At 38.8% G+C, this 72,089-nt stretch overlaps 2 protein-coding genes across 2 annotated transcripts in view; both read left to right on the forward strand.

Moving 5' to 3' along the window:
* The window catches only part of TYRP1 (tyrosinase related protein 1), a gene marked incomplete at both ends in the record, with an annotated part of 9,783 nt that extends 8,006 nt beyond the window's left edge, over positions 1-1,777 (forward strand). Inside the window, 2 exons of the mRNA XM_082300967.1 lie at positions 878-1,024; positions 1,572-1,777. Of these exons, the coding sequence (XP_082157093.1) occupies positions 878-1,024; positions 1,572-1,777 (353 nt within the window). The remainder of the gene's footprint in view (positions 1-877; positions 1,025-1,571) is intronic.
* Positions 1,778-32,147: 30,370 nt separating this feature from the next.
* LURAP1L (leucine rich adaptor protein 1 like) lies at positions 32,148-52,106 on the forward strand (the record flags this gene model as incomplete). The annotated part of the gene is made up of 2 exons (XM_082301218.1): positions 32,148-32,339; positions 51,732-52,106. 2 exons carry the CDS (start codon positions 32,148-32,150, stop codon positions 52,104-52,106), a joined length of 567 nt encoding a protein of 188 aa, XP_082157344.1.
* Between the last annotated feature and the right edge of the window lie 19,983 nt (positions 52,107-72,089).

The following is a 72,089-nucleotide window of genomic DNA, read 5'->3' on the forward strand; positions in this document are numbered from 1 at the left end:
GTGAAAAACAGGGAGAAAGGAAGAATAGAAGGAAGGATCTGAAAGGAATGAAGGAAAAAAAAAAAATAAAGAGGGAAGGAGACTGACATCAGTGAACTAGGGGGAGAATTCAGTCTAACCCTTATGTCTATGTATCATGCAGCAAATATAATCATCTGCACAATGCAACAACTGGATTCCTCTTAGGATAATCCATATGCCTCTTCCTTCTTCTACAGAAGAACAACTGTTGCTGCACAAATGAGACTTCTTTGTGCAGCTTCCACAACCTGCCTCACTTAATTTTCCCACATCAGCTTTCAGAGAGCAATTTTATCTCCTTGTGGTTCTTACATGATCTATCACACGGTTTGGCATCATCTAACCAAGAAGGACTTTCTTTTTCTCATGTTCTGAGCTTTGTTGTTGCTGTTGTTGATGGTTTGATTTTGTTTGGTTTGTGGTTTTTCTGTTTTAATTCAGCTGACTTCCTTCTGATTTAACACAGTGTTGCCAAAACTTCCACTGGAATTTACATCAACTGTCCTCCTGATGGGAGAGCTGCTCATCACTGTTACAATCAGGCAAAGCTAGAATGTAGAAAAAAGTCTTTTCCATATTTCTCCTTTTCCAAGTCAGAAGAAATGAAAAGTCCAACACAGGCAGAATTTTTAAAAATTTATTGGTGGTTTCTATTCAAAAACAAAGACAATACTAGTGGTCTTGGTTTTCGACAGTGCAGAGTATCTGTTTTGTATCTGTCACACTAGAAAACCAATCCATCTGGAACAACTGAAAAAGAATACTGGGGTACTCAAAATCCTGAGTTTGAAAAAAAAAAGTAGTCCAAGTTATTTTGAACTTATTTACAAAAATGTGATTTGACTTTCAAATTTAGATATCTCAACATACCCACTGGAGAATGCCCCTATTGGACATAACCGACAGTACAACATGGTGCCTTTCTGGCCTCCAGTAACCAATAATGAAATGTTTGTTACTGCACCAGAAAACCTGGGATACACCTATGAAGTCGAGTGGCCAGGTAAACTGTGCAACCTAGATACTTCCTCTCCTTTTTTGTTTTTTTTTAATAGTATCTTTGTCATTTGACATTTATTCAAATTTCACCAACAATATCTGCTGTCTTTGTAAAGGCCTTTTTCTCCTTTCCTGCCTTATTTTCTGGTATTTGTTTGGGATGTGGTATAGCTACTGGTCAGAGATTGTTCCAGCACGAGGTTCTCAATTTTAGGAGAAGTTCATATTTGGATCTTAACCTTGCAGAATGTCCTTATTCCTATGTCAAATAGCTTCATTAACTCATAGAGAGAATGCAAGTCCTCACAAACCAGGTGGCAGGAGAAAGGTCCAGGAGAGACCTTGCTCTTAGAGAGGAGCAAGATAGACTAAGACTTCTCACTAAATCTTCTAATTTCTCAACAAAAATTATCAAACAAGATTTGAATTAGTTCTACTCCCCAGCTCAGTGAATAATGACAAATGCTGAGTTTCAGTCTGAACCTCTGATATTTATCCATACACTTGACATTTGCTTTTAATATCTTTGTCTTTTGTTTTCCTTCTTGTAGGTCGGGCTCTCCATGTCACAGAGATGATAACTATTGCAATAGTGACTGCACTGGTTCTTGTTGCAATTATCTTTGCTGCTGCCGCATGTATTGTACGTGTCAAGAAAAATAAGGATGAGTTGCATCAGCCTCTTCTTACTGACCAGTATCAGCACTACTCAGATGATTATGATGGCATACCAACACCAAGCCAGTCTGTTGTTTGAAGAGATGGCACTTTTTTGCATCTGACTGAAACTGGGGATCTTTTTGCTTTATTTCATAAATGGTGGTCATCCACCTGCTTTAAAATAAAGAGCATAAACTGTCAGGCGTCTCAATATGTTTGCTTCAGATTTCACTTCCACTTTCATCACACCTAGGTATCAGTAAGTCATATTTGAAATGCTAATTCTATGTTGATTATAACAGAATCTCTCAAGAGTCACCTGCAAGCCTTTTCCATGCATATTTCTGAAAAATCTGGCAAACAGTAGTTAACTTGCCAATAGCCAATGTCATCTGACTTCATCCAATCTTTATACCCAGAATTCTTTTATGAAGTACCTTTGTGAAAAGGTCAAATCTAGAACAGGACAGAAGGAGAATATGAAATACAAGTAAACACCTTGGCTAGATGAGTAGAATGTCTTTCAAAACAGCCAGCATGCCAGACAGGGAGTGACAACAGAATTCTGAGGAGAAGAGTGTATTTGAAATCCAACTTTATTCACAAAATATAGTTATGAACTTATTGCTGCATTTAAGTGGTTCTATGAAAGAGATTCATTGTCAAAGCCACTCCAGTATTTGGACACTTAAAACTGGTGTTCAAACACAGCTGCCTGAAAGGGCATCCAGTTCAAAGGACAGCTGGCAGCAGCCTTTGCTTAATTTTTATTTCTATTTTTGACTCTCTCTCTCCCTTCCTCTCTCACACTATCCCCAAGGCAGGGCATTTCCCCCAGCAATGAGAGACTTTGCTTCATTTGTCTCATGCTGAAATTTAAACCCACTCTTGTACTTCGAGAGAAGGCCCTAGGCATTAAGCTGTAGAACAGACTCAGAAAAATAGCCTTAAGCAGCGGCACTTGAATAAATTCAACAAAGCCAACAGGAGAGCAACAAACTAACACCTGCCTTTACAGCCTGAGGTAGGCTTGAGGAATCTGGCTTGAAGCCTCACCTCCTCTCTCATCCTGAGTACCAATAAATCATCAGACTGTCCTCCTATAATGTGTTATTGAATTTAATTTAGCAGTCATTATCTGACAACAGAGATGTTCCTGGTTTCAGGCCATCAAATCCCACACCATGCACTGAGCTTTAACTGACTGTAACATCAAAATGTCCTTTGTCTCTCTTTCTGTCTGAGCCCAACTTCACAGAAACGGCAAATGACTTCGACTGAGCTCCTTCAGACTGAGGCAGCCCTCCTAGAGACCAAGTTACTAGGCGGAAGTAAAGGTCACATGCCTTGCTAACTTCAGGGGTTGCAGTGAGGACCAGGTGTGCTCAGGGCACACGCACTCAGTTGCAAGAAGATACATCGAGAATGATTCAAACAGGAAGCCAAGTACTCTTGGCTAGGCAAGTGGAAGATGAGTTATCATCTCAACCCATTTTACAAAGCATGAGTTCTGGAGGGCAACAAAAATGTACACACATAACTGATACTGAGAAAGAAAAAATTCACCTATAGCACCCACAGCACAATTACCTAGAAATCGTTGTTGTGCTCTTGTTTTAACTTACAGGCTAGCTAACAAGTATTTCACATATACAAGCACCAGCTTGTGCTCCAACTTAAATGCCTTTTCCTGTCATTCTTGTGTGTACCAACTAGCAACTTAACAAGTCATCCATTTTACTGATTTCAATGCATTAAAGTAGGGTGATCCAACATATGTTGGATTGGAGTCAAGAGACCTGTATTTTATTCTTAGCTGTTACTGACCTGGTGAATGTTCTTAGCTAGCACATTTTTACCTCTGTGACTCATTTGGCTTATTTATAAACTGAAAAACATTTCTAAAGTGTATTTACTTCAATGGATAAAAAAAAACATACAGAAGCTTGACAGGAAAAGGAAAATGTCAAGGCAAAATCAGATTTTGAGAAGAGGATGTTAATCATTAAAGCTGTTCAATCCTTAAAGTAAACGCATACACTCGTGTTCTGAGGAGGGCACAAGTCTTGAGGGTCGGAGATTGAAGACAAATGCCTGCTAGTTACAGCTGCCACACATAATGAAGGAAACAAAGCAGGTTTTCACAACGGAGGTAAAATAAAAGCGACAGCAAACACAGGAATTAGAGACAGAAGGAAAGTGGAGAACGGTGTGCTTGACCCATTCTTGATAATAGTCTCACAAGTCCTTCTTCCTTTGGTCACTATTTGCAGTAGTTGAACTATGTCTGGGTGTGGAGAAGTTCCTGCCATTCATTGAAGCTGCCTGGTGCTTGTTCCTGAGCTAATACGATGGGGGAGTAACTAACTTGGATTTGAAATCTGAGATGACCAGCATATGAAAAAAATTGAAAAAAAAAAAAAAACCTAAACCAGAAAATTGGTTGCATCATAATTAAAGTCATTAACTTTTTACATGGAGGCAAAAACAGGTAGGAAAGGTCCCAAGAAGAGAGGAAGGGAAACTGTGGGAGAAAAAGGATTGACTGAGAAGTCCTAGGTGCAGCAATTATGAAGCACAAGGTGTCATTTCCCCCATGTCTTTTCCTCCCTGTTCTTCTCCTGAAGATTTATTCATACAGGAGTTTTACATGAATAAAAGCAACTGTAAAGTATACCTGGAAATTGTATACCTGGAAATGACGGTAAAATAGAGCTAAGTTCATGGTGAACTGGTGACCATGCCAAAAAGAACTGTGACATAAATAGCCAAAAGTTGGCACCATTAAGGAAAAACTGAAAGGAATCTCAGATTCGGATACATGTAGAGTTCCTCAAAGATCTGTCAGGCAGGAACTCTCACACAAATTAGAATTGTGAAATTTATGTAACATTTGGAGGTTACTATATAGTATTGATAATGATGCTAAGGGGAACAAAACCCAGGAATTTAACTGCTGATAGATCATCTTTCCACAAATAATTATAGGCCTAATTATATACCATATTATTATTCTTTTGACTTATATTGCAGTAACTGTATCACAAAACAAAACCACAAAAAACAACCAAACACACAAACAATTTAGGCCTCTTAGGCCTAAATTAGGCACCCTATAAAACTGGGGATATTAATGAGTTGCCTTCTTAGCTCCCTAAGTTTGGCTTTTGAAATTTATTTCTCTTATAGAAAACCAAATTAGCAGACAGAAACTAGTGAACTCAATAGTGAAACAGTAATTCAGGTTCTCTCCAGACAGCATTAAGTTAATAGAGGTTTTGAGAATATTCAAGAGAGAAGAGGAACTAAAGTAATGAACTTTAGAAACAAACAGAAGGCTGACAAAACAGCATTTGACTTTGGAAAGGAAATATTGAAAAAGTTCTTTAACCATGTAAATGAAAACGCAATAAAGGCAGAGTCAAGATTAGCATGATACAGATAAATTTTCCTATGTCAATGATACTCGACCTCTGTTTTCATTAAGATGAACTACGTTTCTTGCACAGAAAGAGGTAAAAGCTAATGGAATGATAGACAGTAACCACCTAACAGGAACTAAACAATACATCTGCACCAAGACATCGGGTAATTTTCATCAGAGAGCCTAAAAATTACTTAAGAAACTGTAAGTCTGTCTATAAGGTGACTGAATAATTTCACCAGGTCACCTGGGATATTGTGCAATTGGGAGCAGAAATATTTTGTGAGGGAGGGAAAGTAAAAATGTTCTCTGCAACTACAAACTTATTAATTTAGACTCAATAGCATGACAGTCTTCAAAACAAACCATGGAAATACAATTTGGATTAAATATGAAAGATTTATCAAAGTTAGACCATGCTAGTTAGCTTAATATCTTTCTTTGATAAGATAAACCAAAGATTTTATTTAGGAATTATGTTGATTCTTAGGGCTTTGTAAAATGTCATGTGCTTAAGCCTGAAAGTTAAGAATTGAAAGAGGAAGTGTGTGGACTGGGAAGAGCATTAGCGAGAGGTAGCGATGCATTACTGAAAGATGTAGCAGGGGTACAGGGCTGGTTCCTGTAGCAGAATAATGAAGATTGAATCAGCCTTATTTAGTTCTTTCAAGAGAGATTTGATGCACAAAAATGCACTAAGTGGATAATTGCTGACTTCGGCAGGGGGAAGACATGCAGACAATCAATGTGATTGATAAAGCAAGTTTAATTTATTGGCAATACAGAGGCACTTATATAGTGTGAGAGTATATGCTTATCAGTCCTTTTAATTGGTTTAAACTTACAAAAGTGCATCCTTACTTCTACATAATTGGGTTAGATAAAAGACTACATTTGGCAAGCTTCTGTTATTTATGTTTAGACTTGAGAAATCAAAGTTCTCCTCCCTTCTCATGGTCAGTACATCTTACCAGCACAGCACTGTACCTCCTTAAAACTCCCTTTTGGTTCTCAGGCCTGTTTCTCACACAGGCATTTTCTCATGCAGGCCTTTGCTTGTACAGCTCTTTTATTGATCTGTCTTTATCAATGATCCATGTCCCTGATCCCCTAACCATTCTCCAACAGTGGATGGTCACCCCCTTAGGATAGTAATGGAACAGAACATACAGAGGCACAATGATAACCTGCAAAATACCTTGTGAACCTGAAATTTGAAGAAAGGTTGAGAGGGAGCAAAACAGCACAGCAATGATATCTCCTCTCTTTCCCTAGATTCCAGTAAGAGGAATTTCTATTCCCACATCCAAACTTTTCCAGTAAGGAAAAAAAGTATTGCAAATAAGTTTGCAACAGCAAACCTTATGCCACCAAAGTGATACTCAAGTGAAAACAGCAAAGGTAGTTGGCTCTAAGATACAGCATAGTTCATTCAATAAATATACTGTATACCCTGGAAGTTTTAAAGATTCTGTGAGTTGGCTGCCCACAATAAAGGCAGCATCTGGGGAAAACATTTCCTTACACATTGATATTTCTACATTAAAGAAAAGATTTTCAAAGGCACATTAAAGAATTTAGTGGAAGCTGCTAGGTGATTAGGCTGTCCAGTTAACTTCCTCTTAATGATGGGTAGTAAAACCACAACTCTTGTATGCATTTGCTTTGGGCACAAAGCTGAACAATTTTCTAACTCCAGAAGTCTCACTTCATCTATGTATCGGAGGGTCTAACAACCCTTATTACTAAAAGCTTTATGTTGACAGTGAATTAGAATGGCTCCCAAAACAAGATTTATTGCCAAAGCATATTCTGAATGCCACCTTAAATTTTCAGTGTTCAAAACATGCGTACCAGCTAACTATTTGACTATCAAAAAAATAATTCAGCAAGGAAGCATGAATAAAACTGAGATGTCTAGATTCAAAATGTTAATTTGAAGCAAAATGTATTGATCTCCTCTAAAAAACTAAATTTTAACTTGATATCTCATTTAACCTCCAGTTCAGAATTAAATTGCTGGCTTTAGCAGATGCAATGGTACCTTCCCAAGCTAGCATGTTGTCCTGGTACCACGCAAACTGCTGCCTGCCCCAAGCAAGGACAGATGGAGTCTGATCGTGGTGCACAGGGGAACAGGCGAATCTCCGGCTTGGGTTTGCCCCACTCCCAATGGCTGGCATGCAAAGGAGGTAGGATAAAGCAGAGGGCCTCTCGGGGGGCAGAAGAGCTTACTCCAGGCTGAAGAACCCATGAGGAGAGACCAAACCATGTGCCTGGCAGGTTGCTTTTGTACCCTGACAAGGAGTCGTGGAAAACTCACAGTAACCAATGATACATCAGCCAGGGGGTGTTACTGGGGTGGGGAGAAGGGGTGACAGCCAATGGAGGAAGGGGTAGGCAGGGAGGAGTAACACAGGCCAATTATCTGCCGAATAACCTACAGCTGGCTCTGGGTCACTCTGGGAAAGCAGCTGGATATGGGTGTCACGGGTTCGGTTTGTAACCGGGCGGAAACACCAATTTAGTGTAGTGGTTTGGTCCAAAATACTCATTACAGTTTATCTGCTGTGAGATAAGAATTAGGAGAAATGCAAAGCAGGCACCAAACTTGAAAGAATATAAAGAAGTTTATTAACAGACCTAAAAGAAGGGAGAAAAGAAAAAAAAATTATACCACCTTCAGAACTCTCCTCCTCCCCCCACCTTCCTCCCTTCTCCCACTGACAATGTAAAAAGACAACCCTTGAGATGTTCAGTCTGTTTACCACTTCCATAACAACCTTGTTCAGTCCATTTAGAAAGAGAAATCTCTTCTTGCTCATGCTATGAATGAAAACAGTATCACAACGAGACAGCCGCCCACTTCCAAATATTGTTCAGTCCATTTAGGAAGAGGAGTCTCTCTGCTCGCATGTGAGTCCTTTCCCCCCGACTTGCAGCTTTTCCCGCAACTGCTTTCGAGGGTCCACTCTTGAAGTTTTTTGCGGTACAATTTTAAGGTTGAGCCATTCAGAAACAAAAACAGAGGCCCTTCTCCTTCCCTGGGAGCAAAGGGTCTTCCTCATCTTCATTGTTAGGACTATCTCTGGGAGCATCTTTAGGGACTGAGGTTTTCTCCTTTCCCGTTTGGAGCAAAAGTCCTCATCTGGTTCATCTCTCCCTGTCCAAACTTCTCATGAAATTACAGCTGCGTCAGCATCTGCCTATCTCAGCGCAGGTGCTTTTGCTCACGAGTTGAACACTCCACCCCCCATATCTTCATGAAATTACAACAGGATACTCTGATATATCATAGCTTCACAACAGAATTTCAGCTTTAAGCATCTCCTCTCTCTCTTCCCTCAGGTTTTCAGCTCTTCACAGCAGTAAAAGGGTTAATCTCACCTCGGCCTTGCAGCTTTGCAGCTGGAATGTTGAATTTTTCTTATCGCAGTGGAGAGGGGGGGGAGCCGAGCCGCTCCGGCTGCCCACGGCAAGGCAGTGGGGGGGGTTCCACGGCTGGAACAGGTCCATGGCTCCAGGATGGCCGTGGCCCGGCCCAGCCTGGCCCAAGCAGGGCCTGGCCGGGCCCGCTGGCCCCCACATGGGGCCCGCAGCCACCTGTGCCAGCACCAGAAACGAGAGAGAGCTTGGGGGGGAGTTTGCCTATTCTTAAATGTGGATCACAGAGGTGGTCACAACTTTAAGTGGCTTAGAGAATTGTCCATATTCAAACTGGCCACTGATAGGTTCTATCAGTTCCCAGAGGAAACTGTAAGCACCCCTTACCAAGGACATCCCTTCTGGGACTGTGCTTGCTAACCTATGACAATGGGGAAGGGAGATATGCAGCTACAAGGTAAGGCATGGATTTATGTATTTTTCCCAGTCTTATGAATGCTCAGGGCTTTTGGGGCTGGCCCTGGGGCTGGTCATGGTTCACTGCAACAAGCAGATGCTCTGTCCAGGTAAAGTGAAAGGGAAATCACATTCATAATACTTGCTTCTTGGTGTTCACTGGAGAGAATTAGCACAATTTCAACAAAAATAAACCTTGGATTGATTTCTCTGTAGATTTTTAAACACAGAGCATAGTGTGCATTGTTTTGTGTCATCCTCCCAACCCCCCCCCCTCCCCAATACCCAGAGTATGCTTAGGTAAGGCGTTTCCAATTCCAGTTAAGTGCACCTCTGTTCCCTCTTCACCCCTCAACTGCTGGGGGCAAAGGACAGGATCTAAACAGTAATTTTACAGTATGTTGAGTTTTCATGCATAGAACCTGACTTCCAAGACCTTTGGCAATCAGCCAAGAATGGATTTAGATTTTATAATTCATAACAGCTCTTTGAGGAATAAGGCTAGTATCTTGCTAAGTCCATGCCCCTGTTCAGTACAGGAGGGACCCATGGTTCTTGCTTGAAGCTAAAAAATCTGCACAGGAAGACAGAAGCAATGCTGTAGAATCTACCAACCTTAATTTGAGGCTGAACTGGGGACAGGATGACTGCCTAAGAGGATTTTTAAGTTGACCATTCAACCTGTCTGCTTACCACTGGTGTTAAGTTTTATTTTGCTTCAGTTCAGAAAGTTTCAGAGAAAACTAATGGTATAGATAAAAGGTCTTATGCTGAAGAGAATTTCTCCAAATAAAAAAAATCTCAAGGGAGAAGAGAGAAGACTGATAAAGTGTTTGATAGAAACTGAAAGTTGTGTTGTAGCTGAAATGGACTCAGGCTATTGAGTGTGAAGTTTGCAGGAAGAACAATATTTCTCTCTAGACTGACAGATAATATACTACCAAAAAAACCCCCAAAAACCCCAAACCAAAAAAACCCTCCAAACAATATCATTGCATCTAAGGCCTCCAAGTGGAATTTTATCTTCTTGTAACACATACGAATCAATATATAGGAACACTTCTCAGTATGAGCAGCAGAGTTACAAAGAATGAAATAAAATTAAATAGCATTGACTGATTGAACAGTTATGTCTGGCATTAATCAAAAGCAAAGATGCTGGTTTCAGCTGGACTTTGAATGACAGGAATCATCCGTACTTCTTATTTTTCAATTTATGTGGTGGAAAAACATCACCCTTGCTAACAGATACTAAGATATTGCATTTAATATGACCATAAAGCATAAGTCTTGTTCAAAATAAGGCGAATTACACCATGGCTCCAAGTGTGCAGGCAGTGTAACCCCACCAGGCTGCTGCTGACCCCAGTGGGGAGCGCACAGTGTGGGGTGCGCTGCTGGATACATGGGAGTCCTCTGCCCAACAAGCCGGGTCATCCTCTACAGAAGAATAGAAAACCACTGAACTAAAAAGGCACTTCAAGTTCTAAACACAGTTTTCTGAAGAAGTAGTTTAATTTGTGCCCTTCATCTTCCTATTCCAAGAGAAGTCTAACTTCTTTTTCATTGGGACACTATTTAAATTGTTGCAGAGTCACTATTTTACAAACGTATGCTTAACAGAATCAACTCATGCCTAAATGTCTCATATCGGTAACTGCATTACTGGTTCACAACAGCAACTAAATGTTGCCCACTCAGGAAGGCAATGATTAGTGTTGTTGTTGTTATTATTAATAATAAATTGGTTTTTGATGGGCAGAGACGTGATGATCAAAGTGTCTTTTTTTTACCCCTGGACCTCAAGTGATAAGAAAACGGCCTACCAAATACTGACATAATTTGATATTGGCAATTTATTATCTTAGCTTGTTATTTTCATACTTCTAATGTTTTTTTTCTGGCAGTCTTGGAAGACAAATCAGCAGCTGAAGCAGAGGGCCCTCAAAAAGAGCATCACTTCTTCAAGTGAGTAAGAAGCATCCCCATCTGAGTAACTTCTTCAGATGTTCTGTCATTAGTCTCAGGCTTATTATAATTATCCTTAGGGATTCTTTAAAATGTCTCTTCTAGTAGTGAAGATTTGGGGTCAGAGAGAAGAGTACTTCATACTTCAGCTTCCCACACACAGAAAATGCGTATTCTGTTCAAAATTACCCCAAAACTATTTCTGACTCAGAGGAAAATATCATAAATGTTAATTATGGCTCTTACCCTTCAGGTGTTAGTGAAGTGACAAGAAAAATAAGTCTATTCTCTTAGCTATGGAAGATAAGATAAGGAAAAATGACAGATAATGAAGGATAATGACATCAACCAATAGTAGATATCTGGAAGGAATTCTGTGAATCTTAACATCTCAGGGTCATGTCCTGTATCATCCTCGGGGGTTGCATGTTCTATGATTCTGTAATTTTACACCATGGAGAAGGAGCATTAGCTTTGACATTTGCTTGAGCCATATTAAGGCTAGAGGTGCTTCCTCGGCCTTACTGTTTTGTGACCAGTGATTCACCTGGTTTGTTTGTTTGTTTTGGTACTTCTTTACTGTTTTTACTGAAAAGACCCCTCTTGTTCTGCCTCATCTCTCAGCCTTTATTCAGGTTCAGCTCAGCAGCACTGAGGCTAATGGGTCAGACCACAAAACACAGAGGGTTTGCTTTTCAAACCTGTCACCAGCCTGCAGGTTGGAAATCTGCAAAATGTTACTGGTCATGTCAGTAGCAGAGAGATGGACAGGTGAGGAGAACTCCATAAACAGAGGAGGGAGGAAGACAGAATTTACTTCTGGGGGAAAATTTATCTTTGTGCATGATGTCTGTTCGCGATCTGTATCTTCAAATGACTTTGAAGATCCAAAGTCCTTTGGATAGTTACTGAAAGCAGGCCCTCTGCATGTGGATGAATTTCACCTATTTGAGAGGAAACTTTGTCTTCTGAAAAAACATTTTCATCCAAAGTTTTGACTTGAAAATTTCCATCCAAAATACAATAATAAGTGTTTTGCCGACCAATGAAAAAAATATGGAAAACGAAAAAAATATGAAAAAGGGGAAAAAAAGAAAAGACTATTAAGAAAACTTGAAGGATGGGAAGCCAGAAAGAGAAATGACCACTAAAACATTTTAAATGAGTATTGCTTGTTTTAATCAAGTTTTCAGATTATGTTTAAAAAAGGAGGAATAAGTATTCCGTTGTGGAAATACTTGCCTGTATTTAAACAGCTGTAGGTTTTTTCCCTCTCGCAAGGTCCTTTCTGTTTAAGTAGCCCTTGCGGTATCATTCTAGCACAGCCCTCTTTCCAGGATAGGAAATAATCCTGTTTAGTGTTTCATATCCATGTGTTTTATGCAAAAATAATGTGCTTTGTCTTCCACTAAATTTCTCAAAAGACCTAAATCCAAACTGACTTGGACAAACACCCCTTTCTGCAGGCAGTAGCCTCTCCTACAACCCCAGGAGAAGGCAGACACGCAGCACAGCACTGGATGTTCATGGGTCCTCCCCAGGCACTGGATGTAGCAGCCTGCACAGCTATTTTGTCCAAGGATGCTTTCAGGGACACAGCCTGGGACTCTCCAGGCCCTCTGAATCCTTTTGTACGACCTACCACTAACAAGCAGATCAACTTCAGCCCCTGTGGTCAGGCACTTCCAGGCACAGTTTCTGGTTTCTCAATCAGCTTGTGTTGCTTTTCCAGACAGAGAAGAAAATGGAGCCCAGTAATTCTCAAATAACATTGTGTTGATGTACTAGGTATGCAGTGTGGAAGAGAAGAGGGAAATTTTTATCATCTACAACCAGATATTGGTGACATTGGAATTTCACTTGTAACTACCTGTGGGATGCACTGGTGATAGTCCCTGAGAGATGAGCACACGATAGGTGGTACGGGTAGGCATGGCTGCTCCAGCATGTGGGGAAGTGAGACCAAGATACCGGTGTGGGATCATGACTGCAGCTTAGCTTCTTCCATAGGAACAAGGGTCTGGAAGGACATCTGTGACACCATAAAAGTAGTCAATGAGGTTATCACATTTCGTTCTGGATTTGCACTTAATTCGGTGGGAAAGGTCTATAGACCAAAGACTGTATTTTAGAAATAAAACAGAATCTTAGAGTAACACTTAGGGGCCTCAAAAGCCAAATGCTTTCTTGACTATTTGCTTGACATCACCAAGTATTAAGTGAAAGATACTTCCCTAAAGATTCAGTTTTTAAAAATTGCTTTATCATTGTATAAGGAATATGCCATTAGTGTCTGAGACAAAAGACTGTCCTTATGTCTAAACAGCACATAGAGCCAGCCTGTGTAACCTTCACATTTCTCTGCCCCAGGCTTTTTGTTGGCATCAACCATGTGCCTGGACCTCTCTTCAGGAAGCACTGAGGGCAACTTCCATAAAAAGGAGAAAAACAATTTAAATTCCTAGCAGGTTAGAATTTGGGCTGACACATTCTTCACCTATGGCTAAGCATGGTGTCCTTCCGTCTAAAATTAGTACCCTCAGACACCATCTTCCTAGATACAGGTTATCAGAGAAACAAACATACGATGGAGAAGATCAGCTGTGGGAAAGGATGGTGTTGGAAGATCCTTCAATAACTGCATTTAGGGCTATCTCAAGGACAACAAAAGTAGGCTTGAAATATTTCACTTTATTTAAGACCCTGAGCCACCTGGAAAAAATCATATCTGTTGTGGTATCATCTGGCTGCAATTTACCTGAGCCTGAATTCAAACCTGATCTTTAGGCTTAGTCACCTCCTGAGGCTGCAATTTTCTTCTTCTCCTGAGGCAGGTAAAGTTTAGTTAGGATCAGGAAATACCAGGATAGGTGATTCAGGCTACAGTCTCTGTGAGGTAACTGCTATCATCAGACGCTGTTAACATTTTTACTTGTTTAACTAAAACAAGCTATTGTTGCAGTACAATAAGTGGCAGTGGCCACTTCAACAGAACAATCGGAGGATTGGTAGACAGGCCTTCAGGACACAGAAGTTTAATTCTTACCTCACAGTTACGGCAAGTTCCCATGGTCCCAGTGGGAATTAGTTTGCATATTTCAATGTTACTGGTTTAGGAGTTCTCCACCCAGTTTTATGTAAGTTCATGTTTAGGTATTTTCCCTAATTGCTTATGTATTAGTTCTAGAAAGTTCTCTTTTCTTCGATGCCCCATTGCTTGGTTCATGTAACTCCCTCCCCTAAGTTATCCCCATTGGTTATTCTCCTGTTGTCTCCCCCCTCCTCAGTCAATCCCCATTGGTTGCTTCCCTTTCTTCCACCCCCACATAAAATACTGTGTTCTCCCTTATCCTTGGTCTTTGTCTCTGGACCCTCCACCTGTAATAAACCAGTTGGAACCTATACAAAGACCTCTCTCTCATCCTTTGCCTCCACCGACGCCTTGCCAACACCTTTGTTTGGGGCTTGCTCCTGGTGAAGGAGCCAGCCTTCTCTGTGTGCTGCAGCTAAAGCCAAGGACGTCTGCAGTTGGATGCTGTGCGGCCTCGGGCAGCCCCACTGGCATCAAGCTATGGATTAACCATGTCAATACAGTAGAACAGTATCAATGGGAGTTAGAAAGTTGGGCTTTGTAGGGGCTGCCTAGGAATTTAATGCTCACAGTGCCTGCTGTTAACTACATAATTTTAGGTCTAGGCCATGTAAAGCACCACCAGCTAAGGCAAAGCAGTGGGCATGATATCATGGTGCCTGATCTCATTGCAGATTACTGCTGATGGTCTAAATCTAGCTGGATCTAAATCTGGCTTTATCTTCTCGGTGTGGACACTGGTAGGGGACTCCAGGAAATGAGGATTACTTGCTTGAGCTGTACTAGAGGCTTAAGGCAGACTTCAGTAACTGTGCATAGTATTATAACTGGTTTGGAAGTCTTCATCCATGTTTTACCTCATGTTATTTAAACTCAATGGGTTAATTTAATTATAGCATTGGGATTAATACTTGTTCTGACAAGCAGCAATAATTACTATTTTGAAGAGAGAAGTTTTCAAGACTACATGTGTGCTTTGTAGAGAGGTATGTGCTAGGGTATAGATTATGTGAGGAACTGATTTGCTAATCTGGATTAAGGTTGATTGTCCAAAGAGAAAATATTAAATCAAATCAATATGAAAATAAATAAATCAAACTATAAAAACCAGCATTTACTATGAAATTAGGTTTCAAACCATCGAGGACTGATCTGCTGTTTTGGCAGTCAGAATCTTGTTCAGCAGCTGAAAACATCCCAGAAGTTAAATTTACATTTTGTGTGTCTTTGGCTTCAGAGTAATTAAAACTGCTAGACCTATATACTAAATGACATACGGAATGGCTGAGAGTGGTTTATGGCTGCCCATTGGGACTAGGGATCAGTCAAGGACCAAGGTTCAGATGAACATGCAAAACAGGGTTTATGGGGCTACTGGAACAGATCCACAGGCTATCCTGATTGAACTTACTGATTGGATGGAGCACAGAGCCACTGGGAGGGACACAGCTGATGAGGCGGGGGGTGTGCTGCATGCTTACTTATACTTGGAATAGATCTCCACTTCCTGCAAAACCAAAGAGCATCACTGACAGAGAATGCAAAAGATTGACTTTAATGGACACGGGTGATTGCCATTCATTTGTTTATGCTTAATAAGGGAAAACTGAAAATATTCAGGTGAAAATTGTATGTATGTAACCAAGTTGGGAATGGGCTAGATTTTTGGTGTGCTTTACCAATCTAGGCAGGAATTAAATCAGCCTAGGAATTTTAGGGTTTTTTACCCCTTGTTCCCTACCGATAAGTTTTAGTGAAGTTATTGTTAAAAGCTCACAACAAAGAGACTATTGGTGTCACTGTGTTTATTCCATGTTAAATATTTTCCCAGCAGAACTGGGAGGGATGGAAAGCACTTCAAGACACTTAAAATAATGAGCTATTTCCTCTCCTTACAGCACTTAAAATAATTGTCTTAGGGAGGGTGAAGAGTCATTCCTGGCAATAATTTAGTGTGTTCTCTTCATATTATTCCTTTCAGCGATATCAAGGTTGTCTGTAATAAATGACTCTTCTACAGCTGACAGCTTTGATAACACTGTTCATTTCCCATAATAAATAAGATCAGCCTTCAGTGCCACTTTCACTGACATTTATCTTGTGACTCTACAGGTTTTTTAATCAGTGCAAGGCCAAACACAGACCTTACTGTGTTTGTGACAGGTCCTGAGCCTGACTGTATAGCTGCTATTGTAGTGAATAAACATCTGTCCCCTTTACCTAATAAGTAAAGACTAGCTGACATCAGGTGGTGTGCAAATGAAAAAGATGGGAGAGGTTGCATAAGCAACGCCTTTAAGATGTCAAAAGTGAATCTTTCAACAGCAAGATAAAAAGTAGGACAGCAATTATGACCTGCTTTGCATGTACTTCCTGACCTCCCATGGTTTTCCACTGCCTGCCTGGGGACAACAAGAAGGTCTGTGCTTTGAATAATGAGTGTGGTATCTTGCTAGGAGAACCCAGAAGATTCATGCCAGGTCTGATTTCAGTCACTGTCATTTCCCTTGGAGACACTATTTGCAAAACTCAGAACTGGTTGAAGAGCCATTAATAAGCTACAAACAAGAGGACTGCTATTCAGAAGACAACCCTTCTGCTGCTTGAAGAAACAGGTTTTTGAATAAGGTTTCTCTTAGCAGCAAGCCAATATACTTAAGTTAATACACTGTATGAAATCAGGAAACCCAAGCAATTATTTTAGCTTACATACAGAAAGAAATCTACTTCAAGGCCAGGTTGGATGGGGGCTTTGAGCAACCTGTTCTAGTGGAAAGCATCCCTGCCTATGCAAGGGGATTGGAACTAGAGGTTCTTTCTGGTCATTTTCAATCCTAACCATTCTAGGAGTCTATGAATTCATGAAGTAAACATAAAAAGACTAGAATCCAGAGGAATTAACAAATAAAAGAATACAGTATCTTGTCTCAAAAATTAACCTGCTTCATTCACTTACAATTTTAACGTAAAAATTAAGGTCCATTATACTTGAATAAAAAATAACTTTTATTCAACAGAAATTTTTTGAGACTGGAAAGTCATGACATCCTTAGAAGCTGTACAAATTGACTGGTGGTGTCAAAAGCCTTTTGACCCCTTCGAGTCTTCCTTCCACCATCTATTCCTCAACCCTCCCACAGTGGATGGACACAGGAGTACTTTAGTTGGAAACTAAACTGTGCCAGTTTGGACAAATTTGGAGGAAGAGATATCATCTGATAGAAGGCGGGTTACAACCAGCCCTCCCCCACCAGGGGCGGGAAAAAAGAAATTTTCCTCGGAGGAAAGTGAAGGAGATAAAAACTATTTAACAAACACACAGGAAAAGCATAATAATGCTAAATAATAAAACCTCTCACTGTGGAGAAAAACCTGGAAAAATTGCAGAGTCCTTCCGTAGGTGTAATCTTTCTCCTCCTCCTTGGAGCCTCGGTCGAAAATTCTCCCAATGTGTTCTGATGTTGAAACAGTCCAGAAGAGAAGGGAAAAAATGAAGTCCAGGAAAACAAAGTTCAACTCTCCATCTCCCTCCAGAGAAAAGGAGCCAAAAGCTGGCTAGAAAGCAAGTAGGGTGCTTCCTCCGCTCTTGCTACTGCAGCAGCAGAGGAGTGTGTATCTGTGTCCTTGAACAACTGCTTTGAAAAGTTTGCTCAGTTTTTTCCCTCTCCCCCCTCTCAGGCTCAGTTTAAAGGTACAGAAAGTCACAAAGTTAATTCCTGGGCATAGAGCAGCAATAGGGGATACGCATCATAAAGTCACCCCAAGACAATAGCTAACCTGATTTTTTTTATATTGAAGTCAAGAAAGAAGCAGAATGCTGATGATAAAAATACAATTAAGAACAATCCTATCTTCCACTCCTTAACTTGACAGATGTGTATGCTGCTGGAACAATAAAAATAGGAATGAGTGGTTTGTTCCCTTACATTTTGCTGAAAATTAAAATAGGCACCTTCACATTACTCAGTTTCATGTGATAGAAAAATTTCAGGGTCCTGAATGTCTTCACAGCTCCAGAGATTAGTAATGTATTACAACTGGCTTACAAAGCCAGAAAGTTTAAACTGGCCTTCCAATCTGAACAAAAAGAAATTTGAATGGCTTTGCAAGTCATGTGTTCTTTATGAATCAATCTAATAAAAAGGATCTTACACTACTCTTTGTTTATTGGTTAGAATGTCACAATTGTATGTGCTATTATTGTAGCTCTCCTTCACATTAATTCTGTCACCTCATAGGCTTTCCTCTTTTAATTTCTATGATTTATTTAATTGCTGCTATTTTACAAACCAACAGACTTAATTTCATTTCAATATAATATGAAAAGATGCTTCCACTGTAAATGCTCAAGGGGAAGGCAGGGTGTCGTATCTATAGCTTACTCAGTAAACTGGACCTAACTGGCCTCTGCTTGAACCTAGTGCTATTTAGATGCTTTGGCATTTCTCACACTTGTAGAATGGCTATGTTCCCAGGAATAGTAACTGAGCATGTGAGTTCCTTTTAGCAATTCTCCAAGCCCTGAATAGAGTCACATTTTCTGCAGTCCAATTCTATGCAGCAGTGATAGCCCTTTCTTAAAATACAGCCTTCCTTCTCCTTAGTCTATCTTGAACAAATATCTGAAAATTAATATGCAAGCTTACAAACTTACATAGGGTAAAAGTGGCTAATTCTTAGGAAAATTAGTTTTTTAAACTTCTCAGCAACCTACTATATCTCAGAAGTCTAACTTCAGCCATTTAATCTTCATTCTCTCCAGGGTTAAACCATGAATCCTGAAGCCACAAAATTGTTTTTATTACTATAAATCTATTAGAAACTCTAAACTGTGAAGCAATGAGAGTACCAGATGTCTGTCCATTTCCATTAGCAAGACTGAAACCTCAAACAATACTGGCATCACTAAAGGAGGAAGCTAGATACAAGGGGTATCTGCGGTGGCACAGGGGAATCAGTCATGGCACTGACATAATTTTGGTCTATTGAGCACAGTTCACCTGCAGCAACCTTGGGCAAGTGTATGCAGCCTGACATGTAGTGAAATAGTATATTTTCATGGCAACTACTGAAATAAGGGAAGTTTTAATGGTTTGGGGTTTTTCCTCTCTTTTTTTTACAGAGACGTAGAAGAGATGTGGAAAATCAGAGAAACACTTTTTTACCATGAGGTAAAAATGGGGGAGATACTAGCAAAAAACACTACTAACAAACTACAAATCCTTTTTTTTGTTTGTTTGTTTGGATATATACAGTAATTTTTTTAATAAAGTGTTGCTTCTCTTCTAGCATCCCTTGGCTTTCCAAGTAAAATATTTGTGTCATGAGTTAGCAAGCATAGTCCTGGAAGTGATGTTCTTGCAAAGGGGTGCTTACAGCTCCTCTATGACCTGATAGAACCTATCAACTGGCCAGTTTGAATATGGACAATTTTTTAAGCCACTTAGAATTTTGACCACCTCTGTGGTCCACATTTAAGAATGGACAAACCCCAGGAAAGCTCTCTCTTGCTTCCGGCCAGAGGACTGGTAACTGGGCTGGGCCCGTGCGGGGCCCAGCGGCCCTGCTGGGCCCTACTCAGGTCGGGCCAGGCCGGGCCACAGCCATCCTGGAGCTGTGCAGCCCTGTTCCACCTGTGGCCCCCCCACAGCCCTGTTATGTGCAGAGCAGCCCGGTTTCTCTCCCCCTCTCCAGTGTGGCCAAGATTCAGCTGAAGCTGCCTGCTGCCCAGCAAAGATCATGTGAACAACAGCGATAAGTGAAATTCCAGCTGCAAGGCTTGGGTGAGATTAACCCTTTTAGTGCTGTGAAGAGCTGAAAACCTGAGGGAGGAGAAAGAGGAGATGCTTAAAGCTGAAATTCTGTTGTAAAGCTATGGTGGTGATGGACTGTGGTGTATCAGAGTACCCGTTCTAATTTCATGAAAGCATGGAGGGTGGAGCATTCAAACTGTACTTGTAAGCAAAAGCACCTGTGCTGAAACAAGCAAATGCTGAAGCAGCTGTAATTTGATGAGAAGTTTGAACAGGGAGAGATGGAAGCGATGAGGACTCTTGCTCCAGCTGGAAGGAGAAGACCTCTGTTCCTAGAGATGCTCCCAGAGATAGTCCTAGAGATGAAGATGATGAGGACCCTTTTCCTCCCAGGGAAGAGGAGGGCCTTTATTCTTAGAGATAAAATACTCCCAGAGATGGGTGAAGATAACTTTTGTTTCTGAACGGCTCAACCTTAAAATGGTACCCCATTAGCTCAAGATTGGACCCTCGAAATCAGTTGTGGGAAAAGCTGTAAGTCATGGGAGGGGACTCTCACATGCAAGCAGAGAACCATCCCGGGTGGCTGTCTCATTGTGGAGATGTCTCCATAGTATGAGCAAGAGAGACTCCTCTTCCTAAATGAACTGAACAAGGATATTATGGAAGTGGTAAACAGACTGAACATCTCAAGGGTTGTCTTTTACATTGTCAGTGGGAAAAGGGAGAAAGGTGGGGGGAGGAGACGTGTTCTGATGGTGTGGTACGATTTTTTTTTCCCCCTTCTTTTAGGTCTATTAGTAAACTTCTTTATATTCTTCCAAGTTTTGTGCCTGCTTTGCTCTTCTCCTAATTCTTATCTCACAGAAGAGAAACAGTAATTAGTATTTTGGACCAAACCACTACACTAAATTGGTATTTCTGCCCAGTTAAAACTGAACCCGCTACAATGTGTAATATACCTAAAAAGCTTACAGATATGGTTGTTGTTGAAAATCCTACCTTACCTATGCTCAACTGTCTTTCTCCACCCTGAACTCCTAAACCCTCAGTGCCTTCTATTCCCTCATGCAACATCCTCCTTCAATGATCAGAGAGTCTTTGTTATATCCCCTTACAACCAAGTGCAGTGAAAAGGTACATGTACCTATTAATTCTGTCACTAACTGCTACGACAGACCCTAATGTTTGGTTTTGACAAGTCCAAATGTGGAATCAGGTGCCAGAACCAAGAGCAGAAAACTACTCTCTTCATTTTTACTGAGCCCTCCAAGCAAAACAAAACAACAACAGACAATAAGAAAGCACCACTTCAGTCACCCCCGCCTCCCCTCAAAAAACCTAAACCAAACAGAACACAAAACAAAACCCTAGAAGTCAGGTGTAGATGAAGAAGACTGGAAAAGACTGAGTGGAAGGGAAACAGGCAGACAGAAGAGGAGTGGAAAAAGTGTTATCAGATGAAAAGTGAAGGACATTCTGAAGAACTCAGCTGGTAGAGAGTGAGCTAGAAAGGCTCTAACTTCAAGCAAAGAGAGATGGAAAATTAATGGCTTCTTGGTCTTACATGATGGTTCTTAATGGCTTGGAGCAATAATGAGGAATTTAACAGCTGACTGGGCTGTAAGTGAAAGAGGCAAAAGAAGAAGAAATGAATTCTTAAATTTTTTTTGGCAACCTATTCAGTGGAACTTATTCAGAGGAAGGTATCCCTTCCCATTACAGGAGGAGTGAACTAGGTGTTCTTTAAGGTCTCTTCCAAACCAAACCATTCTGTGAGTCTGACATTATTGGACTTTGGCTGGCAGTTCACTGACAGAATGGAAATTAGACAGTCATTAGCAAGCTCAGGACTAACAGAGTAAGAAAAGTAAGACTGAAACAACAAAGCTTAAAAGAGGGCAGGAACTGAAAGACATAGGTGAGAGAAATTATGTTGAGTCAGGAAGCAACTGAATGTGAGAAAGAAAGCAATTGAATGTGAAAAAGATGTGGTTGAAACTAAAGCCTGTGATCACACAATTAAATGTAATACTGAAAATACAGAGCAAGATAGTTTGTGCTACAAAGAGTTGCATTTCTTCTTGCAACACTGTCCAAACTTGTGAGTGCTTAATTTCTGGGTCTGGTATTAGAGTGGATACACACCATTTGCAGGAAAAGGTAATTTTGCTAACAAGGAAAGAGGTAGCAGGCCTAAATCTTAACTGAATACTCCTGCTGCCTTGTGTCTGCCCTTTAATTGCAGTTATTATAGCAGGAAATTCACATTTTCTCCAAAGACTTGAACCAAGGTTCAAAGCCACTAGTTATAAGCCATGGTTATAAGCCATGTGGTTAAGAATGTTTTCATCATATGCTACAAGGGTTTAGCATTTTGTCATGTAAGTTAGTCTTGGAAATGGTAAGAAAAATTTGAAGGATTTGCGAAAGTATGTTTATCCCATGACTTACCTTCCCAAGTCTTTTTACAGAGAAATACTGCTTATATTTCTTCATAGTAGGAAGAAATGAAGTTGCACTGACAACCATGATAACTTAGATAATCAGTAATTTAAAAAGAAAAGTTCAATCAAAGGAACTGTTTTTCACAGGACAAAATTGTAGAATTGACTTTTTTAAGTTGGAAAAGACCTTCAGGATCATCAAGTCCAACAACTCAGAGCAGGAACAAAAAGATGCTGAATGGTTGAGCCAGGTGCAAGGAATCTGTTCAACCAAAATCATAAAATCATTGTAGAATAGCTGTTTTCCCCCACCAGTGCTATCCACGTGGGGTGCACTGATGCTGGCAGAGACCCTACTGAGAAAGCAAGATAGGGCTGTACAACTGATCAGCATCCTCAGGCTGTACCAGGTAAAGCTGAAGATACAACAGGCACAGATGTACTTTGGCAAATCACCAGGAAGTTTAAAGCATATAACAGAACACATTAAAAACATAAAACTTTCTAGAAATCTCTGTCCTTGGCACCCACAAAGCTTCATTGCATTCCTGAGCCAATACAAATTGCTACAGCATTTTTTACCCAACCACGACCCATTCACTAAACTGAGCCAGGACATAGCACAGGACTGCTCATGGCCAAGACTCAACTGAGTTAAGGCTGCATTTGAGTATGTAATGTTGCTGACACACTCTGAAAAGAAAAGGAACTGTACAAAGACACATAAGGTGTAAGTTTAGCATGTTCCTATGTGCTCAGGGCAAGTTCTCCAAAATAATTTCTGTTCTGTGAACAGAACAGTATATGGTTTCTGAGACCACCCTCCTGTAGTGACAGCCAATTCAGTTGTTCCTTTTCTTTACAAGTTGCTAAGGAAAGAGAAAAATGCTTATTTTACTGTTTGAGTTTATCTTGCCAGAAGGACTGAAAGTTGTACTCATAAAAACTAAACAAAAACTGTTACTGTGCCAAATAATATTTTTGGTACTTGGGTGGCATACTTTTGATCCTTTCATGAGTATACGAGGCTTATGTGAAGAAAGACCCTGGTGTTATGGATCACAAAGGTGGTTGTTCTTCCAGTAGCAAGGAAAATCCTTCCCTGTGAAGAGATGTAAACAAATTATATTTTGGAAGCAAAGTACCAGAAACTGAAGTAGTGATAACCTCTGATAATAACAAAATACTTCATAATTCTACATTCAGATAAGCAAAAATAAGGTTTGAAAGTTTCTAACTGAGAGACCAAGCTGAATTCACTCTACAGATAGAACATGATACAGAAGGGCCTGAAGAGATTTTTCTGAGAGCCTCAGAATACCTGGAAAGAGAACTAAGGTCTTTTGAAGACAAATTCAGTATTGACTGTGTTACGCTGATGCATCCTGCTTTTTCCCCTGAGGTTTCTTCCCCTCTTCAGGACAAGAAACTATCCTTCCATAACTTCTACATCAACATGTCACAGACTAAAAATTGTACCCACAAATTTTCTCTAACTAATGTGTAAAATATTTCACCTGATCTTTCCACTATGGATGCTATTTTCTCACTCAGGCTGAGACTTTTAACAGAATAAAACTACCAGTGCTTGTGTGTAGTGCAACTCTGTCAGCAGTAAATACGAAAACAGCTCCAGCAAAGTAGTGACATCTGGAAGTGACGTCACAATAAAATAATATTCAATTTCACAGCAAAACCTATCCCCATATTCAAGCTTTATGTTATGATATATCTGTGATATACGAAGGGCAGACAGTCAAAAGATTTAGAAATATGACTAGGCAACTCTCACACTTCCTCCTTGTTAGGGAGGATGAAAGTTTGGTAAAAAAGTTTCACAGATATGTAGGCTTGGCAGAAAGATCTCTGAATGTAGAAACTGAGGATGAGATAGAAATGAAAGCAAGTTTTGACACAGAGTAAAAGATATTTTGCTGAAACACTGATCACTGAGTAACTGAGAAGGCAAAGGGTGGAGATGAGTTGGAAGAAAATTTTTATGAATAGGACAAAGGTATGTGACTACAAACAAAGACGTGTTTTTCACCAAGTAAATAACTCTCAAGAAGAGCTAAGTAAATAGAAAACATGTGTTTACCAAAAAGAGAGATATGGCAGGCAAACAAGAAATGTCGATGTAGCAAGAAAAAGAGAGGTCTGAGAATTTTCCATTGTAAGCTTAAATTGTAACTTACTTACTCTTGTGATTGGATAATAATGACTATAATATGGTGATGGTAGTAGCTATGATAGGCTATAGGCAAATGTAAAGTATTGTGTATGGTGCTTATTGGTTGTTATGTGTTAAGATACTCTGCAAAGTAAAGTATATAATGCTTTGTAACTTGAACAGAAAGTGGCTTCAGGTATGCTTACAGCTGGAGCTGGCAGCTGAAAGGCTGGCTCTGGATACCCACTCCCTGAAATGCTGTAACTTCCCTATGCAATAAACAGCTTTCAAGAGAGCCACCTGAAGTCCAGACATCCTTCGTAAAACTTTCTCCTATACCTCCTGTAATGTGTCATAACTGCAAAGGATGAGCATGATTCACAGGATGTTGTTACTCTTCTCCTTCCTTATGTGTCAGACCTGACTGATTCCAGAAGTTTAATTTGGGTTTTTTTGATGTAGATGTGATGTAGCCCAATGCTTGGGCCTCATGTGAGGGTTTTGGTCCAAAAACACTGGATGGTTGAAAATTTTTTGTCCCAAGAAAAAAATCTTTTAAATTTAGATTGTTGCATTGACTAGCATTCTCTTCTTCACTTCATCTATGAAACTGACATGCATTATTAATTTCACAACAAATAAAGGACACTCTTCTGTTTGTGCATTGGGAGCACAGCTCAATTAAACTTTTTCAATCAGTGGCTCGAAATCCTTGGGAGATCTGTGGCCTGTTTCTCAGGCTTCCTTTACCAGCTAGTCTTCCTTTACCAACTGGTCTGAAATCTACTGTCAGTAGATTTCAAACTATTGTGCAGTGAAGGATCTGTCTGCAGGAAAATATGATGAAGTTCACAATTGGGAAAAAAGATTAAACCACTGGACTTGGAAGTTGTTGAAGTGGATGCATGCTCTTGAGTGTTGCACAGAAGTCTCCAGTGTTGCTTACAGTCTTATAAAACTCAATACCACTCTGAGATGAATGCCTTCCACAGCCTTTAAGGTCCTTATACTAAGCTTGACCCATAGGTGCAGTACATTGTTCCATGTATTTTTAAAGTCTGGATTGCATAAATGGTATTTACAATCTCTGCTCAGTGGCAGTAATGGCTAAGGAAATCATGTATGTACATGGGTAAAGTAACAGGGAAAGAATAACAATGCTTTAGATACACTTCTGTGTTCTCTGTGTGCAATGATTAATGCCTCTGGAGTCAGCACATAAGAACCAGTTGCTCTGAGCACATTGAAAAAGTGAACATGTCTTCAGTTCTGATTCATCTGGGTTCTTGTACAAGCCTGTGGAACAGCAAGTGTAGCAGTCTCATCTCCTCCCTTTAAACAAGGCCAAGAAAATAATAATCAGTGTTTCTGAATGTTGTTCCTGCATTTCTTTTTCTATTCTCTTCTCCCACATCACAGAGAGGAGTTCCACCAGAATGGCTTTAATAGCTTTTAGGTGTCATTAAGACAGTGTGTAAAAACTGATGGAAGTAAAATGTCCTGCTACTTTCTCACCACCATGTTCATGTTCTACTGCTCACTGGATTTTGGACACAGGACAACGCATGGCAGTGGTATTCCTCCTGAGACTGCTGGGGAGGTAACAGTCTGTCAGTGCAACATACCTTTGATAGCTCTTTCAGACTTTCACAGTTCTTTTTCTTACAGCTGCATACAGTCTTAAATTTGGGGAAAGCCTGCTTTGGGGTGAATTGCCTACACACTGCCACACCTGGAGGTTCTGACTTTGGTTGTTATGAACCAAACTTCTACAAGTCTATAAACATGCACCAGGCTTCATCTTGTTAGTGGATTTGAGGAATAGTCACTTTGATGATGGTTAGTAATACCTCCTGTTAGTCTACCTGACCGCACTCACTTGCAGTGCTTCTTTAGTTCTAGAGTATCTTCCTTCCTCCTAGGGGAACTACTTAAGAAGCTCAGCTTTACTCTCTCCAAGCAGGAGTCATGCAATGTGACGCCAGAGCATGACCAATGAACATGCCTCTCAAAACACCTCACCCTCCTCTGGGTGTTGGTTTGAATAAACAAATAATGATTGCTTCCTAGAATCGTCTGACAAAGAATACTGGCACTGTGAGGTAACTGGTTGAAAGCAGGACAGGCAGGACTCCTGTCTACCACACCCTATGTTGTCATGTACCTGGAACTCTCTTAATGCTCATGCAGCCTTTGAAGACAAGTCGAAGATCCCATTTCTGTAGCCCAAACTCCACAGGTAGGTTATTATGAGAAGTACATTATCACAAAGTGAGAAATAACTCCCAAAAAACTGTCCTCCAAGAAATTAATTTTTTTTAACCCTTAAATATTCACAGTGTGATATGACATAACTCCTGGTTAATTATCAATCAAACTTACTGCTGTACTATTGGAATCTGCCTGACATTGTGAACAGATTAAGGAAGTAGAAAATTTCTGCAGGTCTAAGGTACCTGCTGTCTGCCTTTCAACATATTCTACCAGCATTATTTTTATAAATCGGAGCTAGAAATGACAATATCTGAGCATTCAACTCAGTATGGTGAAGTATTTTATGTTGGCCATAAGTTGAGGTCTGTGTGATTGCCCAATTAGTCAACTGCAAACCTGGTGCAATCTCTGGATTGAGCTAATATTTCAAACATCATTGAGTCAAATTCATCTTGGATGAATTCTAGCTGAGAGAGGGCCTGACTATAGGTGCCTACCTTTGTATCTGGGTCCAGGAAAATTCCAACATTGCAGAATCCTATTACAACTTTTTTGGTCCTCTAAAGTATCCTAAGGACTGTATTTAATAAATTTTAAAGAAATGTCTATAAAGAGATACATTATTATTAAATTCAATTATATAAATAATCTGAGCTGCTCTGCCTCATCCCTTAAATATAACATCGCTGTAAATAAATTTGCATTTGTTTTGTTGTTTCTTTCCATTTTGAAGTCTAGCACTCCTCAATAAGCATCATCTTCTATGGAAAGCAAAAAAAAGGAATAAACTGAGAACAAGTCTCTAAGCCTCTTCCTTCTCAAGCTGCCCAGTGTTGTCCTGTTTCATGACTTGTCCCCTAATTTCCCATGTGATTAGCTTCAGCAATCATTCAAGAGCTAAATCTGTGAAGAACTACCATTAAAATAAAGATCTCACCTTACAGGCTTGAAAGTAGTTGCCTGATTAAACTGCATGTCTGAAGTTCATAAAATCAAGTTGACAATGTGATCTTTGGAAATAGAGGTGTGTTGAATGATGGTACTATTGGGTATTTTCACTTCCTGGACAGACAGTATTGTGTTCCAGACCTCATATGTTTAAGGCATCAAAAAAAACCAAAACGGTGGAATGATTTCAGTTTACTTTCAAAATGTTTATTATAACACCCACTCTCCAATTTCTTATGTAAAATAATTTTTTCACCTAAGGCAAGTCTATGGCTGTGCTCAGTAGAGTAACAGGAAGAAGCTTTTATTCCTTTGCTCTTAAAACTTGTGAGAGATGCAGATTGTGTGACAATAGAGAGCCTATCCAACAAGAGGCTGAACAGTTTGGTCTCTGTTCTATACACACAAGCATTCACACTTTGTTGGACTAAAATATCAAGACTTTCGGCTACAGAAAGAATTAAATGGTTGGTAGGAGTATTTAACAAGGCATTAAAGTCAGTGAATATGCCTATCTGGACTTAAACAGACAAACTACCTAGCAAACACTGATCTAAATGACCTTATTTAAAGATTCAAAGTAAGACATTCAAAAAGCTCTGAATCTCACACAAATAGTGGGCATCTCAGAGATGAAGAATATAGAGTAATGAAGGAGGACTACGGAGATGCTATTCACCACTACAGGGAGTAAATTCGTATGGCCAAAGCTCAGCTAAAGTCCAAACTAAGCAGCACTTTGAAGGACAATAAAAGGCCTTCTTTTTTAAATATGTTAACTGCAAAAGAAGTGCCAGAGATCATATTGGTCCATTACTGGATTAGGTCAGTCATCTCAAAATCAGGATGCAGACAAAGCAGAGGCATTTTTGCCTTTCTGCCTCTAACATCAGCGACTCCTAAGCTCTCTTTTGGAAGGCCGTGATTATGGAAATTATAAACTCCCAGCTAACTCTGAGCTTGAGACTTGCTGCTTCAGCTGAATGCATATAAATTTGTGCAGCCTAATGGGACCTGTGCCAGTGTACTGAAAAACCTGGCTTACGTCCTTGCAGAATCTCTCCCCATTATTTTTTCCACAGTGTTTGGAGTCTGGAGAGGTCCCAGTCAACTGGAAGCATAGCAAATGTTCTCCCAGTTTTCAAGAAGTGTAGGAAGGAAGACTCTGGTAATTGCAGGCCTGTAAGTCTCACTTCAGTGACTGGTAAAATTATGAATAAATTTATTCTGGGAGTTAGTGAAAAGTACCTGAGACACAATGCAGTCATTGGTCATAACCAGCACTGGTTCATAAGGGGCAAGTCCTGCTCCACTAAATTAATTTCCTTTTATGACAAGGTCACCCATCTAGTTGTCCAAGGAAAGGCAGTGGATATGGGTTCTTTGATATTAACAAAGCTTGATACTGTCTCTTCACATCATCCTTCTGGATGAAATGTCCAGCACTCAGCTACTCAAGTTCATTGTATGTTGGGTGAGCAACTGGCTGACTCAAAGAATTAAAGTAAATGGGGTCATATCAGGCTGGCAGCCAATCACCAGTGGGGTTCCCCAGGGCTCAGTATTCGGCCAGTGCTCTTTAGTGTTTTATAAATTATCCGGATGTGGGAATTAAATGAATATTAAGGAAGTTTGCCAGTTATACTAAAAGAGGAGGAACTGTTAACTCCCTCAAGGGTAGAGAGAACTTACAGAGAGATGTGGATAAACTAGAGAGGTGGCAATCACCAACTGCATGAAATTTAACAAGAGCAAGTGTCAGATTCTCAACCTGGGACAGAGTAATCCTGGTTATATATAATTGGTGGATGAGAGACTGAAGAGAAGCACCAAAAAGAAAGAGATCTGATGGTTTAGGTAGAGGCAAGTTGGATATGAGTCAACTTCATGCCCTGGCGGCCAAAAGAGCCAGATATGTCCTGGGGTGCATCAAGCACAGCACCCAGGAAGGTGCCTCGGTACAAGGGTATCAAACTATTAAGAGTGTGTCCAGAAAAGGGTGACCAAGGTGGTGAAAGACCCTGAGGATAAGGCATTCAAGAGCAGCCGAGGTCACTTTGTTGACCTTGAAGAAGGGACGGTTGAGGGTTGAGGGTTGTCCTTTTCAGAGACTACAGCTTCCTCACAGCAGGCAGTGGAAGAGGGTCTCCCCTCTCTGGTGACCAGCAACAGGACATGAGGAAATGGAATGAAGATTCATCAGGGGAAATTCATACTGGACATTAGGAAAGTGTTCTTTATCAAGATGGTCACTGGAACAGGTTTCACAGGGAACTGGTCACAGCACCAAGCCTGTCAGAGTCCAATGAGTGTCTGGATGATGCTCTTAATCATCTGGTTTAGGTTTAGGTAGTCCTGCAAGGAGCAGGGCATTGGATTAGATGATCCTTATGGACCCCTTACACCTTAAGACACTTGATGAGTCTAAAAGGAAGACAAAGGATCTGTCCCACGAGACAAAAATGGAATTTACATACTGTTTACTGGTTTTGTTTACTTAAAGAGAAACCTGTTTCCTTGAAACACGTATAAGTTTAGCAGATCTTGTAATCCTGAAGATTTAACAAAGTGACTGTAACATAGGTGTATCTTTTAATCTTTGTAATTCAAAAGTGTAGCCATTGACTTGCTGGCTGGTATACTAACGCAAGGCCAGTGGGAAGTAAGAATCAGGCCACCAGATGGTAAAGCATAAATTCATGAATGCATTATGCAGTTTACTTTCTGAGTGTTGCTTATCCAGAAAGAAAGAAACAACTTATTTTCATTCTTTTTAGATTATTTAGAGTAGGATTTGGGGAAATTTTTTATCACTAAAACACCTTTTTTCAAACTAGCGTAAATTGTTTCATTTCTTCCTAAATTTTTATTTTTAAAAGCTTGATAATTCAGGTCATCAAAAATATTTAAAGAAAAAATAACATTTCAGAATTTTCTTTAGTTTCTTCAAATATAAGGTCTGAATACAGACCTTTTTTATAGGATGTTGCTTGTAGAACAAAGTAGTTTTATAGTTCAATGGTATAACAACAGTCATGTAAATTTAAACTTTTACTTAACAAGGTGTTCATAGCTCACAGAGGAAGAATTTCAGTGTGATCCCTACTAATTTATGGAATGGCATAAATCAATATTAACACGAGATTATACAGAAACTAGTCTGTAAATATCAATATACTAAAACAGAACTTCAGAAAATATTTAGGGGTGGTAGAAGTAAGAAGGAAGATTCTTATTTGGTGTGAGTTGCTGGTTTTGGCTTTCTTTTCTGAGAAGAATATCGATAGAGTTTTTGTCATATGAACTAAACGTTTATGACAAATATGAGATAAATAAATGTCTTTTCACATGTCTTAAACACAGGATTTCCAGACAGTTACAGTGATAAAATAAGGGTCCTGGTCTAAAATCAATGCACCTTTATGATATCAGATACATCTGCAGATTTTTTGCTTGACTGTACTAAACCCTTGCAAAGGTCTCTGATAATAAATCTTAGATTTTAAGGTACAGATGAAATTATTCCCCAGAAAGCATCCAGTTTGCTGTAAAAAAATTTTGTTTCCCTGAGTTCACGACACCACACTTTGTGATTCTAGTTGTTATAGAGGACCTGACACTCAGAGTGGCTAGACTCACTTTCTCAACCCCCTTCACACGTGTCAGCTGCGGCTCCACAGATGCGGCCATTCCTACTTTTGTGCCTAAAATGTTTTTCGGTGCAGTGGGACCAGGTGCACATTGGACAACGAGCAACAGGACACATCCAGCACTGCTATCTGCACAGCCAACGTGTGCCTTGCTATCACTTAGAGCAACTGACTCAGCTTGCAAGCTTTGCTTCTTAAAGAGGAGGGGGATAAAAAAAACCCAGAAATATTAAGGGGGGGGGTGGGAGGAATGCACTTGCCTGCAATAAAACCTGTCTGATGAGTGGGAATACCATTCACACTGTACTTACGCTCCTATTCCTGTTAGAAGGGGTGACTTTTTCTCTTTTTTCACCTTCTTCCCTTTTTCTTTTCCTATTTATTTTCCTAGTCCTTCCTTTCATTCTTTTTTCTTCTCCCTTATCCTTTCTTTTTTTCCCTTTTTTTCGCCTCTTTTTTCACCTCTCCTCTGGCCCTCCTCCCCACGTTCCCGAGGGACACGGTGTTCCCAGGCCCCTGCCGGTCGGGTGGCGCAGTCCCCGCCGTGCGGGGGCGCCCCGCGGCCGCGGGCATGCCGCGCCTCTCCCGCACAGGCACCGCGGTGGGAGGGCTGCGCCGCGCCTCTTCCACCTGCCCGCGGCTTTAAAGTTGCGGCCGGGCGGGACACGCGATGACTCGGGTTGCGCTGTGCCGGCCGCAGCTGCCGGGGCGCGTCGCGGTCTCGCACACGAAGCGGGGCTGTTTTTTTCCATCGGCCCTGCTCGCCTGCTGCTGCCTTTCCCGGGCGGTCGGGGAGGGGGCGGGAGGGGCTGCTGCCCCCGGGAGATGCCCATGCCCGCTGCGGGTGCCCCGCGCGGCGCGTCCGCCGTCCCCGGCGCTGCCGCGGTTCTCCGCGCCTCTGCGCCCCGGCAGCGGCCGGGCGGGCGCGGCTAGTGCCGCCGTCGGCCCCTGCGGGGCGAGCTATGGAGCCCGGCGCCCCGCCGGACCTCCGCGACGTCGAGCAGAAGCTGGGGCGCAAAGTGCCCGAGAGCCTGGCGCGGCCCCTGCGCGGGGAGGAGCTCCCGGCCCGCCCCACCGCGGCGACCCCGGGTCCCCGCCGCGCTGCCGCGCTGGCCCGTCTGGAGACGAAACTTCAGCTCCTGAGGCAGGAGATGGTGAGTAGCCGGGCTCCGGCCGCAGCCCTTCCGCACGGCCGCCTCCCGCTCGGCAGCACCGGCCCCTCCGCGGCAGCGCTCCCGGCGGCGGCCCGAGCCGGGACTGCGCTCCCTGCGCCTGCCGGCCGGCCCGCCAGCCACAGGAAGGAGGTGCTGCCTGCCCCCGGGAGCAGCCGGCGCCGCGCATCCCTCCCCGGTGGGGCCGGGCGGCAGCGAGGGCTGTGCTGCCGGCCGGGAGAGAAGAGGCTGCTCGTCGGTGCGGCGTAGAGCGAGGGACTTGGCGGCTCTTTTCCTCGCAGCCGGGCAGTTCGCCACGGACTCGCTGTTGGCTTCTGTTCCTTTGTCAGCTCATTAGAAGTACTGAATGCTGGAGTACCAATAAACGAAATAATGCACTACTCTCCCGTTGTTGTAACTGCATTTTCTGCATTGCACCTGTTTCCTGCTCTTGAGTAATACCTAAAGACACACAGGATATTTTTGGGCTGGAAATTTGGGCTGGAATTCAGGGACTTGATTGCTGGACTTTAGTCTTCAGAGACCTAATTAGTTCCAAACAGGCTGCAGATGATGCAGAGCAATTCTTGAAAAAACAGCTATTTATAGTTTGGTTGAATGGTATATTTTCTTTTGCCAGTGGCCTGTGATGGGCTTATGCTGTATATAGTTCAGTTCTTCTGACTTGTTTACTGTCTTAGTGCAGGTGCTTGTCCTACTTTGTATGTCCCAATCTCAATAAATTTATTTTACCATAAAATGATGCCATAAAACTGGCTTAATTTTTTTCTAAGACAAACCAAAAGGAAGCTCTTTGCAAGCAAGTGACTGAATGATTAGTGGACACTCACAGCAGACGTGATCTTGACAATGCAGGGTACCTCAGATATGTGAGCATAGATATCTTCCATTTTTTGGGGGGGTGTAATTGTTATGTTAGGTCACAAAAGACACTTTTTAGTAGCAGTTCTTTCCATAGCTCCTGCCACTAAGCTTATCTGAAAATGGGATGAAATTTTAGCAGGTTGGGATGGGGATTTTTCTGGCAATGTGTTGAGATAACTTTATGCAACAATCTTGGAACTCAGCCATTTACAGCAAATAAATCAATATCATTTTATGTGAGTGAGTGCAGTGCCATACCACAAGTCCCTCTACAGTGCTACATATAGGTACATATATATTTAAGTAAAAGGTGTATGGGTTTGTAATGTTTTTTAAAGAACGAGTGGGCTGGGCAAAAAGGGAAAGAGAATGGATATTTTGAGAGTTAATAGCCAAGATGGTAATGTTAATCTTCAGGTGTAACTTATAAATTACACTTGCTGTTGTATGGCTTCATATGATGTAAGAGATCTTCACAAATCAAACTACCAGTGTACTCTGTGGAGATCTTTTAGCTCCCTTTCAGTACCTAAACTGGGCCAAGCAAGAAACTGGAGAGGGGGACTTTTGACAACAGCATGGAGGGGCAGGATGAGGGGGAGCAGCTTTAAAGTGGAAGAGGGTAGAGTCAGAGATGTTAGGAAGGAGTTGTTTACTCAGGGGGTAGTGGGGCACTGGAACAGGTTGCCCAGAAAAATTTTGGGTGCCTTTGAACTTGTCTTTTGGAAGATGTACCTGCCTATGGCAGGGAGGTTGGAACTAGATGATCTTTAATGTCCCTTCCAACCAAAGCCATTCTGTGATTCTATGATTTTAGGGTAATGATCGTGGGGAATTTCAGTCTTAATATTGAGTAACACACTGCCAGCATAGCTCATGCTTATTTTTTAACTTTAAGCTTGCACAATGGTTGTAGAATGACCTGTAGGTGGCTTATAATGTATGGGATGTCGGACTGCAAAGGAAGCAAATAAGGCAGCCAGAGTTCTTGGCGTGACTGTTTAGACATGTCAAGATAACTAGGCCTAGTAAGGGAGGGGGACCCAAGTGAATTTCCCCTATCACCTTTTCCTTTCAAGTTGGTCTCAGACCTTCACCTGCTTCACACTCACAAATTCCGTGTCACACTCTTCTTTTGCCTCTTCTTCCTCCTGCCATCCAGTTTCTCTTTTCCCTCCCTGCCCTAAGCACAAACATGTTTGAGTCCCAAAAGCCTTGATGTCTCCTGTTTGTCACTTCAACAACTGACTGTCTTTTCATATCTGAACTAATTTTTCATGCTAAGTAAGAGGAGCTAAGTTACAATCCTCTTCCCATTTGACTTCTGGTCTGTATGTGCCCATTAAACTACTGATACAATGACTAATTGTGGAGTATTGATACCCTGTCTATATTTTTTTCATGCTCTCAGCTGTCTTCTGTAATGCAGAATGTGAAAATGAACTACCTTCCTGAGGTTTTTCTCTAGTCTCTAACACCTTCAGGATTTTCCTCAACCCTAAGGGTTTCTTCAGCTCCTTAACTTGTCACGTTCCCCTCTGCAGTGTTCTTTGTGCCACTGGACATATTTTATAAATTTAAGAACAATATCAGGTAAAAATTGTGGTTCCTTTCTCTGCTTTTTTCTTCTTTTTTACTGAATATAATTTCTAAAATGGAGCCAAAACCTCTGTTTTCTTATTTCACACCTCTTTCTAGTGCGTTATTCTTTGGCTTTGCTGCAAGGCATAGGAGGTCTTGGACATGTAGAAAAGTAGTCTATAGCTACTGCAGTACTAAACAGATGCAGAAAATGGAAAAGACTAGAAGCTTAGAAAACCGAGTGTTATCCATTAAACTTTTTTTTTCTGGTTGTAGTATGGTGGAAACTTCTACAGCCCACTCAATTGAATTTTGGCTAGACCTATCTATGCTTTTTTTGCTTGCTTGTTTCAGATTTGAGACAAACTTTTTGTAGACATACAAAAAACAAGGTTATTGAGGCCCTTCTTTTCTAGTCATGTATAAAAGAGGACAGTATTTGACTTGGAAATGCTGTGTTTGACTGTGAGTTACAGTATCTGATAGATGGTGGGGTGTATGTGGCGACTGTCCATCTGCTCTGTAGAGGACCTCAGGCTTTGCCCTTGCTCCTTCAGATCCTTTCACTGTTCTCAGTGGTTCTTTTTACCTCAAGCCTGATTTTGCTAATGGTCACTGGACTCACACACAAAGCACACAGAGTATCGTTCTTGAAATATGGACCTGCTTGGCCAGATCTACTTCCCTTTTCTTATCTTGCATTTTCCCCTGAAGGCCATGGTGGAGACTGCATTGGATCCTGAAAACCTTTGAATTACAAGGCCATAAAGTAAGAGGAGAAGCAAGATGTAATTTTCAGTGTGGGTCAAAACACTCTGCTCTGGTCAAACTCGGGTGGAATGAATACCTCCCACTATCTGATCCTTAATTCAGTATGAAATTTGTCAGTGTTACTGTTAAGAACTTTCTTCCCATGGTCTTTTGGGTGGAATGTTCCATTGGAGAGTTGATAATAATCCTTTCAGGCAGCAGTCTTTTCTCTAGTATACCATGCTTCTGAGGTCACATTCAACATATACACCTTCACTGCAGAAAATAATCTCTGAGGCTCATTCTGCAGCCTGAAATGATACTGCTTCTAAAGCCTCATTTCTCCTTCGCAAGGTCTGGGCTTATTCTAAAGGAGATTTTCTTTAACACCTGAAGGAAGAGAGTGGGTGTTTTTTTTCCTTTTAACTTAAAATTTTTACAAAATCAACTCTTTAATGCCTATTTGCAGGCTAGAAATTTAGACACAGTACAGTCTGCATTACATACAGTAATTTAAAAAAAAATGTTTTGCTTAAAAATATTTAAGGCAGAAAAGATAAACTATGTCTTGGAAGTGAGGGGTGGATAGCAGTGCTGGGACTTTTAATGAGATTCCTTCCAGTGAACGCTGTTGAGGATTAAATTTTGTTAGTGAATTCCCAACTGGGTATACTGAGTGCAGCAGTTTTTAGAGTGAAGGATAAAGTAATTGAAACAATCCTATTTCCAAGTAGCTGAGCATGTCAGATTTAGGCTATAGCTATTTGAGATAGAGGCATATTCCTATGCTAACTCACTAGATTAGTTTTCTTCTCCTTTGTTCTCCTAGTTCTCTTTTAGTATAACTATTTTTTAAAGGCAATTAGCATTGATCCCTGACAAAATGAAACTGGAATTAAAGCAAATGTGATCATTACAATGGCAGTCCTTCTTGGTGTTTTTGATGGTTTGTTCTATTTTCTTTATGCTTTTTTTATTGGTTTTAGGTTGTTTGTTTTTTAACCATCCCTAGCACATTAATGAAGGTGCAGGTTGGAGGGCAGAGCTGTTGTAACCCTGTTCTACCAGCTCTTAAAAGTCTGACCAACTTCATATTTGCTTACATTTATTAGATTCATGGTTGCGGGGGGTCTACATTTATTAGTTTCTTTGAAGGACTGATTTTAAAATGTCTACAACTGTGGCTTGAAATATCTCTTTAACACATGCTGTAGGTGCAGGCTGCTACATTCACTATTTTGTATGATAACATCAGTTGTCTTAACTGAAGCCAAGATTTGGTTAGTGTGCCTAGTCAGCAATGCAAAGCTGTGTATCAGATGCTGGTTTTCGATTAGATTAATTGTAATTTTTGCTTAAAAGCTTGACTGAAGATAAAATCTTAAATATAAAATTACTAGTGCCTAAGCGTCAAGCCTACGCAGGAGAGTTTGATTAACCTTTGTTTCTTCATGAGCCGTTATTCAGTGAATCCCTGAAGTGAGACATGTAGAAGTACAAAGAAAGCATACAGAAATAGAAATTAACTTGTTTCCCAAAGTCCTCCTGAAGTTCACTGAAAAAGGTGTTAATCCTGGATCTTGCTAGCGAGTTGCCTCCATACACTCCAATTTGCATGATGGAGTAGAGGAGTTTGTACTTTTTGCATATAATGCAGATTGGGCAGTGATAATAGGATACTCACGTTAAAAGGGAACTGTAGATTGATCCTTAGGGAAAATAATCAAATCTAATAAGGAAAAATTGCAGCCTAATTATAGTACCAGCACTTTGCCAAGTTTTCCATCTTTTAAGATCATCTCTGGAAGGATGAGATGACCAAGGTTATTTAAATTAATGCATATTTAAACATATGTTTTGACTGGCAAATCTCACTCAGTGCCTGGCGGAAGGATTTTAATTGTGGAACAGCTCCATGTTGTACTCAAGCAGTGCTTATGTCTGTTCTTATTCAGCCATAGCATTTGCTGAAGGGTTTAAGTCCACAGGAAGTACAGATGAATATGTGCTTACATTATTAGCTGCTGCATGGCCAAGAGCCCGTGAAGCATTGCTGATACCTTACCGAGAAGCATCAGTGTGAGATACTTCAGTACACGTGCATCTGTCTCGTGTGAGTCATCACAGCGGCGTCAGGGATACTACAGTCAAGACTTCCAGTTAGACTGCCCACTGTGAGACTTCTGTCAGGCTTTATTTCAGAGAATATGTATTATAATTTCATGATTCCTTCCTGATTACTTTTTCAAGAGTAGAAGAATCATTGAGGCTGCTTTTTGAAATCTGATTCCTGACAATTTGTAATGAAAAGGCGTGAATACTAAACCACTTCTGCACAGAGTTGTACAGTTTATGATAAGCTTTATCAAATAGATTATAACCTTTCTGATTAAATCAGCATGGCTTTCATAGAATAGCCTGGGGTAGAAGGGCTGTTCTGTAAAGGGACCTCAGAAGACCATCTGGTTTCACCTTTCAGAGGAAAGGGAGTCTGGGTGAGATTATCAAGCACCCTGTCCAATTGCATCTTGAAATTGCCATCAATTGCATCAGCCATGTAACTGGGGAGGTTGTTCTTATGATTGTCTTCACTGAAAAAAAAATTAACTTGTATTAAAATGAAACCTCTCCTGGTCCTGTTTGTATCAGCCCAAATTATTGAAGTGCTGTGATGAGATACCCCTATCCCCAAGAATTCTCTAGGGAGAAAAGACCTAACTCCTTCAGTCTTTCCTCATATGGCAGATTTTCCAGCCCTTTGATCATCATAATTTTGTGTGGATGCTTTCTTTTTTATGGTTACTTATGAGAACAATAATTTGAAAGTACCTTTTGTGTATGAGCAGGAAAAACTTGAAATGCGCAATACCAAATACATTCATTAAGCAGAGGTGATGGCAAGCAAGTGCATTTCTACTCTTCAATACTTTCTTTCTCCTAATAGTAAATGGTTAAAGAAAAAAATTGCGTTTTCAATTCATGTTTTAAAGGTTACAAGATTATTTGTCTGTTCTCTACCCTCAAGGTCAAAACGTATCAAACTTTCCACAGTGGACATGTTTATTTTCTGCGTTTCATTTCTGTCCATGTCCTGGAAGAGAGGCTGGTTATTGGAATCTGAAGCAAATGAGGATGAAGTTACAGGAGTAAAAAGGCAGAGAATCTGAGCTGTTTAAAAGCAATTGGAATTCAATTAAATCAAGTGCAATTTCTCTCATGGATTTAACTTGTATTTATGAGCATCAAAGTTATATTTCCTATATGTAAGCAGTTCCAGGAGGTGGTTCTCAGTTTACTGTTTGTAAACATGAGGAACTCTGGTCATAAAATTATGGACAGCTTCATAATAGAAGGGAAACTTTTTTGTTGTGGAGACAGACTCATAGCCTTTGTTATCCAGTCCTTACTCTCATACATGTGGCTTCTAATTATAAGCTTTTTCCCATGGTGGAAGTTTGTGATAAGCAATTGGAAGCAACACTAATCTGGAGGGTGCCCAAAACAAGTGACCAAAATACATCTAGAAGGTCTGTAAGCCATCTTGTATTAAATCTTTGAAAGGTATAAACAACATAGTTCAATCTTTCAAGCTTTTTCAAATCTAGAAGGATATTGGGATGGTCATTTATATCAGAGGTCACTTGTTCTGTATTCAACTGCTGAGTCCCTCTGGTGCCTGCCTGCACATCAGTGTATGGAATAAAATGTGCCTGAGGATCCCCCTCTTTGAAATAGCTCTTAATGAGGTTTCTCCCTTTCCATAGAAGAAGATAAGAAAGGACACTAGAGAGTACATATATGTCAGGTATATAAGTGTATAAAGTCAGCCACTCTGTTTTTTCGGGATATGCAACCTGGCCTAGAGCTTCCATAAACAGGGAGAATAGCATACTGGCACACCAATGCAACCCTGACCTCAGCAATCCAAACCTTATCTTTCCCCACCAACCTAGCCTTTCATACTTACGGTTTGTCAAGAGAATGGTATGGCACATTTCTTAATTAACAGTAAACACAAACTAGCTAAGCTGCCAGAGAAGTTTTCCGAATGTTTCATTTGCTGTGCTGTACAATAAACTCTCAATGCTGTATGGCTCTGGTGGGTGCAGTGCCAGATGAAGTGAAAGCATTTGTGACTTTAAAGCAATGGCTAATTGCTATTTAGCTACTGGGGGTCTCAGATTTTATAAACACTTTACTGGCATAATTTGTAATTTTGTTCACTTTTGTTAGGTATCAGCTGCAGTCATGACTAAAGTACTTCCAGAAGGAGAGCGATTTTACTGCATTCTGCTTTGGATATGAAACCTACCTCTCTCTAGATACAGAAGGAAACACATCCAAGAACTATAATGCAACAAATGCATTGAGTGTTTCCAAGCTCACATATTTTTACCCCAAGGTAGAAACGAATATAGAACAGTTTGGTTGCTTTGTATTTTTCTTTCTTTTTTTTTTTTTTTTGTCTTCCTACAGAAGTTCCATTGGTTTAAAGAAATGTTATATTTGAGATAGTTGCACTGCTTTTGTTAACTCAGATGTTTATGAGATACAGCAAATGTTGGATTTCTTAATATTGAGTGTTTGCTGAAAGGATTTTTTTTAATTTAAAAACTTCAGACTCAGACCTTGATCCTTCCAATAATTATAAATGACTAGAAAAAACCAGTCCTGACACCAAGGAGGAAACTATGAAGCATTTCTGTGTAGAGAGGAGTAGGATCTGTATTGTTTAGCCACCTCTTTAGAAAACTAATGAAAATTGCTTGCACACCCTGCCTCTACTGAGCCCTGGTACGGCCATATCTGGAGTGCTGTTTGGGGATCCATTTTGGGCTGTCCAGTTTAAGACAAGGAACTGCTGGAGAGTTGGTCCAGCGGAGGGCTATAAAGATGATTAGGGGTCTGGAGCATTGTCTACCTTATGAGGAAAGGCTGAGGAAACTGGGCCAGTTTAGCCTGGAGAAGAGATGACAGCTGAACAGGGATCTTATCAATGTGTACAAATATCTTAAGGATAATGTCAAGAAGATGGGACCAGACTGTATTCAGTGGTGCCCAGTGACAGGAGAAGGGACAAAGGACAAACTGAAATACAGGAAGTTCCATCCAAATATAAGGAAAAGCTTTTTCACATGGAGGTAACTGAGCACTGGAACAGGCTGCCCAGAGAGGTTGTGGAGTCTACCTCTTTGGAAATTTTTAAAACCTGCCTAGACTCCATCCTGTTCAACTTGCCATAGCAGTGATGGGGGGGATTAGATGATCTTCAGAGGTCCTTTCCAACCCCAGCTGTTTTGTGATTCTCTGATTCTGAATATCTAGTGTTCTTCCTGGAGTGAGATTAATATGTACCTTTTTAAGAGTGCCTGGAGAAGGCCTGTTCCAGCCACATTGAAAGGGTGGAGTTGTTCTCTAATTTGGCTGCTAATACATACCATTTTCTTTGGTAGACAAAGGCAGGTGGTGCATGTTTAGAACAAACTACTTAATAATAAAACACTGTCGGTGTAGGGGGTTTATGTTGGTTTTGGTGTTGAAGAATCCTTTCCATGGGCAGGCAGGTTTTCTGACTAATGGGATTTAGATGGGTTTGCACAAAAACATGACAACTTGGAGAAGTCATTCAAGGAGTCATTGCAAACTTCAGACTATTTTTCTAGTCTTCTCAAAACTATACAGCTATGAGAGGAGCAAATATGAAGCCTGAATGATAATTTTTACAGGACATTTCCTTTTCTGTGATTCAAGTACATTTTGCCGTAACAGGGCTATTTCAACCGCTGTGACTGTTAATGGCTTGTCCACATGTCTTGGCAGAATTGTGTGGTACTCTGAAATATTTTTGTTTCAAGTAGTGTTCTGTGGCAGGGTTCTAGTGTTACAGCGTTTGTAGGAGAAAACTGTAAATCCTGTCACAGCAGAGGAGAAAGCCTCCTTCCAAGAGAAGAGCATAACTACTAGCATGCCAAAGCAAGAGTGGTTTTCTTCAAATGCCTGTGGAATTTACATCCTCCTTTGTTAGCACTTAACACTGATTGCTGTGTCTGGGGCAGGGGAGTGAAGGCATGATTGCTGTTTTTCCCAGAGCCAGATGAGGTAGCCATCTGTGACAATAACTTCATAAAGCTATTTATGCATTGACCAGCGCAGAGCATCAGTCCACCCATTTCAGACAAGAAACAAAACTCAACCAAAGCAACACTATGATCTTTAATCTTCTGTAATTTCTCTCCTTCATTTTTATTAATTTGTACTCTGGTGAAGTTTAATAACAAAATTACTTAAGAAGAACTGTAACCAGCCCTTTTCAGATACAACCAAACTCTAGTCCAAATCTGCTGTGTTTTCCTTGACTAGTTCTCTCATTTCCCAATAATAACCCTTGGTTATTCACAAAGGCCATATTTATCTTTTCCTAGCCATGTTTTGCAAGTCTTATACTATATTTCTGCTCCCCAGCTAGCTTAGTAGCTCGTACTTCCTCAGTAGAAGAAGAAATGGGAAATGTAAGCAATGACCTTGATTCCTTCCCAAGTTACTTATACCTCTGATAACTGCATTGATAACTATGATTAATATTCTTTGCTGAACTAGAATCATGCCAGAATGCCCCAGTACTCTTCTATGTAGAAATCTTCGCTAAGAACAGGTTTAAGTATAAAAAGAGCAATATGACATGAGCTAGAGTAGGAGAAGCTGAGGACTGGACTATATGGTGTGGATAATAGTTATTGATCAGAGAAGGGATCAAAATAATATGGAAAGTAAATATTACCTAGAGTGCCTGGTTTTGCCTTGAAGTTTATAGTTCATTACTGACTACTCTTGCTACCTTCTCTCATCCATTGCCTAGAAATAGGATGTGTCTTTGTTTAATTGTTAGTATACATTGATAATCATGCCTTGTGACCACCAGAATGAATTGCTGTGGTGTGTTCTGTAGGAAACAAAGGGCTTCATGGGTTTTTGAGCCAAAAGGGCTCAAAAGCCATAGATGGTGTAGTTCTTAACAGGGTGCTTGGCTTGTTGCGCTGGCCAGTTTCAGTATTTCAGCTTGCTAGAAATGGTTGTAGCCTCTTGTTTGCTTCTAGATTTTTAATCTATAGATCCCAGATTCAGGTTAGCTGCTAGCTGTTTGATACCTTCTTACTGGATGAGAAAGAAATAAATTACTAAATTAGGTAATTTTTAAATTTTATAGATACCTGGAAGTTTGAAAGGCTGTTTTTGTTCGAAAGACTCAAAACAGGCAACTTCATTTTTGTCTGAAAGACCTCAAACTGGCTAGTACTTTCAGAGAGATGTAAAGACTGTGTAGGGACCATATTTTAGGAGAATGATGATTACACCACTGAGGAGATTTGGATGAAGTTTTGCATTAAAAAGAAAAATTAAGCTGAATTTGAAAGACATGGAACTTCAAATAGGTCACAAAGTAAGCATAAAAATAACAAAACAAAATGCTGTTATTTTTTAAGATACTGAGTCATTTTTATTCAAAAATTTTCAAAATGTTTAGCATGGAAACATAATGCTCATAATGTTTTAACAGGGAAAAAATCCCAACGATCAGCAAATCACTTTCTAGCACTATTAAAGCATTTTTAAACGCACATGTGATCACTTGTAATAACAAAGCTGTCTTGAAGTTCTTTTTTATTCTTATCCAGGTAAACCTTCAGTAAATAGGATGGCAGGTTGTCTTTACTAAAGATTGGTTGTTAGATTAAAAATATGCTTTCTGTAGGATATATCCCATCTCCAGGAACACAGAATTGTTTCAAACAGAATTCCATTTTGAATTCTAGGGAGATTCGGACAAAGATTTAATTTTTTTGTAATCTTATGTGTCTCTCCAGTGGCATTGTGAAAGCAGACTTGAATTTCAAGAGAGTTCAGATCTCTCGCCAGTGTTAGTATTGTTGTGTCTCATTTCTGATTTAATAAGTTGGGTGGTTTGATGTTTTTAATAGGGTTTGGGGTTTTTTTTACATTTTATAATGTTTTCAAACTTTGGTGTTACTGCCATAAAAGCAGTATTTTCAAACTTTGGATACACCTGTAAGCAAACCCTATTATCTTCTCTTATTTTAGTTCTATGCTTTTGTGTATACTTACACAGTGCCAGTATTAAAAGTAATTAATTTAAAAGGGATGAGTGCTATTATATTTTTTCATTTTTTTGCATAGTGTTTCTAAGACTATGTTTTGGTCAAGACAAACATATATAAGGCAGAGAGTGAAATCCAGTGAAAAAAAAGAAATCAGTTATTTTCTTGAGCCACAGTGCTGTCTCATGTTGGTCAGAAGACACACGCAGTCCTGCATTGTGTCTGGTGTCCAGAACACTTCACAGTGATGCTGTGATCATCCATCTGCTGTAACACTTTTTGACACTCACAGCCGAATGTTACGGCTTCATATTGACCTGAATGTTTGCAGTGGAGTTAACTTGTCTGTCAACAAATGTGAGTCCATATTATGGATTGTTCTGGACATGTTCACCTTTGTCACAGTAGTTAAATTTCTAAGGTCTGATGATGCTTTTATGACAGTGTGAGATATTTCGAAACATTCAGTAAAACCTTCCAGCAGCATTAGAAGTTTTTCCTCTTCTCAAATCCCTACATTTTCTCACTTCTCCCTTTCATGTTAATTCAACTAAACTTTAAAAGAGTCAGGATTTTCCTTTTATAGTTTTTCATCCTTCTGAGACTAGATGTTTCTCTCTCCTAATTCTGTGGTACTTCTATATTTAAAGAGCTTATCTAACATTTGTTTTATTTGGACAGGAGGTGAGGAAATAAGAACTAAACTAATTAACTTTTTTTTTGCTTCTACTTGCTCTCAGTTGTACATCATGTTTCTTTTTAACGATCATTGTCAAAAAGACCATACTTGGGAGATATTTAAATAGTCTCTTTTTCACCATAAAATAAAAAGATGGCCAAAAAACTTAAACAAACAAATAAAAGAATACTTTTCCCCCGGGAACTTTTTACTACATTTAAGCGTACAAGATACCTCAAACAGTATGATGTTAAAAGAAAAAAATGTACTCTACTAAGCAAATGATTCATCCTAATCACTGATATTTTATTATCAAAGGTATTAATGCACTTGGCAGGCTGCCTACACACACTCCCCAGAAAAGGACCATGCATGTTTTAAGGAAGTGAAAAAAGGCCTTGAGATTCACCTCTTTTTTTTTTTTTTTTTTTTTTTTTTTTTTTTTTTTTTTTTTTTAAGAGATAATGTGACTAAATAATTGCACAACTTGGTGGTATGTATTGTCCTGTCAAGTATAAGGGAAATCAATTAGTATGCATAAAATTAAAATATTAAAATAGGGTGTTGTAAGAGAAATGTAAATCACCAATACTGTAATTTCCTGTATCAGATGATAACCATATTAGCATAATATTTTCTTCATATATTTGCAAGAAATATCCTTGGGACCTGCTCATTGAGTTACTTACTCTCATTGCCTACTGAACTAACTTGCTGTGTCATGAAGTTGCTCTGCCTCCTCATTACTCTGGTGTATTCTCCTACATTATTCTGGTGGTGGCTCAGACCTGACCTGCCCGCTTCCTTGCTTTAGGTAATGGGTTGGTAAGCTCTCCTTACAGGAGAATACTTTTATCCTTTTATCACTGTTGTGGAATCACAAAGGTCTCTCTTTCTCCTTCCTAGTTAAATGTTACTGTGCTCAAAGCTGTGTTATGTAACTGCCAAATTTTACAGATGGACCTGTGGAAATACTTATTGCATGGACTTGGTGAAGGATTGCAGTGGAAATGCAGCAGCTTGAAACAGAACAATGACTAGGCTGGAGCCTCTTTTTAAAGTAGCAAAGGGTGCAGACAGAAACTGAAAACTTAATGACTATGCACTTTATGAGCTGCTGGGAGTTCAGTGATTGTAATGAATGCTACGTAAAATGTGATATGAAGGTTTTAACAATTTTGGAGTCTTCAAGAGATGCAAGAGTATAAGAAACCTCTTGCAAAAGAAGTCAAAAATTAAGTGATTACAACTTCTGTAGTCTGCCACAATATTCAGGTCAGTGTAACTTGCTCACTTTGAAGAAAGAAAGTAGATCAGAAAACTGTAACTACAAAGCAGCAATGGATCACATAAATTTAGCTTTTGTATATGTATATGTTGCTTTTGTATGTGCTCCCTCATTCTCTGAAGCTTACTACAAGCTTAAAAACCAGGAGAGAACAAGTGGGAAAATGATACAGCAATATGCTATAACACAGGTCCATGCTGAAAGAAACCAGATACAGAAAAAGCTGTCAATCTACATTTATCCCTGTTAAATGAAATATAATTTAGCTAAATCAGTATGAGGTAAATCACAGTCAGAGGCACAAGGCATAATGATAAACATTGCAGCACCTACCTTGACTCTGACAGTCTCATCCTCTGCCAGGCTTTGGTCCACACCTCAATTATTTTGAGAGAGCTCGTGTACAGTTTCAGTCAGGTTGGTTGCGTTAGTTTGATTATTGTGGTGTCTGAATTGACCAAAGTTAGTTGGCTTTGCTGTGGAGTGCATGTGGCACATTCCCACAAGCAGTTACTCTTCCACGGGTGCATAGATGATCCCTTCCAGTTAATGACAGTACACTTGTGTTCTTACTCTCTGTCACATAAAACTCCCTGCATTTTTAACAAGAGATGCTGAAGATTATGTTCAAATTCGGAGTCATCCTAGGCATTCTAATTTTTTCATCTTGATCCTGAAATACCATTTCCTAAAGCAGCATAATTATCTGAAGAAACCAATGCAAACACCTTGAATCAGTGGGACAATTTAGAAGCAGACAAGAAGTTTAAAGACATGCACATCCATATGTTTTAATTTAAGTAGGATGTAGCTCCTGCACAACCTGTTAATCATCCTGTGTGTTAAAGGAGCAGACATTATCTGTTATTTGTGGTTTTATTTTATTTTAGAAATGTTAAATGGAAAAAAAGAGAGCATCTCTTTTACTCACTAGTGTTGAGAAGCTGTTGTAATATCACTTTGAGCTTGCTCGCCTTCAAATGGCATGCTTCATGCTTTGTGATGGTGGCTTAATAAACAAATCCTGTGCGTGTCACCAGACTTAACCCCTGTTGTAACCATGTTAGCTTGATGACTCCAGTTAAATAACGCTTGAATTCCCATATTCTGAACTTTGGATTTTGAACTTTGATAAGTTGCTTATAGTATTTTTAGCTTGTTATCTATATGGTCTCACAGAATTAGTCGATGAGGTTTTATTGACCAGTTTTTATCCTTATGTATCTTCTTACTATATTTGTATCTTGATAATACTTGGGTAATTCAATATTGCCAACCAGTGTTTTATTTTATTTTCATCACTTTCATATTTTGCTTGATAAATTAATTTCTGTAGTTCCTTTAAAAGTTGTTATTCAGTGTTTGTATTAACAGAGGTAACACCAGGAGAAAGTGGAATAAGGTTAGCTTTTTTGAAGAAAGAGACATCTCAGAATGCAAAACAAATTATTATTTAGACATTGATTTTTAGATTTTTTTTTAATTGCATCTGAAATTAATTGATGGAATATACTATTCTATGGAAAGCTGAGGTAATCTCCCTTTTAAAAACAAAAGGGGAGGTAGGCATAGCTGGCAAGCTCTTTATCCTGTATGATATGGGAAATAGAAGACCTTGAATAGGAAAGCAGAAAGCTGTCTCTGACACATCCTAAAATATGGAAACAGCAGTCGCATTAATACTTCTGAACCACAGTGGTCATGCACACCTGTTTGGTATGGAAAAGTTCTCCTGGTTTGAAATTCTTTTTGTAAAAAGTGTGATAGAGATGGGTGTGGTAGTGTTTAGCAATAGGTGGAATTGGCTGTAGTTAGTTTCATCTAACTTCTCCACGTTTGTTATCTTCTGCAAGACTTCCCAGGCCTGAGCCTCTGTGGGCCTTTCCCGGGAATATTGTACTTTGCTACCATTTCCTTCCACGTATCGTGGAATTTGTGTCCAAACTCAAGATGTTTTAGACCACAGATTCCAGAGCAGCCAACCCTAGATCTGTCTTGAGATCCTGAGCAGAGCTTCTGATCTGAGTGACTTAAATAGCTGCCTGAATCCATTAAGTTGTAAGTATAAGATTTTGTCTCTTGTAAGTACTTACTTCACCTCCTGAAAGAAATACCTTATTATTTAGGTTCATTCACTTTTTTTCCTTTTACTAGTGTACTCTTTACAGCACGGAGCATAAAAGTGTTGAGAAAAAAATGAAACTCAAATAATTTGAATAAACTTAGGGATATCTTTTCCTCAGATCACTTCTTATGGTTGCCATTAATATCCCTGCAGAATTCCTGTAGTTAGAAGAAGCAGCATGTGAATCCAGGAATTTAAAAGAAAGTAGTCCACAGGAAGAAGCTAGAGTTTCAAACAGCTTTCATAGATTAGTAGGGTATATTTAACAGAAATTTTAGCTTTGCCATTTCTGAAGGGGAAGGTGACCCACTGTGTTTGAAACTGATTGGAAGCTATGTCTGCAGAACATGCAGCAGCAAAACACAAGGCCATTTTGCCCAGTTGTGAGTACATGTGTGACTTTGATCCGAAAGCTAAGTGACCAGGCTAGGGACAGCTAATGCACTACTTTGGGTGACTGCCAGGAAGCGATAATTGTCTTTGTTAGCAGTCCTGGCCACTAAGTTTTATTCTAAAAGCAATAACCTAGTCAAGTCCTTTCTCAAGAACACTGAATTATATATAAAAATAGCATGCTATCTCTTTGCATATATATGTACACAAAAACTCTTATGTTTGTATATACATGAATTCCCTTGAATAAATTATGACAGTATTGTACATATTATTACAGAAGACCAAAAGAAAGGAAGAAATACCTTGTTAGAACAACAAATATGAGAGGGAGGCACAGGCAGGTGTTCAGTCTAGTTATTCCTTCCAGATTGAAGATCTGGTTCTGTCTGAATGCTAATCTGTGCACTTATGCTACCAGACTCTGTTACTTGAAAGATGCTGTCACTTTAATTTCATTATTTTCGCTTCCTGTGACTAGCTCTTAATGTTAAACATTTAGTATCCTTCCTGTGATCATCACTATTACAAATATACAAAGCAAAACTAAGCAAAAATACATAAAAGTTAACCTGTAACAAGAAATTAGTTTTTTCTCTCTTGTCACAAATAATTTCCTTTATACACCGTAAGTTTTTGTGAGGGCTGATCCATAATAACACACACCTTCCTTATGGTGGCCTTGTGCTCTAGCTTTAACTCCAAGGCAGCTATAAAAACTGTTCTGAAATACCTCTGTTAGCTATGATACACTATATAGATTGTGCCTGAAATGTACCTGTTACTGTGCATAGCAAATGGAGCTGTCAAGCATGGTGAGATTTTATTGTATTTAGTCCTGTTAGCTGAACCATCTTGGACTGACTTGTTTACTCCAACGATGCTCCAATTTGTTTACTTCAACAACTTCCAGGATAAATGAGTTGCAGCTACATAAGTGAGTAAAAGCTAATGTCTGTGTTTGTGCTAAAGCAGATAAGGGGCAGAAAATGTCATTTTGACATTTTTGTGTTATCAAGCAGATGATGACGTAAACCATATTAAAGAAAGATGACATTTGTTAAACTACTATTTAGTATTTACTTTAGGAAAAGCACACTCTTGATATGGGAGACTTAGAATGACATGGTAGCTAGGAGGAGGACGACTCTAGTAGTCAGGAATGCAGAGAATTGGTTCCAGTAAGGCTATTCCACAAAAATGCTGAAGCTAGTGGTGTATTCAGAGAATAAAATTATTTCCTGTGAACTGAGTATGAATATATGAGATGTCTACTTATCTAAAAGGGACTGTTTTGTTTGAGTCATATTGGTGCTAGTTCTGTTAAACATTTCCTTAATCAGTCTTTTGGGAAACTTGTCTCCAAGCATGTTTATATTCAGCAAGTTGCTGAAGTCTGTAGTTGCAGTTGAGAAGTTGGGTAATTTACTGCTTTCATGACAGCCTAGTTGCCGAGCAAATGGTTCATAGTGATTTATTGGTAAGAGTAGAGAAATTGGCTTGAGCAGGAGAACTACAAAATGGTCAATCTGTTTTCATAACCTCACTCCTGAAACAATGATAGATGGGCAGTGTTAAAATTGTGAAATGTGGGTAGAGCTATTTTGCACAGTACCATGTTAGCTGTGTTAAATCTTGTGATACTGGATTGAGAATAATTCAGAAGTCATTCTGGGGACTGGGGAAGGAAGCTGGGAATACACATGACAAATACACAGGCATTCTGTTACTGGCAAAGCTTGAAATGTTTTTGCATTGGGTTGTCCCTGACCAGTAAGTAAGCACCCACCAGCTGCTCACTCACTCCCCTCTTCTCTTCCAGTGGGATCAGGGGAGAAGAATTAAATGAAAAAAAGTCAGAAAAACTTGGATTTTAATAAAGACAGTTTTAAAAATGAAGGAAATAAATTAACAAGTGATGCAGCCGGTAACACACCGTCTCCCACCAGTAGACCAAGCCAGCCCGCAAGCAACAGCTTTATAGGAAAGATCAAAAACACAGGTTTTATTCCTGGGCACAGCATTGTATGGCAAGAAATATCCCTTTGGTGAATGCTGGTCAACTGTCCCATCTCTGTCCACTCCAAACATCTTTCTCAGTCCCAGTCTACTTGCTGAGGGTGCAGAGTGAAAAACAGAAAAGGCCTTGATTGCACTCACTGCTCAGCAAGAGCTGAAACACTGGAGTGCTACCAATGTGGTTTAGTCACAGATACAGAGGACAACACCGCACCAGCTGCTAGGAAGCATCCCAGCTGGATCCACTACAATCTTCTGCAGTATCTAAGAGAATAAAAATACATTGAAATAACTTTTGAACAACTGTACGAGGTCAGTGTAATTTGGGATCCTGAGAAGATGACATTTGAGTATGGAAAGAATCATGTTCAGATTATATTCTTAGAAAAACAAGATATAGTCTCTGCTTCCTGAGAATACTGATTCTGTTCCAGTCCATTGTGTATGAACAATACAGGTGCTATTTTTCTGTACAACAATTGTAGACTTGGAGAACTGCATAAAACATCTATTGTCCAATGCAATAGATCTTACTTGTTTCTTTCTTTATTTCTCAGTTGACTGAAGACTTTCAAATTCTCAATATGGCACAAAAGACAGTGGCACAGATTTTTTTTTCCGGTACTTACAATGTTTCAGATGAGGAGAAGGAAGCACTAAATATAAACCTTAGGTCTCAGCTTTATTTGTCAGCTGAAGTGACTTAAAAACTGGCTTGTATAGTTTGCCTGTTAAGGAAAACATGAAGATGTTTAACTCAAATATATCTGTGAAATCCAACACTGTAATATTCCTCTGTCCATTACAATTAACTTGTATGTGTCAACCATCACAACTAAGTGAGAAAGTAGGAGTTTGTTCTTAATGTCCACTTTTGTTTAGTTAGTTACAGCAAATGCTTGCTCCATATCTATAATAAGTGGTTGACTCTGAACTTCATCACCTTCATCTAATATGGGTTTAAAGAACTGATATTTACAATTCCAGTAAGTTCCGTATTTTAACTCTCAGAAATTTACATGGCAGATTTTAATGTGCACTCAGGAGTAGTGTGAGTAAAAGTTGAATATCCACAAGCTTTTTTCCAAATTGTGCGCATTTGAAAATTTTAGCCTGCCCAAGTAGCCATAATAAGGATAACTTGGGGTGAATGCCTAGCTGTCTGTAACTGTAAGTAGGTTAGGGTAATAGTAAATAGAAATGGCTTTGTGTCTTGTTTCTCTGATTAGTGAAAAGCTATCCCCTAGGAGTTGTCATAGCATCTGTGTTTCTCATCTAAACAGCATTGTGTGTACAAGTCTTGTCACTGACTAGCATTCCTGTTAATGGACTGCTTAGGTGGGCTGATCAGGTTCCCACCTGACCTTCACTGAAAGTGTAGATATACTTTGGGGTTTTTTTGTTTGCTTGTGGGCTTTTTTACTAGTTATTGAAATAGATTTGTCCCAGATATGAAAGCTGGATTTCTTTTGTGTTTTCTTTTAACCCATTCATTGCCTCCATCATGCTCTTTGGCTTGATTATGAAAAGACTAATTTTTTTAATTACTTCTGCCTTGTAGGTTAATCTTCGAGCCACTGATGTGAAGCTTATGCGCCAGCTCCTCCTCATCAATGAAAGTATTGAATCAATCAAGTGGATGATAGAAGAGAAAGCCATTGCCAGCCGAGGCAGCAGTTTGAGTGGAAGCCTGTGCAGCTTGCTGGAAAGTCAGGAGACATCTCTCCATGGCAGCTGTAACAGTTTACAAGACTGTAGTGATGGACTGGATGGAATATCAGTGGGGAGTTATTTGGACACCTTAGTGGATGATGTCCCTGGTCACCAAACCCCTTCGGATATGGACAAGTTCAGTGATTCTTCTGTCATGGAGGACTCACAGTCTCTGCATAAGCATCCCAAAATTGATTCTGATGAGTACTACTGTTTTGGTTAATAAGAACGAGTTCCAGTGGGACACAAATGCACTTATCCTTTTTCTTTGCTGCTATTTTATTTTATGTGCAAAACCCCAAAGTTCTCTTGGAAGGAGAACATAATATGATACTTCAATTCTATTGCGTAACTTTTCTATTGCTTCTAATGCATTTTCTCATTGATGGGTTGGGCTTTTCTCCTCCTCCTCCCATTTTTTTTTTCTTAATTTATTGTCATCTTTTTTTTTTTTTTTTTTTTTGGTTTTGGTTTTTTTACAATGCTATATTTACAAGTCTGTAAGAGTGGGGAAGGAAAAGTTGTATCTTTAAAATTAAACATCAGGGGATGAGAGCAACAGTTTTGTATTTGTTGTCAATAAAATACCTTCTGATAAATATATGTTGTCATAAATTTTCTTCACTACAATGTTTGGCCTTTCCAAAGATACTGTTCTTGTTGAGCCTTAAATCTGAATCTTGAAAATACCTCTACAAAATAATTTTCCTTTTGTAAGAAATTAAATTTGGTTCTGTTAAGCTGTCTTCATTTGAAATACAAAGTATCCTAAACTTTTCTGTGTGGAGTTTCTTTTCTTTTGCAATGTTCTCATGTCTCTTGCCTAATTTTGATGTTAAATTCTGATTCTAAATTGTTTTTTTTAAAATTCAGCAGTGTTGCCCTGCTGTCTTTTTCTTTCCTGTTTTACAAGAGTTTGCCTTAACCTTTTTGTGCCTACTGGTGCAGTTGAGAGCTGCAGCTAATCAATTATATTGGAAGCAGCTGAAAAGTAAAGCAGTAACTGTTATATATAGAGTCTCTGACTTTGAGGCTGCTTTTGTGCAGAAGATTAGGAGGTAGATTTTTCTTTTAAGTATTTCAGAGTCATAAGAAACTCCCCAAGATTTTATCCTTTCTACAGTAAGAAAAAAAATTAGAATAAAAGAACTAAAATTGACCTAGACACTCCAACAGGTGATGAGTATTTTGAGCATACAGACAGTGAAAGAGGTGTTGATACTTAAACATCATCTAAAACTGTTTTGTTTTGCCAAGTCTGACAGTATTCCTATTGCCAGTGAAGGCATGAAATTCTCTCCCTAAAGCAATGTTTACTAAATAGAAGTCAAGCTCCCATTTAAAAACTATTTTACACTTTCCGAAGGGATATGAGTACATGCAGCAGTTGATGTATGTGGGCTTGGTTCATTCTGAGATAGTCCTATAAGTTTCTGCTCATCCAAGCCGCATTTCCAGGGATCCATCTTGTCCAATCTTGAGCAAAATTGTGTGAAGAAAAGGTAAAAAATCAAGAAATTGATTTGTGCTTTGTGACTAGTTCCATCGCTTCTCAATATAGAATATTTCTGTGTCTCTCAGAATTAAAATCCAAGATGTATATTTTGCTTTGGTCATCATGATTTATCAGATAGAGAGATGTGTGGTTTTTAGAAATGAGCCTTTTCAGTTTTGCTTCTGAGATCAACCTGGGTAATACAGGTAGCTGGAAGAAAAATGAGGCAAGCCCTCAAATATCAACGCCATGCTGGTTTAACTTTTCTAGGGTTTTTTTAATTCCTTCCCCAGCTTATGACTACTTCTTAAAAAAAAAAAAGCTTGAAGAAAAAATCTTGGCAAAAATTTCTTCTCAGGGCAACGTTAAGTAGGATATTGACTGGAGATTCAAAACAGGTTTTATTATTTTCAATTATTTTAATCTAGGGAAAATAACTAACTTCCTGATATAAAACTGTGACTCTCTTGAATGTTTTTTTACCTTTATTGCTTGGCGTGGAAGTTAAACACTAGGATGTATACTCTCTCTGAATCTAATGTGAATGTGCAATATGCAGTCTTTCCTTCTCCAGCTAAGGTTTTGGGAAGTAGGCCAACAATTACATGAAATTTTTTCGCTATGAAGAAAATTAAAGAATATTCTTAACATACCTTCTCAAATATCCCCTCACGTTATGCTGAAATTACTTAAAGGAAAATACAGGCTGTAGCTGTCACCCACTCACAACTGTAACTGGATAAAAAGTAATTTAATCAGGGATATATTTATCACATGATTTAAAATTCCATTTAAATAGGAATCAAAGCTGGGGGGAAAAAAGCCTTTTACTAGAAGTGGTAAAGTAAGAGCTGTATGTGGTTAGAACTTTTATTCCTCTGTATCTCTTGACTGTTAAGTGGAGAAAAAGTACAAGTGCCAAAACAAAGATTTCAGGAGACTGCTAGAAGGAAACAAGTGTTTCCAGGTGTTGTGTTTCTGATATCCAAGAACGTGAACACCTTGGTTTTTATTTTTGAAACGTAAAAGCTTCAAAGATTTAGGTGTGGCTTGGATTCCTTAATTGGAATTAACAGGATTTCATAGTCAGAAGATAATTATTTACTCTGACTTGCCACTTAAAGACAGACCATGAAATTTGATCTTCTCCTAAAATTAGTCAAATAATTTAAAACTGAACTACATATTGACTGTTTAGACAATGGAAAATTCAATTCTCATTTAAAAAGTATTCCCGTTGGCTCTTTAACTTTGCTTTTAAACAGTTTACATATATTTTTCTAGCTTCCTCTTTACCTGCTTGACCTTGGTCTTGCAAAATCCTTGTGTGGCATAAAGGAATCTGCATGCCCTCTTCCAGCATGGACTTCCTTGTAACTTTTTATCTGATTTACAGAACTGAAAAAAAAAAAAAAAGATTCAGTATTATAGAGCAAAGTATCTGAAAGCACTTTGCAAAGCTATGCCTGTTTCAAATGGATAAAAGCAACAGAATTTTTAGAAAACCATGGATAAATAGTAAATACAATTAATTTATTCTCTGTCATTTTGTATCACCTTAGCTCTTTTGAGACTTAGTTTGCTTTCGGGAAGGACAAACAATTTCAAAACACTTGGTAAAATCACAGGTGATGAGCAACACCCAGGCCATTCCTATTTCTATACCACTGAAATTTTGTCTTTGAAAGACATTCCACTGTGTAAGGTATGTAGTTCAGAGACAATAAGGGACGCCCATGAATAAGGTAAATTCAGTACATTTTCTGTTTTAGGATGATTGTTTCCTGCTAGTGGGAACCACCTAGTAAATGGATGTGGCTCTGGTTCACAAAAAAACTATTAAAGGAGGGGGAAAAATACGGCTAACATTTTCACATCTGAAAACTGGGACTTCAAAGATTCTGCCAAGACAGTCTGGTTATGACATTTTGAGGCCAAAAAAACTGCTTTCAAAAGAACAGTTAACATTCTTTGAAGTCTCCCTGCCAGCTGCCAGGTCTAGTATTGATCTCAAGGTTACATTGACTCATGAAGAACCAAGCAGGAGCTCTTGAATCATCCATCCAAAGACCAGAAACATTGCACTGGGAGAGCAAAGACAGACCAGCATCTCTGCCTTTGGAAGGTGAACTACCATTACCCTATAAACAAGGTGATTAGAAAAGACGGAAATCTGGTGCATCTTCTTAAAAGTGAACCCTCACTTTTGAAGGGAGTGGCAAAATACTGGAAGTGCTGTAGAATCGTGTGAAGTTAAAAAAATCTTTCTCTGCATTTCTCTTTGAAAAAGAGAACTGGTTAGTCAAGATGGGTGAAGTTCAGTCTGAAATAATGTCTGGTAGCTGCATCTCATATAACGCTATATAATCAACTGAGAGACTGGAGATTTTGTTTAATAATCTTAAGCAGTTACTAAGCTGTCAAAAAAGCTTGTGCTAGTATTTTTCATCTTGCCAACACTCCTGAACCAAGTCTAAAAGATGTGTCTTTGATATAAAGAATTAGCATATACCAAATAAACACGAGATCAGTAGAAAGCATCAATCACCTTACAGCAAATGAGGCTTTGTTTCACTTTAAATGTGCTCTCTTACAGCAAGTTTGTCTTTCTCAGAATACCTATGAATTTACTATAGAAACAGTTTAAGAGCATCGTGCCCTGAAACAAACAGAACATTTTTCCTTACATAAATTAAAAAGAGATTAATGCTGCCTACACTTGACCTTCCCATTGGCCGGAGACTAAATTTCCCTACTAAGTGTGTCTAGAGTGAAAATAAAACAATTTCTTTCCCTCCACCACAGAATTTTCTATGCTTTAACATACCACCAATTGGGTAAGCAATCTTTATGAAGTCCTTTTAAAAGCCTACTTTTCCAGCAAACGTCTGGTCTTCAGAACTGACATTTTCTTATAATTTTGCTTGGTTTTGTTGGCTTGGTCTCAAAAGAAGGATGTTTGATATGTCTTTTAGTTGCTGGTAGGGGACCACATGATACAAATACCTGATAAATAAATAAATACCAGTAACAGAATTTCTGTTTAGGCCAGAGAGGGAAGTGTTGGTTTGTTGTTGGGATCTTTTCTTGTTCGATTTTTTTTTTTTATTTTTTTTTCATTTTCAAAAGCAGGCTGCAAAAACCAAGTGAGTATTCCTGAGCAGTTTTGAAAATAATTTTTTCTCCCATTTTTGTCTGAAATTCATATGGAGAGCAAGCAGCCCAAAAGGCTGAAATCATGCTTTTACCTGTAAACAGTTATCCTCAGTGGAAATTTGTCAGCATTGCTGGGTCCAAAAATTTTACAGCTGCCAGATGTAACATTATAATACTTTTAAACCCTTTCACACAATGACTGCATCTCTCACCTTCTGGAAACCTATGAGACCACGGAAACCTTTAAAATTTAGAAAGGATACTGCTTTGATTTTGTGAAGGAAGCTGTTATTGTTAGAATGCAGTAAATTTTGGCTTATGAATTATGAACTTGAAGAACAAAATACCCAACAAAATTAAAAATATTTTTGTGTTAGGTCTGTCTTTTAGTACAGTGTTTCTCTTCAATGTGGTTGGAGACAGTTTATCTTCAGTGCATATTATATCCCTACGAAATAGAAGACAGTTTACTTTTTCAGATGGCATTATGTGAGGCTTTTTCAGAACAATTAAAGTTGTAAAAGCATTAAAACAGTGCATGAAATACTGAATTAAAAATAGGTTTTAAGATTTAGAAACTATAATTTTAACTATTGTTGGTAATATGGCTATTGCTACTAGTTTCATTTTGAAGAAAGAAAATCTCCTTTTGACTCTAAAATACTATTTTATTTGTATTCCAAGTAAATTTCCAAGAACCAATACTACAGAGAGAGAACAATAAATGCTATCTGTGAGATAAGTTGTAGAAAATCGCTTGGTTAATTCTTTGTCCATGTTTTACTGTCAGAAGTGTTCCCATCATCTTACCGGATGAACGTCTAAACAATACCATGCGTCTTATCAGGCAAATCAGAATTAAGCAGTAGAGCATAAAGCAGTATTTGTAATAAAGTGATTGTGCTGCCTTTTTAGGGAAAAAAAAATACAAAGCAAACTGCCAAAAAAAGAGCAAACCAAAGACATTTCTTTAGGAAAGGAAGGAAGAGAGACAATAACAGAGTGGTTATCAATGCCCCCCAGTCCTGAGTGCATCGAAATGATAGGAGATCTCAGTATTTTACAGTCAGATCTGACCCTATGGCTAGGCTTGCAGGAGGCAGCCTAAATGTTTTATACACAGAAAATAGATCTGAATACTTCCTCTGCATTTTCAGTTTACTGAATTCTACCTAAAAGCATTTGTTATACCAAGGAAAAGAAATTATGAACTTGGCATTTGGTAGTCTGGCTTTCTAGATTGCTTATTCTATCCTTAAGTTATACTGATTTCCAGGGAACTGTTCAAATGTTTAAGAAAAGTGCTACAGTTATATTAAAGCAGTACATGAATATAGAAGGCGATTAACAGTAGTTCATATTTGCTTTCCTCCTACTCATTTTCTGAGAATCAGTTTTTTCTAAATGGCAGGCTTTTCCAGTGAACATGAGAGGAATTTCACAATATGTATATATTTTACAATCCAATTATTTAGGCAAAGTTATTAACTGCCCAGTTGATAACACAAGTGATCAAATCGGGGAGAACTTTTTCACCTTTTGTGCATCTCAGAGAATTTTGATTACTCAGACCATTTCTTTCTCTCAGAAATACAGTGTCCTTTGTTCCTGACAACTGGCTATCACACAGTTTGCACAGTCAAGTAATCCTAAAAATATTTTGATGAGGGGGGAGGAGAAGGGTAATTAAAATGCTCCTCGCTTTTTGCACAGAGAAGCTGTGTTTGGAACAGTGACATAACTCTTAGGACAAATATGGCTTTCATTGTGCCACCCCACCTCCCCGTTGTCTGAATAAATGTAAATATTTGCTTCAGTCCATGAAGCTACCCAGAGTCACTGCTGGGTCGCTTTCTGGTATTCAACATGCTGATATCAGCGCAGAGATTTTCAGAATGAGTCACAGGGCTGTATGGGAAGCTACCAACTTGTTTAATCTTCACATAGAACTGATTGCTCCTCAAACACTATCATCAGGAAAGGTAGAACTGAGAAAGGCTTTCAGATAAAAATTATGTTTTTAAAAACAATTAATTTAAACCTAGGGTTTTCAGTCTTATCATTCCACTTGTCATACTGTAGGTTAAATTACTCTGGCCGCTGATGAAAGCTGAAGGGTGAGTTTCAGTTTTTAAGAGAAAACATTATGAAAATATTATCGTGATACTTTTTGCTCTGAAATGAATTAAAATTCAGAATGTTCCCCTGGATTTGCTGAAGGATTTTTTTTTTTTTTCTTTTTATCTCAGAGAGAGAATACAAGCTATCCAGGGAGTGTAGTTTCTTGGTGAACTGGAACACACAGATGAGGGACTGACTGAATATAGATACAGTATTTGGATAACCAGAATATGCTGTTGATCCCAGTGAAGCATGCAGTAGCAGTGGTCCTGGAAGACAGTTACAGTCTGATTGGTTTCCAGAGGTGAATCTTACAAAGAGCAGGGAATTTGATACAGTATTTGTGGAGGCTTCCTTATGGGCAGAGGTTTGGTGGCTGAGGATTTTGGAGTTTCGGTTGCGGGGTGGGGTTTGGTTGGTTGGGTGCTTTTTCCCACCCTATACAATGGTGAGGTAAGATCTTATATTTGTACTAATCTATGATTTCAAATACCTTCCCTTTTTCTGTCTGTGCTTTCAAGTGTTTGGCAATTAGAACCACCAAGACATTCAATGAATAATGGTAATACCATGCCTGGAATTGGACTTTCTGTTAAAATGCTGGCATTTCTATACCTTTAAATAAGCATGCATGAAATATTTTAGCATGCATGTGGATTTCCGTGGTAGAAAATCATCTTGAAGCAGTTTACTAAGAGAATCATTCCTGGACCAAGGTTTCCCTTTGTTTCTGCACAATATGAATTCTTTGATTTTTGCAGTTCTCTTTTCCATTATGTAATAAATCTGGGATACAGTAAATTATTGGGGGGGAGGGGATTTCCCTTACCTTTTGCACTTGGGCCAACAAAATTCTAGCAAGGGTTTTAAGATTTTGTTGTTTTTTCTTAAAGATGTTAGAGTCATTTAGAAAGACAGATTTACTATGTGTTTTTTCAAAGGGCTAAAAAGTAGTTTAGGACTTAACAAGGCACTATCCATGATTTCAGGTTCTTTACCGTGGCAGTTAGGGCAATAAAACAAACGAGTTTGGTTTACTCCACATTTCTAAGTGGATGTTAATCTTGACATTATGACGTGAATATTGAAAGCCTAAATTGCCAGTTTTGCCATGATATCAAGCTGATAAACCACTGACAAGGTAAACATGATAGATTGACATGTTTTAAGACTAGGTGTCATATGATCTAGTCTGGGAAATGCTTTCAGTGAGGCATCCTTGGAATGGTTGATTTGTGCTACAAATCCCAAATTGAGTCGTATGCTTTTATACTGATGAATATTAATCAGTAGGACCTGAGATGGTATCTGGAATGTACAGTACACAGAAGACTGTACCATTAGAGACTGTCATGAACAATGTACAATTCATTCAATTTATTAATGCTCTGTTTCCCCTTCAGGCAAATCATTTTACCACTGTGTGATAATAAAGGACTTCAGTCAGACAATTTTGACAAACTTGACATGTTATTGAACAGATGCCATGTTCTCAGATAAAAACCCGCAGCTTGCTTTGCTGGGTTTTCTCATAACCAGGCCTGGAAAAGGAATGCATATTTCCATCAGCGCCAGGTTATTTTACGCAAAACTTAGACGTTGGCATTTGTATGATATTGAAGAGGACTGTTTAGTGAGAAAGATTAGTAGCTGGAGAGAGAGGAGAGAAGGAATTATAACACAGCTGATGTCAAAAGATGCTGGTGTCGTATAGGTTCCAGGTGCTGGTTAGGAACCAAAATCACAAAGCAGGATCAGTCATGAAAGACAGGAACTGGCAAAACAATTGCTTCTCATCTCTCAACTCTATCTCCACTGGAGATCTCATGGACATGTACACTCACAAGACATCATTTCTTTTCACAGGCTGTTTCTAGACATGTAGGGGATAATTTCATGAACTCCTTAAAATGATACATCCTGCTTGTCTCTTCTACCTATTGTCCCAAGCTGCTTTCCTTTTTCACCTTGGAAAGAGCCTGGGAAAAAAGCCTAATCTCTACCTTTTATCACTCAGGCAAGGAATCCTGGCAGAGAAAGAACTGGCCACTACTCAACCTACCTCGTCCTCCCAGAAGTGCACTCCAGGCTTTATGAGCTTCTGATCTGTGTTAACCAGTACAGTAAACAGAACTTTATTACCCAAAAAGTGGTGGGGAAGGACACGGTTTAAAGGTTTATAATTCCTTAATTCAGCAACAGTCTGTATTCTGCTTTTGTTTCAGCAGCTTGTATACAAAATGGGGCTTTATTGCATCAAAACATCGAAAGAGCAGGTCAGGTCTAGCCTTTTCCACAAAGAAATAAAAAATAAATTTAATAACAACAACAACAAAAAATTCCCCTGTACCTTTTATATGGAGAAATAAGGTACAAAAATTTGTCACTTTTCCTTGATGGTGAGGGAAGTTCAAAGTACAATTTGGAATACAGCCCAGAGTACCTAAGTCACATAAGTTTATCAAGGACTACCTTTTTATTTTGACAAAATACTGTTCTCTGCTATAGGTATCTCATGTTCAAACATGGCCTATGGCTTTTGGCCTGTAAGGAAAAATATTTATACTATATATCTTCATGTTTTTTCTATGTATTTTATGCTTTATATGTAGAATTCTTGGACAGTTAGCCTCATTTTAGAAATTAGGAGGACTGTTGTTCTGTATACAGGTTCATTGTTTAGTGATATTAAGCAGTTACTGTTTACATTTTTTAATTGTTTAAAATTAGTTTAAATGAATGATTCATCTAATTTTTTGAGTTTCTAATCTTCATAACCCTAAAGCATGGACAATGGTTTCTCCCTTTCATTGAACTAATTGAATTTAGATAAGACTAACAGTATAATCTTCCCCTTTAGCTTCAATTTCTTTTCAGCTGAGAACACTCATTTTTCACAGTGATAGGAGATCTCCTTTCAAACTTTTGGAACAATGCTGTTGGGGTATTTGTGACTTTTTGAAAAAAAACAACACATTAATAATATTTTGCAAATCTTGCAAATCAATCAGCTCTTTAATTTTGTTTTAGAAGTGCTTCCCAGGAGGACCATTTGCTACAGTAATAAGCTCTCTCATTAAGATACAAATATGAGAAAATCCTAGTCTGGAAAACAATTGGCTTTCTTGACACACTAGGCAAAGTGGGAAGAGCTGACTCTATGCCCCAGCATAATCTTCTTAAAAAAGAAGGCAAAGGACTATTTTATCTGTTTTACCTACTTGCTCCTAGCTATCCTGGCAGTTCAGTGGGGTAGAAAAATGTACCTATTCATGGGAAAGTTCTGACAGACTTTCCAAACAAACATTACAAAGCTGATTTGTAGCCAGTCTCTGGCAAACCAGTTTCCTACAACCCTTCTGCAAGTGTAGGCATTCATTAGGCATTCACTTCAGAAAGATACTTAAGTATGTGGTTAACTTTAAGTGAGTGAGTAATCTCATTGATTTCAATAGGACTATTCATGTCCTTAAATGCCTGGCTGAATCAGGAACTAAATCCTCCTGGTTATCCTTTCAGCCTGCTCAGAGACAACTCTGTGCAGACACTGAATCTCTCCAGATGAAAATTTGCCAAACGGTCTTCATTTAGTATCCAGATCCGTTGTTTTCACTGCCTCTAAAATGCCTCTGTTATCACCACATTACTGGAAGACAATTCAACTTTCAGTTGTTTTCTTCTTAATCTTTACAGAGATCATCATGTAGCAATATTCTCTGATAATGGTATAATTGAAACTGTGACCATATTAGGGTTCAGTCAAAGTGTAGGGAGTTTATTAATCAGAATATGAGTTCGTTTTCTTTTTTTTTAATGTCGGTACTTGTTTTAAGGTGTTTTGTAATCTAAGCCAATTTGTCAGTCAGTCTTTCAAAAGGAAGGGAAAATATGCATTGCGACAGCAGTAGAGAAAAATATTAATCATTCAGTCATAGTTCATTTAGTACTAGTGTATGTTATGGCACCTGCTTAAGGTGTTTAAAATTTCTGATTTCTTTGTGAACTTGCCAGGTATCTTCAAATTATGCTCTGGTGGGGTGGGTGGGGGGGTACAACAACAACAAAAGACAACCTACAAATGGCTTTCTTTTTCCTTTTTTTTGTTAAGGATTAGGGAAGCTGTTTCATCCTACCTGGTAAAGACAGCACTTCTCAGTTCTTTCCCTGAGGATCAGTCCTGCACATTGCTAGCATGTACTTCCGCTAGCTGTGTGCTAACATACTGTAGTGCTCTCCCTGAAGACAAAAAATGTGTTATTCAGATATGGAAGAGTGAGTTCAGGAGAGCAAAGGGTAAATCTATTTGTAATTCTCTATCTGTTCTGTATGAATACTCTTCCTAAGTCCCAATAGCATCTTTACTGATACCCTCATTTCATGAATTGTGAGCCAGTAGTGACTAAGCTCAGACTATAGACAAAGGTTGCATTTTCTTTTTGCTAATGCTTCTCTCATGTTGGAGTTACGCTGTTGCCTGTCAGTAAACAATAAGCAACAAAAGCCTCTTCTTTTTTATTATCTCTTAGGGAACCATTAGACTATCACAGAAAAAGGGAGGTAATTCACCAGAAAGTATCCTTCTAGTTGGGGATATATAATTGTACGTGGTATCACTGTGGAGGACAGTACGTGTCTTCTGATCAAGAAATTCAGACATAGTACTGGACTTTTCACACAGTGTCTCTGGAGTTGGGTATGGATTAACTTAAAGAGATTCCTTTTATTCTCTTAAAATTAGTAGAAAAAGTTAAATGTGGCCTGACTATCTTCATGCTTTCTCACAGACCCCATAAGCAGAAAATACATAGACTTTGTAGTTCTAGGGATGAGAAAGTGGAAATGTATAGAAATAGCTCACATTCAAAATGAAAATGTGTCAATAAGATCTTAGCATGAACAGAGTCCATTAAAAATACGTGAAGACTAACCCTCTTTCTGTCAAAAGCTGCATCCTTGCTCAGGTTTATTTATCCAAATTTTGCCAGGAATTACTTGTGTGACAATAAAGGGCACACAGTATACTAAATATTAGTGCCATACAGTGTGACCAGTGTAATTTACTGTTTTCTATCTATTATACTGCCTTCTCCTCACATGTGTGTACTGTGACCTCTAAATAACCTAGACCTGGTAGGGAGAATCAAGCTCTAGTGTGAAACCATGAATAGCATAAATCCAGAATGTTGGTAGGCTTGGAACAAGCAGTCTTGTAAAATAGGAGACCCAAACCCTAATTTTACAGATTGAATCCATTTCTGTTGTACTGTGATGAGGGTTTTTCTTATTTTAAATGCAAAATTGTCTTGCAAGAAAATTTCCAGCTATTTATTCCTTATTTCTTTGATATAATTCACACTTTAATTATAGAAGTAGTTCATGCTTGCCTGAATCTGCACCCACTTTTTTTTGTTGGAAATGCAGGATTGTTTAGGAAATGATAATTTGATTCACTGTGAAGCTCAAGGACATTCAGACAAATGGTTGACTGGATCACATTTAATGGATTATACCAAATAGAATGCAAGAACTAATAAATCTGTATAATAGGCTGTGGAATTAAGTAAGTATTGACCAGTGCAGAAGGAATCAATGGCTGTTGAAAAAAGAATGATTACAGTATATTGCATCCTCAGGGTATAAGCATATAAATACATGCAAGTGTTTGAACTTTGAAAGCTTTGTTCTGTTTAGGCAATGGAAAAAACCCTTGGAACCATTACCTAGTCTAAATGTTACTTTCACTTAGAGGGAGAAGCGGTACGGGGACGGTTATTCTTGTCAAAATATAATAATATTCTTGTGGGAAAAAATACAGGTGAAATAAATACTTTCAGAATTGTCTAAATGTTTAGCAGGACCCGATCTAGTCTGACAAGAGCTGGAATGTCTGTAATTGCATTGGGAGAAAACCATCAATTTATACTCTCTTCACTCTCTAAAGCTATGTAGTAAAATAGCTGCAGGGCGTTCCATGCTGATTGCATGGGAAAAGCTTCCAGATTGTTGTGAAAGAACACAAATATTTTGGGCCAGCATCTCACAGAAGTGTTAAACTGAATCATGAACAGTATCAGTGTACATAGACAAAACACAATTTTCTTGCACAAAAAGGTGAAAACAGAAATATCAAACCCTGAAAAAAAGTCTGGCCTAGAAGTGTCCTTGAAATTTTTGTGTTGCCTTTTGCAGATACTGCCATGTGTGAGGCTCATATTTATGTTTTCCCTACAGAAGTATGTAGCCTGGTGCTTTCAAAAGATCATGTAACTAGAGTCAGTTATTTTTCTTATATGGTGGGTTGACTTCCTCTGTCAACAGAAACAGATGAATATTGATGTTCTTGCCAATATTATAATACAGTTTAACTGCTTTTAGCAGTAACTACTTTTGAATTCAGTGAGAGTTTGATAGTTGGACTTGAATAAGCTGTTCTGAAGTAAAAGTCAACAGCTTCAAAGTGTATTGTCTGAGACTCAGCAAATAGATCCATATTTAGGTGAACATGGATTTGGTCCAGCATCCCAAAGTAGTGAGCAGCACCATGAAACTACATGTTCATCACATTTATGCTTTCTGCTTGGCAGAAGGTACTGACAATATCTTAGTGGAAAGACATTGACATCTTAATTTCTATATTTGTGTCTTAAATTGTGTCTGGAAATGTGTAGTAAGTGCACAAATGAGATGCACATCACGAAGTCCTTGAATTCAAGAGAGCAGGCCAAAATCCTTGCTCTTCCCAGTAAGCTTGAAGATTTTGGCTCAATTGTGTTCAATAGGAGTCTTACCAATATGACTCTGGCTATTGATTTAATTTTGGCTTGTTGCTTGACTCATACCCAGATCGAACACCTTTCCACTAAGAAAGAGTAATTTTACCACCTCCAAGTCCCCCATGGTGAAGCTAAGTTCAGAATGCCCATTAACTTCATATTAATCAACTAAATGTGCACATGAGTTAACACTTCCATTAATTATTTAACTCCATCAAATTCAAAATTGACTTGGACTTTATGAGCATCAGTTAAGCTGTGGATATCAGTTGGATAAACAGATCTGCACAGGAAGTATTTACAGCCTAAATGAGTTCTAACATAGAGAACTATTTTTGTTTCATGTTTCTTTTAATAGCTGTCTTGGCTGGAAAATGCCAGCTTTGCCACATTAAAACTATGTATAAATCCAGCCTTTATTCAGTTAGTGGTATAAGTTGAGCTGAAAGGAGAATTATTTTTGAGATAGCAAGAAAGTTCATTTCGACTTTTTGTGAACGTACTATTTCAAGTTTCCCCTCCAGCCTTAGAAAGGGGAACAAACCCCATCTCCCAAATTATTTAAAATGAATTTCTTTTTCTTCTCAAAGCCTATTATTCAGCCTACCATTAAGATAGGAAAATCCTGATTCAGATCCATTCTACCCCTAATTTCCATTTCTTTCCCTCTAGACACTTCCCTGTTGAGTCATATCGTTTATAGTTTAAACCAATCCCCTAGGAATTGACACATCTGAGTTTCAGTCCTGCTGTCAATAAGGTTTTATATGTATTTTGTACAAAATAGGACCACATCATCAGGAAAATTTGAAGAGCTCATCTTCTATAAAAGAGCTAACCTTTGTCCTAATGTATTCTATAAAGAAAGCTAAAAGGGAAGTAAAATTAAAACAGTATTTTAAGTTTGATAAACTTTTTAATTTGATATAAACCAATTTTTTTCAGTTTGACCTCCATACTGTAGCATACATTTTTGAGAGAAATTTGATGTAAGAAGAAAGAGTTCATCTGGAAGACAGAAGATGTTTTCAAGCATATGAACATTTTGAAAGTAGATGTAGAGCCAGATCTTCTATGCATCCTATTTGTCTTCTTCGTTGATGATAACAGTCCTGAAGTGTTTGAAGAATGTAATCATATTCCTTCCTAGTAACTATTTAGCCAGATCAAGGTATTTATTTCACTTGGGCTTTTCTCATAAAATAATCCCTACAACCACATGTTTATTTCTGTTTCTTTCTCTGAACTCCCTCCAGCATGCTGAAATTCCTTGGCACAGAGGTGCTCGTTCCCATAAGCTGTATCTGTGGTGTGGTCTCTTTCATGCTACACTGACTAGAGCACTCTTCTCCCTGGGCCACAGCATTGTGCCTCTACACGTACAGCCTAAATTTACACTGGCATTTTGTTGTTACTGTGTTCCTTTGCAAGATTCCTTATAATTGGTATCTGGAATCACCCTGAGGAACTTTGGCTGAATCCCTCTTCTGATAAATATATTTGTTTCAGGTTATTCTTCCCCTAGAGTAGCCTGCATTTTTTCCAGATTAGACACAATTTTCTTCTTCTCTGACCAATTTCTAACTTTTCTCTTTTGTTGTCTAGTCTTTTTTTACCAGATTAAACCTTATAATATGTAAGCATCACTCACATTCTGTTTCTTATTGCTTTAAGTTTGTCAATGAGCAAAATACATGAGACAAAAGTTAAGGTGGTTTTCTTTGGCATCCACTGCTCTCTGTTACCAATTATTTTGCCACTTAAAGCATTATTTTTTTATTAACATTTTTACTATAACTCCTAGTGAAACCTGTATATGTGCTATCTGATATCTTTCTCTTGCCCAATTTCATTCCTGGAGTAGTTGGTAAAACAAGAGTTCAGGTTAGTAAAATTATTTTGGAATTTAAGAGGCATACCCATGCCAATGACTTTGCCTTAGGAATTTATATGTACTTATTATTCTCATATATAAAACCTTCAGAATTTCAAATGTAATTAACTTGCCATTATTACTGTTCTAATGTAAATGTAGGACTGTAGCACAAAAGACTGAAGTTATGACTAACAGGATATTTAGGTTTGTTATGCCTGGACCCTAAGCATTACATCATATTAAGTCCTGGTCCTAAGTAACCCTTGCAGAAATTTAAAATATTGGAAATAAAGGAAAATATTATTTCATAAAAACTAAATAATGAAGCAATTAAAAAATATGTTCTATAAAATGCAAGAATGAAGCTTAAACTCAATTATAGAGAATTGTTCCAATGATGTAAAATCTATGTGTTCAAATGCAGAATGAAAAGTAGTGTTAGATTTAATTTGCCCATAGGAAGACTAACTCCAAGGCTGTTTCAAAGTATTTACTCTTTAATCACAATGTTGTTGAAAAAGGAGGCTGGGGCAATGCAAAATTACCACTCTCTGAGTTGTTCTGAGCAAGTATCAAAAGGAATTTAATAACAGTGCTTGGAAAGAGTTTGTAGATTAATAATAACCTTGAAAAGACTTGTTTCTTAAGGAATGAGAAAATGTATAAGACAGCTTTATATGGAAAGTAGGAAGGCATCAGTTTTATCAAGCACAGGTCTGGATTTCACTTTCTTGTTAATGAAGGACCACTGATGACATGGTGTTTATGAGCTGAAGAGAAAATAATGTTTTACTTGACACTGTATTACAAATAGGATGTAGAAATATTCCCATAAAGGTTTTAGATGCTTAGAAACATACTAAATGGTTTTCATAACAAAAGAAAAAATAGGGCGATGCTTTAAAGTTTCAAAGTTTAGATTTATTGAATTAGGGGGGTTGGTTTAGGATTTTTTTTTTTTTAAGAAAAAAAACCAAACAAAACAAAACAAAAAACCCACAACAACCCAAAAAAGCCAATAAAAAACCCAAAACAGAGAAAGCCTTGGAAGGTTAAAATGGTACCTCTGAAAACTGTTGCTCTGAAACCTTTTGTAGCCTCCTATCATGGAGTTTGATCCAAGGTGTCATGGATATTGACAAAGACCTATCCTGCATCAAAAGGGACTTCAGAAAAGTGAAGACTTTTCTTGAAAGACATTACTCAGGCAGTTAGATGTCAGTATGGAGTTATGGTTTGGTTTTATGAAGTTTGGTACATGCACAGTACATACTGGTATTGTTGAAGGCATTCCACACCTTCATGTTTAGTGGAAAAGGCTGGATTCTTCCTTGTGGAACAGCAAACTTCTGTATACTTTTTATCCAATAATCTCATGTCCTCTTTTTTCAAGAGCTATATGGAGAATTCCATTCCTAAGACAGTCTGGAAGCAGGGTGTGTCAAAATTCACCAATCCTGCAAAACCTTGTGGAGAAGAAAAAACATCCTGACAGGTGCCTGGAATCCTTTCTGGCTCATTTGGCAGGCCCCACTGCTTTGGGCTGCAAGTCTGGCACATCGCTGGGAACAAGGTGACTTTGTACCCTACTTTAGAAAACAGGTAAATGAAGCCCTGCTGTTACTGCAGCAAGAATTCACAGAATGAAAACATTTCCATTTAAAAAAAAATGTTTTCCAGCAGAACCAATCAAATGAAAATGTTTGAGCATACCTAATAATAAATAACATTGAAACGTACTTTGGTAGGTTTGCTTCTGTAATAAAACACAGTAGGGTAAGTTCAATCACCATACATAAAATCTCAAGAGATGTAGAGATTGGTTTAGGAATTCTGCAATGAAAGATTCAGACCTGTTTTTCTGTAATTTCACTGAGTTATTCACTGTTCTTGAGAAATGATTTGCGTGTTGTACTGTCACGGATTTTTAGGTGTTCACTATAGAAGCCAAACATAACGATTATTTTGTCAAAATGTGTTAGGTGCTTTTTCAAATATCCCAGAGCAATGGTCTTATCCCAAGTGTTTAAATCTGGATAATTTACAATCTCACTTATAGCTCCCAAATGAAGGTACAGAAGCTTGAATGCTTGTGAGAAGAGCTCTGTCTTACACTTTTTTCAAACCTTGGACAAGTAATTCCATCTCCAGAGCATCAGTTTGGTGATAGAAGTGTCCTCATCTATAAACCACTTTGAGGTAAAATTCAAAAAGCACTTTTTTTATGTTTCCATATAGATTGCCTCAGTGGTTTTTTTCATCATGGCCTCAAAAAAGCAGCTGTGTTTTGGTGCAATGTTTTTATAGGTGTGCAATGGAGCACTACCTCTTGCACTATGCAGTATATACAGCAAGAAGCTTTTGTCCAACAGGCAGATACAACCACTGTCACGTTCTTTTTCCTCTGCCCTTCCCACCCATATGGTAAGATGGGGTCGGTTTTCTTCTCCTTTCATTTTCGAAGGAAAGGGAAGTGCTATCTGTTTTCCACACCGTTTCAACTAAAACAGTGCAGTGTAAATTTCAGGCCCCGTGTTTTGTGCTCAAAGCCATGTGTTTCTCTTAGCATTCAGAGAGAAAAGATGTTTGAGGGAAAGATTGCACCAGGTGTGCTTAATCACATGTAGCATTTTGTTTTTCACATTTGTTTGAACAGCTATATGAGGTTGAAGAAATATTTATAACTTGTTTGAGAGGAAAGTGCTGCAGAGTAATGCTGTGGTCCTCCATTGACTGAGGACCATATTTTTTAATACACAAAACAGTGCTGCAGAGTAGGATGATATCTTCACTGTTCAGGGAATCAGGCTAAGAACATTTTTGGCTCAGTTCACATATTCTGATTTTAAAAACACACCATACAATTAGTATAGCCTCTATTGAATGGACAAACTGAGTTGAGAAGATAAGTGGAAAAATTTCACCAAGAATGGCCTGCTTTCTTAAAATTTCCACCTTTTTTTAAAAAGGTGACCTTTGATTTAAGAAGAATCTAGAGAAACATGTCTCAAATACCGCCTGAGAATAGAGCAGCCGAAGAATATTAGGAGAAGGAGGAAAATGCTCTTACACTTTATAGCATCAGTGAGGCTATTACTGTGTCTGACTGACATATTTAAAAGCAATATATAAAATTAGAAAAGTCTACTGAGATGGTCTGAAATCTGAATAATGGACTATGAAGGGTAAGATTTAAGATCCTTCTACTGTAGAAGATTTAAGGTATCAATCCATCAAATAATCCAACAGGAGGTTAGCCTGTGACTTGATCTCATTTTCAAAGTATCTACATAGGAAAGATTTATGGATTTTAGCAGAAAAGAAAGTGTAAAGAGATCAAGAGAAGTAAGCTGGTGGAGATGAATGCCAACTAAAAATAAAGCACTGTAATAACAGTGGAATGATTTCCATGCCACCTGAAACTCCTAAATCAATACAAGCTGTCTTTTTAAAAGATACACTGTAATTCAAACAGAAATGATGGGTTTAGTGCAAAAATACCTGTGTTGTGCTGTTGCTCAGAACTTAATTTCTGCTTGTGGACTGGGAAAGTTTCAAATCATGCTTCAGAGCTCAGCTTATTGTAGTGCTTGTGGCTGAGATTTCTTTATTTTTGGTGTGAGCTAATTCAGGAGGCAAAAAGCCACAGTACTACACATTTTTGCCATGAACAGTGCAGTTTCTGAGGTCTACAAGCTGACAGTATGACACAGACACTGGGTACTTCACTTCTCGCATGTTACCTATTAGGCATATTTTCATTCCAGAAGAAGAGACTGGTCAAACTATATGAAATTACTATAAGTATTAAGATATCTCATGGGATTTGCTCTCCTGAACTTGAGAGAAATTTAAGAATTAGCTATCTAGTCATTCAAGGTTTTATTTCTGTATTCTGCAAAGCTGGGACAATGTAGGTGGAAAATGCAGTTGAAATGTGGAATAGCCGTTCTGAATTTTGGAAAACATGATTGATGTAGGAGCAGCAGCATTGTATCCCAGGGATTTTCCCATTCCCGAACTGCTATTCATTTCCCCAGCAACGGATAGTTTCTTTTTATGCCTTAACCTTTTAAACAGCCTGAGGCTAAAGCCTGAGTGGCTTCCTCCAGGCTTCCTGGAGGCTCCCAGGCTTCCAGGATCAGTCCTTCCTTCACAATTAAAACATTTCTGATGTTAAACAACCCTTCATTGTTGTTTCAAGAATAGCTGCTGTATCACCTGTTAGAGGTTTCCTGTTTATCAGTAGAGAGCCTAGAGATCACAAAGTATCTCTCTTGAGTATTAGGAAGACTAAAATGCTACTTTCTGATGGCTTTCTTTAGCTACTGCTGCCGTGGACATTTTGCACAAGTTCAAACTATTTGGACAACTAATCTCAATAAATCAATTTTACATAGCACTTTTTTTTGAAATCTGTTTCCAGATGGTCTTTCTAAACTACTCAATTGAAAGAGACATAAAAATGTTCCAAAAGACAATATTCCATAACTAAAGCATATATTTTAAAAAAATAATTTTCTCTTTTCTTTTATAAAGTGTTTATTATCTAAAAGTTTGTGTTCCTAATCCCTTTCTTTTATTTTTTGTATTATAAGCCTTTTCTCTTTTAGCAGTTTGGACTAGAAGACAGTAAAGTTTTCCAAACGTGTAAGAATTATTGAATTTCTGTTAAAATGTGTTGGTCTTAAGTCCACAGAGAATTTTAATTATATGGTGGGAAGTGAAGGAATGAATAACATATATAGGGAATTAATACTGTATTTCTATTTGTCAATGGCTTGG

The sequence above is a fragment of the Coloeus monedula genome, assembly GCF_965178545.1.
Source record: "Coloeus monedula genome assembly, chromosome: Z".
Classification (NCBI taxonomy): domain Eukaryota; kingdom Metazoa; phylum Chordata; class Aves; order Passeriformes; family Corvidae; genus Coloeus; species Coloeus monedula.